The 72,089-nt window shown below is 34.4% G+C and overlaps 2 protein-coding genes and 2 non-coding genes across 4 annotated transcripts; all 4 read right to left on the bottom strand.

Moving 5' to 3' along the window:
• Positions 1–8,090: 8,090 nt before the first annotated feature.
• LOC112098611 lies at positions 8,091–8,194 on the bottom strand. The gene has a single exon (XR_002905722.1). It is a non-coding gene; the product is annotated as a small nucleolar RNA R71 (small nucleolar RNA).
• Positions 8,195–15,877: 7,683 nt separating this feature from the next.
• Positions 15,878–19,600, bottom strand: LOC18040329 (calcium uniporter protein 6, mitochondrial; the record flags this gene model as incomplete). The annotated part of the gene is made up of 3 exons (XM_024183554.1): positions 15,878–16,774; positions 19,051–19,359; positions 19,484–19,600. Coding segments are annotated over 3 exons (912 nt in total), but the record flags the coding sequence as incomplete, so codon positions are not given.
• A 1,574-nt stretch (positions 19,601–21,174) lies between these two features.
• LOC18040330 (transmembrane protein 56-B) lies at positions 21,175–28,149 on the bottom strand. The gene is made up of 9 exons (XM_006431966.2): positions 27,964–28,149; positions 27,682–27,769; positions 24,831–24,919; positions 24,593–24,731; positions 23,683–23,757; positions 23,132–23,253; positions 22,971–23,046; positions 21,972–22,031; positions 21,175–21,490 (listed from the first exon to the last, which is right to left on the bottom strand). Exons 1-9 carry the CDS (start codon positions 27,975–27,977, stop codon positions 21,353–21,355), a joined length of 801 nt encoding a protein of 266 aa, XP_006432029.1. The 5' UTR covers positions 27,978–28,149; the 3' UTR covers positions 21,175–21,352.
• Positions 28,150–55,849: 27,700 nt separating this feature from the next.
• On the bottom strand, positions 55,850–55,953 carry LOC112098640. Its single transcript, XR_002905750.1, has one exon. It is a non-coding gene; the product is annotated as a small nucleolar RNA R71 (small nucleolar RNA).
• Between the last annotated feature and the right edge of the window lie 16,136 nt (positions 55,954–72,089).

Here is a 72,089-nt window from a genome sequence, read left to right on the forward strand (position 1 = left end):
CTCATTTGATAATGCAACTCTATCATGCAATGTTTTATTTTCTAATTCGAGGCATGTAATCTTTGTACTTAGAGATTCATTTTCATTTGTGAGCTCTACCATTTTCTTTTTAAGACATGTATTCTTTTTACCAACTTTCATTAATTCCTCATACAATTCTTTAAAAGCATCATATAACTCATCATAAGTAGGAAGATTATTTACCTCATCAAGTTCATCATCTCCTATTGCCATAAGTGCTAGGTTTGACACTTCTTGAGAATCTTTTTCATCACTCGATTCTCCATCGCTATCATCACAAGTAGCCACCATGGCTTTCTTCTTGAGTTTATTGAGAAGTGGACACTCCGATCTTATAGGGCCCGCTTTTTGCATTCATAGCATATGATTACCTCTTTCTTCTCCTTTTGGTTCTTGAGATTTTTAAATTTTCTTCGCTCACCGGTTTTCTTGAAAAATTTTCTGAATCTCCTCGCTAGCATAGCCAACTGCTCATCATCCGGCTCACTTTCCCCATCACTCTCATATTTTGTGGCTTTGAGAGCAATACTTTTCTTCTTTTCCTTATTTCCTCTTTTGATTGCCAAATTTTTCTCATAAGAAATAAGAGAACCAATTAAATCATCAATAGGTAAGATATTTAAATCTTTAGCTTCCTCAATGACAGTCTTTTTTTGTCTCCATTCCTTAGGTAGCAACCTAATGATTTTCTTAACTTTCTCGCTTTTTGAAAAGGTCTTTCCTAGGGCTCCTAGAGTGTTCACTATGTTCGTAAATCTAGTATACATAGAATACACACTCTCATTTTGCTCCATTTGGAACAATTCATATTGTCGAGTGTGCCTACTAATTTTAGACTCTTTCACTTGATTCGTGCTTTCATAAACAACTTCAAGTTTGTGCCAAATTTCATTAGCACTTTCACAACTAGACACTCTATGAAACTCTTTCTTATCTAGTGCACAAAACAAGGCATTCATAACTTTGGAATTCAGATAAGCTTTTCACTTTTCCAATTCATTCTATTCCAATGAAGGTTTTGGAATATCTACCCCTGACTTCATTTTTAATCAAAGGCATAAATGGACTAGGACCATCACATACAACTTCCAAAATTTCATAATCTAGTGCTTGTAAATAAATTCTCGTCTTAGTTTTCCAATATGGGTAGTCATTTCCGTCAAAGAACAGTGGTCTAGTTGTAGACTGTCATTCCCTAAAGGTTGAGTCATTTTGGGTTGCCATGGATCTTTTACTCTAGATGGTTAAGTCCTAACAAGAGAACCAAGCTCTGATACCAAATGAAATGCAAGTTATGCAACCCAAGAGGGGGGTGAATTGGGATTTTAAAACTTATGCTACAACAATTCAATCTAATGTCTTAATGGAATCGAAAACAATAAATTCAATCAAGCACAATATTAAAATAGTAAGGGAAGAGAAAACAAACACAAGGATTATTTACGTGGTTCGGCAATCCCCACCTACGCCACGCCTCCAAGCTCACCCGACTTGAGAATTTCACTATCCAAGCCTCTCAAGGCTTCAAATGTTTATAATTGACTTCCAAGGTGTCAATGGACATTTACAATTAAGAGATTATCTCCGTAATCTCTTCACCCTAAGTGTTTCTCACACTTGCACACTCACAATTTGATGATAAATGAAATTATAATAATGAAACTCTCTTTAAGAGTGGATAAACAAATTATAGCTCAATGATGATTCAATAAATGATTATTTGCGATATGGAAGCTCAATATATGTTATATGATCTTGTTTATACTTGATTTAGCCTCTAAAATGAAGATGGAATTAGGTTTTTATGGTTAAACCCCGAAAACTAGCCGTTATAGGCTTCCCGTAACCAAACAGTTAGCCGCTTGATTTATCCGGCTAGCCGACCAGAACAGTGATGTTACCGTTAAATTTGAATTTTGTTACAGTAACATTGTTCATTAAATTATTTTTTGCCCAAAAATTTTTGTAATTACAATATGACCCAAGCAAACAGGTCAAATTTCAGAATTTCTAAATAATGCTTGTCATTCCCAAGACTTTATGAAATTGTGATATGGCCCTAAATATATTCTCAAAGTCTTTCACTTTAGTCCAAAATTCAAGTGGCTAGCCGCTAGCCCTCAGGCGGTTAACCGTTCACTCTCTATCCAAGTTTGGATTTCAAATGTTTTGATTACATTCGGGTCCTCAAACTTGCATAAATTATAATATGGCCCAAAATGTTTCAAATGTTTGTAAATAGATCCAACTCCAAAATTCAAAATAATACTTATTAAATTCAAAGATTGCAAAACTTTTCATTTTAGTCTAAATTACTCAAATCCACAAAATATTTTATCTTATAAATATAAAACCTTTTAGTTTATGAAAAATAATTAATTAAATAAACTATTGGGCTTCTAAAATGCTAAATCATGCATCAATTGAATCATACTGGTTTTACAAGAATTTATCGTAATAATTTATCCGTTGAGCTCTGAACTTTATTCTTGATTTTGCCATTGTCCGTTGAGTATCTAAACTTAATTTCACTTAATTCACTTACAAAATTATTATCCTTAAAAAACTAGTGAAAATGTGAAATACAATATTTATTAAATCACTTAAGACACATGTTTGTTATCATCAAAATTACATTATGTGTAGTCCTTTAGCTAACACAATCATCATGCAATTCCTTAAGAGCATCATATAATTCATCATAAGTAGGATCACTTACCTCATCAAGTTCGCCCAACGATTCATTCCCAATTTCCATGAGAGCTAGATTTGACATCTCTTGTTGCTCTTCATCATCACTATCATCCCATGTGGCTACCATTGCCTTCTTTTTAAGCTTGTTGAGCAGAGGACACTTTGATCGTTTGTGTCCAGGATATTTACACTCATAACAAGTGATGGGCTCATTCTTCTCTTTTTGGTTCTTGTAGTTTCGGAATTTTTTTCGCTCACTGGTTTTCTTGAAAAATTTTCTAAACCTCCTAGATATCATAGCCATGTCTTCATCATCAAGCTCACTTTCCTCATCACTCTCATGCTTAGGTGCTTTGCGTGCAATCTTTTTCCTCATTGCCTTTTTCCGCTACCAAATCTTCTTCACAAGAAATAAAAAACCAATTAAATCATCAATAAGCAAAGTGTTTAAATCTTTAGCTTCCTCTATGGCGGTTCTCTTAGGTTTCCATTCCATTGGTAAAGACCTAATAATTTTCTTAACTTTTTCGCTATTCGAAAATGTTTTTCCTAAGGCTCTTAATGTGTTCACAATATCAGTAAACCTAGTATACATTGAATACATGCTCTTATTTTGTTCCATTTCAAACAATTCATATTGTCAAGTATATCTACTAATATTAGACTTTTTAACTTGATTTGTCCCCTCATAGACAACTTCAAATTTGTTCCATATTTCTTGAGCACTCTCACAATTAGACACTATGAAATTCTTTCTTATCAAGAGCACAAAACAAAGCATTTGTTGCCTTGGAGTTTAAAGATATCTTTTTCTTTTCTAATTCAATCCATTAACTTGAAGGTTTTGGAATACCATCTCTTACTTTATTTTTAGTCATAGGCATGAATGGACCATCACAAACAACTTCTAAAATTTTATAATCTAAAGCTTGCAAATAAATTCTCATCCTAGTTTTCCAATAAGGGTAGTCATGTCCATAAAAAAATGGAGGTCTAATGGTTGATTGACCTTTCCTAAATGTGGAATCATTTTGAGTTGCCATTGATCTTTAACTCTAGATGGTTAAGAGTAAATAAGAGCACCTTACTCTGATACCAAATGAAATACTAACTAGGCGACTCAAGAGAGGGGTGAATTGGGTTTCTAAAAATTTAAACTAAAACTTGATGCACTATAAACTAAGAAACCAAAATCAAAATAAACAAATTAATGTGCAATGAAAAATAAAGAGATAGGGTAAGAGAGAGGACACATGTGATTTTTATGTGGCTCAACCAACCGTGCCTACGTCCACGCCTCCAAGCTCACCGGGCTTGAGGATTTCACTAAGTAAGCCTCCAAAGCTTCAACAACTCTTACAATTGACTTCCAAGGTGTCAATGGACCTTTACAACAAGAGATTATCCCCAATCCATTAACCTAAGTGTATCCCAACACTTACAACCTTTCAAAAATAAAGATTACAAATAAATTTTCTCTCACACAATGTGTTTGATTACAAATGAAAGCTCAATGTGTGAATCAAGGAAACATAAAACAAGTTTAAATCTCAATAATGGTTGTATGCTTAGTAACAAGCTCAATGATAACTCTTAGATCTCACTTTGTTTGAATTTGATTGAGCCATTTTATAGTTGGAGTTGAAAACTAGCCGTTGTTAACTTTCTGAGAAAAATCGGATTGCCATTAACTGCTATCGGTAACCGTTTCACTAGTCCAAATGATCTTTTGCTGAGATTTTAAATAGTCAGTTTATCGTTTGACATTATCAGTTAGCTGTTTATTTCCAGAGACCTGCAAAACAAATTATGGCTATCTGTTCTTGCTAAACAATTCACAATTACAAATCAATTCTTCTCTTAAAATTATTGGTTCACCATTTCCCATAAACTGTTCACTGTTATTTTCTAGATACAGCATTTCAACAACTTTTCATATAACATACTTTTTGGAAATTATCGGTTTGCCGTTTTCAACAAACGGTTCACTGTTATTTTCTAGAATCATTTTTTAACAACCTTTTGTAGAACATGTTTTTTCGATTTAAGTTGACGATTATCCAAATTCATAAACATGTCTAGAAATATTATATGTTTTTTAAGAGTTTGTTTATTTATAGACACATAACAGAATGCCTAATGAAAATTAAGAAAATGATGGATTTAGAGAATTTTTTAACATTGTGAAAATTATCATGAATACAGCATGAAAGAGCGTTAGTAACGTGTAATAAGCTAAAATAAAACCTTGAAAATGTGGAGATGAATTCGAATAAATGACTATTATCCAAAAGATCTCACTCATCTTAATGTCTCCAAATAGAGAAATATTAGTGATACTAATTTAGATTTAATATTTATCATTCAAGTAATATATAATAAATGCTTCTTGTTTATATTTTTTTTCAAACTTAATATTGCTTGAAGCAAACGATGTATATTACAATTCATCCTGCTCACTTGATTGAATACTCCGAAGGAGTTATAACTAATTGAGTGCTCCATAAGAGGTATAATCTTGTTACAAAGTAGAACAAAAATTATGGATTTCAAATTCTCGATATTCAGCCAGATCTAGAAGAAATCTACTGAGTTTTAGATTTATGCGCCGAAATAGATATTATATTGAGATTTTAAGTCCAAATAATGAAGAGCATTTCTGTATTACCAAAATTATTTAAGGCATTAAATACATATTAGAGAAGCTTAAAACCTTCTTAATTGGGCCATATCATAAAACTCAAAATGCAATTGCAAGTTATACAGTATAAGTTAAAAATTCATTGATCCAAATTTTTCTAAATATGAAATAATTGCTTGGTCACCCAGGATTTATAATGATGTGTTGAATTATGAAAATTCTTTTAGACATCCATTGAAGAACTAGAAGATTCCATTGTCTAGTGAGATGGTTTATATCACTTGCTCACTAGATCACTTGCACAGATTTTCATGTATAAAGTTTCTAGATTGACTATATGTATAAAACTTGCTCGCAAGATTACTTGCGCAGATTTTCTAGATTGATTACATGTCAACTCACTTCTAAAACTTCTTATAACTATTGTGTATCACCTAGAATTGATATAGGGCACCCGATACCATATGTGCATACCTAGAATGGATTAGCAGGATCCTTCATCAAATGTTTTCATTTAATTGCTATGAAATTTATTATTGCTAATTCAATTACCTATTTATGCATAGAGATATGCCTTTTGAATGTTATGGCATTGATCAGCTTGATGTTGAGTATTAGAAAATATATATTTATAAAGGAGAAAATCGTCATTTTACATTTCAAGTCTTACTAACAGTTCTACTTGTATGTATTTTAGTCTCCTGTAATTTAATCATGTGTGTTTTATTTTAATTAAGTATTTTATGTATTTTAGGGGCATCATGGTCATTTTACAATGAACGAGAGTTTAGACAGCAAAACGAACATCACTTTTGAACTCAGGACAGTCGAAAATCTTGGGAGGAGCATAAAGGAAAAATAGTACTATTCACATATACGATACTGTTTATGTTACTGTTCACGACACTGTTCACATAGATGGATCGATGACGTGGTATTGACTGATGATGTGGCATTGACTGATGAGATGTCACGATTCTATTAGACTAAAATTCTTATGTACTGTTGATTGGTGGCGTGGCAGCGTATCAGTGGACCAAAAATTGTGCGTATGGTACATGCATATACATAGGATAACTTACAACCAAACTGTGTCACTGTTCAAACTGTGTGGTCAAACAGCGTACTGTTTACTGATGACGTGGCGCAATCCTGAGCGTTCAAATATTTTTAATTTGATGGTCATGATTTACTCAATATATCTATAAAAATGGGGCTCTCCCCCCTAATTTGGCATCCCTGAATTCATTTTTGAGTTCAATTTTCTGTAATTCCTTCTCCATCTTGTATTTTAATAAATTCTCATTTTACCCCTAATTCAATTATGAGTAACTAATTTTCTTTTAAGCTTGGGTTGAAAATGAAGTCTCAACATGTGCCATGGGCTTTATTTGGTAAATTTATTTTCTCTTCCCCTCTAATTATTGTGGATGTTTTTACTTTTCACGGACAAATAATAATAATCTTGTCTAGATACCGCCCTGGTTTCACCGGCTCCCTAGTACAAGGTTATTATTATTTGGCACGATAAGTCCTTAGCACCATATTGATTAGAGTATGGTTCTTGAGGAGTGGAAATCCCCCTCATGATTTAATTGGCAAGAATAAAGAATATTTAATCTATGGTGCATGTTGATACAGATCCAGATACCCAAGTACATCAATTATAATAGTTTCCACTTTAATTTAATTCTGCCATTTCAATTTAAATTTTAGAATTTTTAAATCATTTTCACCACAAATCCAACAACCCTCATTGTAAATTAATTCTACACATAATTAAAATTCACCTCCTCGTGGGATCGACACTCGTCATTGTTAATCTATTCTACAATAGATTCATGCGCTTGCGAGTTCAATAAAATTTGCACAATAAGGTTTTGGCACCGTTGCCGGGGAGGTAAGTTATTTTAATTCATAGAATTAATTTTTATAAATAATTTTATTTTTTGTTATTTTCTTGTAATTTTAATTTAAAAAAGAAAAAAAATGAATCTATATTTAGAGGTAAGAATTTCTTTTCTTTTTCTCTTCTTTGAAGTTCTGTAATTTAATTTTCAAGTTATTTTTCTTTATAATTTTTTGTTTATCTTATTAATTTTTTTTTAATTAATTTATTTCACATATTTTTTTAGTGTGTTTTTATAAAAAGATTTTAACAGTGTAATAAGGTTAGTACCGTAATTTCTCCTTCTTATTTATTTTTATTTGTTTAGTTCCTATTTATTTTTGTGTTCTTTGCACGCATAGTCAAAGGTCATTATTACCTAATCTTGAGCCTATAGACCTTGAACTTGAAAAAACACTTCGTACACACAAACACGTTAAAAATAAGATGGATTTGCAGTAACAACAACAACAACAACCACAGGAGAGGCCATTTAAGGACTACTTTAGTCCCTTAGATAATTTGAGCACATCATGCATAAGATACCCAAATGTAATTGCTAAGAGTTTTAAGTTAAAACATAGTGTGCTAAATTGTCTCCCAACATTCTATGGCCTAGAAAATGAGGACCCATATAATCATCTGAATGATTTTTATGCTGTTTGTCAAACTTTTAAATATGAGAATTTTTCAGACAATGATGTTAAACTTATACTATTCCCATTTTCTTTAAAGGATAGAGCACGTTCATGGCTCAATACATTGCCTGCTAATAACATTACATCATGGGAACAAATGGTAACAAAATTTTTGAATAAATACTTCCCAGTGCATAAAACCAATGCTATTCGCAGGGAAATCTCAGAGTTTACCCAGAGAGATAATGAGCAGTTTTTCGAAACATGGGAGCGATTCAATGGGCTACTCTTGAAGTGTCCACATCATGGGTACGAGAAATGGCACCAATGCTAATACTTTTTGGAGGGATTATTGTCGCATGTGCAAGAGTGGCTAATGGCAACAAGTGGAGGAGAGCTAATGTCAAAAAGGGCATCAGAGATTTAAGATTCCTTCCAGCGACAAATAAATAATTCCCAACAACAGAATCGATCACTCATGAATACTAAAAGAATTAAGGGAGTAAATGAGGTTCACATTGGCAAGTCAAGTTTGGGAATTAAAGAAGTTAAAGAAATAATTGAAGGTCTTTCCCGACAAATAACATCATTAACGGCTATTAAATCAACAGAAGCACATGACCATTACTCATACTCAGATCAAGCCAATGCTATAAGTGCAATGAGAAAGCCATCAAATTATAACTCATACTCCAACACATATAACCCTGGATAGAGAGACCACCCTAATTTTTCATGGTCTCAAGGATTTCAACAAAATGGACCAGTAGCTCCAACTCCACCAATGCAACCAATTCCTCAAGTTCTTCAAGCCTCTCAGCCACCATTTAGACCATACAATCAAAACCCGAATTACTCTCAACTTAGACCATGGGAGGATGCATTCCAGAATTTCAGGAATGTTACTCACTCCACGATCGAGCAACAGAACTGCGCCATTGATGAACTACGAAATGAGATGAGAGCAAGCTTCAACTCACAAGCCCAATCAGTTTCAAACCTCGAGAAGATAGTGGGACAGCTTGCCTCTTCAGTTCAAACTTTGGTAATGACTGTTGAGAAAGACAAATTTCCAAGTCAACCAGTGCCTAATCCTAAAGGAGTGCATGAAGTAAGTACCAGTTCACCATAACAGCACGGAGAGGTCAAAGCTGTCATGACCTTGTGAAAAGGAAAAGAAGTTGACAACAAAATAGAGATGCCGGCTACAAAAGCAAATCAAATTGTACCTCTGAATGTTGAGGACTCACCATCGGAAGAGAAAGAAGAAAAAGCCCAATCAGTTTCAAACCCACGAGAATATGTTCCCAATGCTCCATTTCCTCAGAGGTTAGCTAAAGGAAAGAAGGGAAAATCCACAGGTGAGATTTTTGAAATCTTCAAACAGGTAAGTGTTAACATCCCTTTGCTTGATACTATAAAACAAGTGTCATCTTATGCCAAGTTTCTTAAAGACCTTTGTACTAAAAAGAGAAACATTCATGTTCAAAAGAAGACCTTTTTAATAGAAAATACCCAGGCTCCCCCACTATCTCATGTAGTATAGGGAACCAAACAATTGAGAATGCTTTGTTGGACTTAGGAGCTAGTGTAAATATGTTACCCTACTCAGTATTTGTGAAACTTGGACTAGGAGAATTACACCCAACTCTAGTGGTGTTACAGCTTACAGATCAGTCCACGAAAATAGCTCATGGTATTGTGGAGGACGTGCTTATCTGGGTAGACAAGTTTTATTTTCCTGTTGATTTCATTGTAATTGACACTCAACCAATCTAGGATTCAAGGAAGCACATCCCCATTATCCTAAGCCGACCTTTCTTAGTAACTGCGGATGCTCACATTCAATGCAGGACTGGAAATATGCAGTTATCCTTTGGCAACATGACTATGGAGCTAAACATTTTCAACATTGCTAAACAACCTCACAATGCAGATGATGAAATTATTGATGTGGATTTAATAGAAGAAATAGTTGATAATACTTTTCTTTCAAACCTTAGTATGATCCTTTACAAATATTTTTAACTCACTTTGGTTTTAATTTTGATATTGACAGATCAACGATAAGGTCAACGCCCTACTTGACTCAGCACCATCCATGGACACTAATAAATGGAAGTCAAAAGTTGAACAACTAGCACCATTAGAGAAGAAAGCACTCTGTCAGTAATCATCTCATCATTCATAAATGACGAACAAAAAGGTAAGTTATTGGATGTTTTAAAAGAGTACAAAGGAGCATTAGGATGGACCATAGCCGACATAAAATGTTTAAACCCAGTAGACTGCATACATTACATTCACCTTGATGAAAATGCTAAACCTACTAGGAAAATGCAACGTCGGTTAAATCCTAATATAGAAAATGAAGAGCTCAAAGAATTTCTGTTACTTGTCATAAGTGTGCCAGAATGAGATGCGATAAAAAACCATGTTCTTTAGGAATGGTGTCTGATAACAAGGAAGATAAGATTCAATTAATTAGAGATGGCTTGAATAAGGAGTCATTGGATGATATCTTTTTATCTCTTGAAACACATCCCAGTGGATATGTACAAGGAATGATTCTCCAGTTATAGTCATTATTCTAGAAAGAGCATGCACGATATAGTCTCGGGAATCTAACTATAAACAACCCTGTTTGCCAGTTTATAAGAAAACTGGATAGGAAGCCTATCCTCGACCCATAGAGGGCGTTCAAGCCGTTTCTGGATGTAAAACCAGAGGAATATGTGAGCCACAGTTGCACCTACCTGTAAATATCCTTTTACTTCACTGTTGTTTTATTTCACTGTTGTTTTATCATTTGCATTATTGTCTTTAATAATTTTATTTTATCATTTTTTTCTTTTTACTGTTTGCTTTTTGACTCTCGAGCTATGTGCCTTACACGTTAATTGACACAGGCATGCTATCTCATACACAACTGTGACCCACTGTCACCAAGATTCTTAAATATGATTTTTTTTGTTAAGCACTCACAAATTCTTTTTGAGAAGTATCCCAATGGCAGCTACTCCTAATAAATAATTCAAGAACATTTGTGTACTTTTTGGATTTAATTATGGCAAACATAAAGAGTTCGTTGAGTTAGCCATAGATCTTGGTCGAAGCATAGTGAGGGAAACCTACACTTGGTGTATGGAGGAGGTAACCGAGGGTTATCAAAATTGGTCTTAGAAGTTGCTTTTCTCAAAGGAAGTCAAGTGTTAGGCATCATCCCAAGAGCCCTAAAACTTTGGGCAGTTTGTCTGACTCACTGGCTGGAGAAGAGTTAGTCATCTCAGGTATACAAGAAAGAATAACTTAAATGCTTAATCATGCTGATGTTTTTATTTTCTTCACAGAAGATCTTGCAACTCTAGAGGCACTTATCACATTAGCATCTTAGGCTCATCTGCACATTCACTAAAAACCCATCGGTTTGTTAAATGTCAATAACTTTTATGATGGTTTCATCGCATTTCTTAATCATGTAATAAAAAACTATTTCATTCCTTCCATAGCGAAAAAACTTTTTATTTGTACTCACACTGCTATTGAGCTACTTGATCTGTTACAAGCTTATAGATCGGAGCCAGACTCCTAGACCTTTGTGTTGGAGCGTTACAAATAATGATGGTAACAGTAGCCGCAATAAGAAGTACAAATTAGATTTAACTCTCCGCTTGTAAATATTTTCTTCTGTGTTACACCATCCAGGTGATATCTTCTAAACTCTAGTTCTTTCCTTTAAAATATTGAGGACAATATTTCATTTTGGTTGGGGGGAGGGAATAGTCGATAATTGTGGAATCTTTGTTAAGTTTTTACTGATTTTTTTATTTTAGAGACTAACCGTGGCTAACTTTTTGTGTTGAAGATGGTTGTATATAGAGTATAGTTACTCTAGAAACGCATCTTCTTCGTTTAAACAAAAAAAAAATTCCATACATTTTCTTTTTCTTTATTAAGCTTTGACAATCATTTTTTTTTAAATTCTTCTTTCTAATTTCCTCTTTATAAATATACACTTTCAAATTTTTTAGTCGAAGATGGCTGAATATAGAGTGTAGTGACTTTAGAAACGTATCTTCTTGGTTAAAAAAAAAAATCATTTTTGTTTTCTATCATTTTAAGTGTAACTTTTCTAATTAGTTTTTTTGTATCATTGTCACCTTTCTGCATGCATATTTTTTTTTTTCATGTTTAGAATAGGTTGGGGGGTTAAAATGTCGTTTGAACCTAAAAAAAAAAACAAAAATGTGTGATTTTTTTTTAACACTGGCTGACATGATGACTTTCAAAATTTTAGTATTTGTATTATCTTTGGTCTTAAGTGATGTTGCGCTATGTTTGCTACTCTACATGTTGATGTCGGAGACAAATATGAGTTGCTTGAAGGAATGCACATGTCATAATAAATACCAAGTGAGTTTTTGAGCCTATTATTTTTCTTGGAGAGTAACTATTTTTGCCCATGCTTCATACAATTTAGCAATTTATAATTATATACACGATCTCTATATTTCTTTTGAGTCAACCCTTTAAAAAAAAGAAAAGAAAAAATTTATAATAAAAAAATAAAAAGTGTATTGCTACATCTGAAGGTTCATCTAACTAGTAGATATGGAAGATTATTTAGAGGCCTAAAAGACTATGAAAATGCCATTTTTAACCCGTTTGAGCCTTTTTAGCCATCTCTTTTATGAAATATTCATAGTTAACCCTTTTGAGCCTTTAAAAAAAAATTTCTTTGTCAAACTTATCATCTTGACCCACTTTGATTTGGAGTATTACCCGATATCTTACAAGTTCCATTACCTATTTATATTTGAGAAAAAAGTAAATAATTATTTTGTTCAATGAAGTTGTGCCAAATAAAAGCAAAAAAAAAAACAAAAAAAAATTGTTGTTTAAAAAAAAAGCAAGAAATAAATAAGCAAAATACACATTGTAATTTCCAAAATAACTCTACTTTTTCTCAAACATATATTTTGTTTTCCTTATTTCTCCTCATTTGTTAGCTATGTCCTTAGCCTACGTTACATCCTAATAAAATTCATTCTTTATTTTAGGGAGCTATAGTCTGAAGTAGAAGCTAGTTATATGGGCTAAAAAGATGTAGTGGTGCATTAAAAAAAAGAAAAAAGAAAAGAAAAAAATAAATAAATAAATTGGGTTGACTAGCATTTTTGTTTGACTTAAGATCGTATTATTTCTAAGTTGTGAGCATATTTCTTTCATCTTGGTGAGAGTGTGTGATAATATTTCTTTATTATTTTCTCTCAATTTACCATTCATTGAAGTACTATTTTTATTTGGTTTAATTTTCTTGTGAGAGTGTCACTACTTCCAGTGAAATTTTGAGGTTTGACATGTCATTCTTGAAAGTAGTTGTGACAAAGTCTACTAGGTTGATGCATGTGGGTGGTTGATGTGGGTGTGATATTTCTTTACATTTGAGATAATGCTTATATTTTTATTTGATTGCTATCATTAGTCTGATTGAATAAACATGATTGTTTAAAAAAAAATTTGTTTGAATTTTGTCTTCACTTTATTTGCTAAGGACTAGCAATAAGCTGGTTGGGGGGTGTGTTGAGTGTTAAAAAGTGTATATTTATAAAGGAAACAATCGTCATTTTACATTTTAAGTCTTACTAACACTTCTACTTTTATGTATTTTAGTCTCTTGTAATTTAATTGTGTGTGTTTTATTTTAATTAAGTATTTTACATATTTTAGGGGCACCATGGTCATTTTACAATGAACGAGAGTTTAGACAGCAAAACGGACATCACTTTTGAACTCAGAACAGTCAAAAACCTTAAGAGGAGCATAAAAGGAAAAATGACATTGTTCACATATACGGTACTGTCTACGTTACTGTTCACGACACTGTTCACATAGACGGATCGATGATGTGGCATTGACTAGTGAGGTGTCACGATTCTATTTGACTAAAATTCTTATGTACTGTTGATTGGTGACGTGGCAGCATATCAGTGGACCAAAAATTGTGCGTACAGTACATGCATATACACAGGATAACTTACAACCAAACCGCGTTACTGTTCAAACCGTGTGGTCAAACCGTGTACTGTTGACTGATGACGTGGCGCAATCCTGAGCGTCTAAAATATTTTTAATCTGATGGCCATGATTTACTCAATATATCTATAAAAATGGGGCTCTCCCTCCCTAATTTGGCATCCTTGAATTCATTTTTTAGTTTAATTTTCTGTAATTCCTTCTCCATCTTGTATTTTCTACGTATTTTAATAAATTCTCATTTTACCCCTAATTTAATTATGAGTAGCTAATTTTCTTTTAAGCTTGGGTTGAATGTGAAGTCTCAACATGTGTCATGGGCTTTATTTAGTAAATTTATTTTCTCTTCCCCTCTAATTATTGTGGATATTTTGACTTTTTGTCGACAAATAATAATAATTTTGTGTAGATACCGCCCTGGTTTCACTGGCTCCCTAGTACAATGTTATTATTATTTGGCACGATAAGCCCTTAGCCTCATATTGATTAGAGTGTGGTTTTTGAGGAGTGGAAACCTCTCTCATGATTTAATTGGCATGAATAAGGAATATTTAGCCCATTGTGCATTTTGATGCAGATCCAGATACCCAAGTACTTCGATATGTTAAACCAATTTCAGCAGAAGCTTCAGGACCAAAATCAAAGTATACCCTAAGACGCCCATCTTTTCTCAATCTATCTACACATAAAACAATAACAATGATGATGTGTTTACTTCATGGAATAGGGAATGGGAATAAAACCCATGTTTACTTAGCAAAATGTAATTTGGGAATGAGAATAAAATGTGTGGGTCCCATACAATTTGAGAATAAGGAATATGAATCATATTCCCATTGGGGCGTTGGGAATGAAAATGAAGGAATGAGAATGAAATATATGTTTCCTTTTGTATCCCTCTAATTTTTTCATATTTCTCAAATTACCCTCATTCAAATCACAATTAATTTTATTATTTTAAATGTCATTAATAATAATAATAATTATTATTATTAAATTTTATTAACTTTATTATTTTAGTTATTATTAATTATTTTTACTGTTATTTTTATTAATATTATCATTATTAACAATAAAAATAATAATTAATAAAAATAATTAATTTATCATTATTGTTGTTGTTGTTGTTATTATTATTATTATTAATAAAAATAATAATTACAATAATTAATAGTAACTAAAATAATAAAGTTAATAAAATTTAATAATAATAATGTAATTTTCATTATCTAGATATAAAAATGATATTAATTAAAATAATAATAATAAATGTTAATAATGATAATATTAATAAAAATAAAAATAACAATAATTAATAGTAACTAAAATAATAAAGTTAATAAAATTTAATAATAATAATAAATGTTAATAATGATAATATTAACAGTAATTAATAATAACTAAAATAATAAAGTTAATAAAATATAATAATAATAATAATAATAATAAATGTTAATAATGATAATATTAATAAAAATAATATTAACAATAATTAATAATAAATAAAATAGTAAAGTTAATCAAATTTAATAATAATGATAATAAATGTTGTTAATAATAATATTAATAAAAATAATATTAACAACAATAATAATAATAACTAAAATAATAAAATTAATAAATATAATAATAATATTATTATTATTATTAAATTTTATTAACTTTATTATTTTAGTTATTATTAGTTATTGTTAATATTATTTTTAATAATAATAATAATAATAACAATAATGATAATATTGTTAATAATGATAAATTAATTATTTTTATTAATTATTAATACTATGGGTATTTTGGTAAATTGATTCTTACTCTCATTCATCATTCCCATTTATTTTACCAAGTAAATATATCAATGACATTTCAGCACATTCTCATTCCCATTTATTTTTGTTAAGTAAACATTGAAATCTCATTATCATTCCTCATTATCATTCCAACTCATTCTCATTCCCAACTCATTCACATTCCACCCTATTCCCATTCCTTGAAGTAAACGCACCATGAAAGTGACCATTAAGAACGTATCTCTACATGCTTCAGAATAAACATTTTCACAATATTGGGAAAATAACGTGAAATAAACCGTGCAACCTTAGCATTACAACCGGTAACCTGAAAGAAATTTTAGCGGTGTTAGGCTGCTGTCTACGCATTGAAGCAAATATTTTAAACACCAGCATATATTCATTTTGGTTTTCCCTTGCAGATTATAGGTACTTGTAAGCCAACAAAACTGTTGAATCTTTGCCGTACCTACACCAAAACAGGAGGCGGCAAAATGGTTAACAAAATAGAGTTAAACGACTAAAGTCTTTCGGCCTGCATGGGTTGGAGGCATCGAGAGACGGTTGGAGGCGTCGAAGAGAGTTAGTCTCTATGCAAAGCATCCTCCAATTCCAGTTCCAATCCTATACGATTTTTTATAGAGGCTCTGGCATCTAGAGGAGTTTTGCACTTCATTTGTAATTCCTTGAATCTGTTAACATCGAAATTGAGCTTCTTGAACAATTTCCTCTGCCTGGAAAGAAAGAGCCTCTTCAACAGGTCTTGGTAAGTAGGATCTCTTGAAGTCATCAAGAAGTAGGCATAGCCTAAGATTATACCAGTTGTTGTGGTGAAGAATGCGATGGGTTCCATCACATCCCATGAGAATTCCCAGAATGTTAGGCGGAAGAAAAGCCCAATGTGTATGATAGATAAACCCAGACCAATCAAGAGGATGCGCCTTACTTGCTTATGTGCCAGTACATCAATTTCTTCCTTCTTCTCCTGCAGCATCTTTAATTCATCTCTCATAGGGTCGTTTTCTGGATGTAAAGCAAGGGGCACTGCTCTTCTAACAAGATCCACCACCTTAACATTAAAAATCAGATAAAGTAGTAATAGTTAATAAAACCTAGATGCGAAAAACATTCAAAAGCTGTTCACGTTGTCTCTTGATTAAACAAATTGGAGTTGAACCAGTAATCCAGAAGCAACTTGTAAGAACACTAAATTTTGTTAATACTTTTCAATCTTGTTAACAAATGAGAATAATCAGCAAATGGCTCACTCAAACACGGATATCCACCAACCAGGCACCAATACATTTGACTCGGCACATTCTGAAGACATTACTCGCCAGAGTGAACAAATTACGGTCTCCAATGCATGAAGTATTTGGTATCATGATTAATTGATTCTCATATATAGTGTTTTGTCATCTATTTCTGTGTGTGTGTGTGCATCCATGAGTTCATCTGACGGTTGTGAGAGCAAAATTAAAACAAAAAATTAGAATATTGTTTATTGCAACCAATCAAATAAAGCAATATGAACAAAGGCATGTCAAATATCGTTAAACAAGTCCTCAGTATCAACTAGCTTCAACTCAGGTCAGTCAACTAGAGAAATCATTGGCCAGTCTTCTCTATTCGGGCATCCTATTATTCCCCTTCTAGCCAATCAAAGACATAATTAAAGGCAAGGCACTTTTTCTCCAAGTCAACAAAGACATAATTCAACTATAGGGACTCAAATAAATCACAGTTGCAAGTGTAAACCAAACATTTTACAGATATGACTTTTAAGCCACAGCTGGTAGGCAGCCAGACCAAACAAACCCTAAGCAAATGGATCCCCTAAACTAGCCCCATTGGCACCATGCCTCACAAGCCCTTTTGGCCTCAGTCCCTCTCAGCTCAACAGGACTTCTCATAATAGCAGTCCATTTCCACCGCACAAGCCTTCACAACCCAACAAACCTCTCATCCCTCTTGTACCCTAGGCATTCCTAGGGCTAGCCCTTCAAACCCTGACATACCTCATGAAGAGCACTCTAAGAAACTCCAAAACTACACCTACAGTCATCTTAGTAACTCAACAAGGCCCAAGATGAAACTTACCACCAAGGACAATGCTATATAACCCGCCAGTGTAACAACCCTAAAATCTAAGAGCAAGTGCAACATAAGACTCGGTTAAAAGGACATGCCGAGGTCACCAGCACCTAGGAAAGGAAGGACACACCAAGGTCATCATCATTTACTAAATCAACCTCTCTACAAATACCTCCATTTTCAATACGAGAGGGGTCTCTCATACTCATTTTTATACATACACTTTCTCTTAGATTCTCATAGTTGAGCACTTCTCTTTCCAAATTCATATATGTGTCGACATGCTAATCTTGAGGGTTTTTTTCTTAGCAAATCATCATCTGTCCCCCTCATGCTATCTTTTGTTTGGCAAGAAGGTGTTAACCTCCAGAGCGAAATACACCAAGAGAGTCAAATCTCCCCACCTTGATTTGTTCAACATATCTGTACAGGACAGTTAAACCCCTAAAAATACCTTGAATCATCCCTCCAATCCAAAGGTGCTTATTGATCCAAATTCATTCATCAACTTCATTCAAAGGACAAACTTGTTTGTTTTTCAAGTAGATTGCTGCACAGGAGTGGCAAACACTACATCTTTGATTTAGGTCAACGATTGCAAATTCTATTTAACCTGAACCGCGAATACAGATGAAAGCTTAAACTCAGAACTGATGTGAAAAACATAAACAACCCAAAGTCAAAACTAGTTCATTATAGAAATGAAATGTTGAAAGCCAGAATTTGATTTAATAGTCCCTCCTGTTTGCTTATTCTAATGAAAATTCGAGAAAACCAACTACACAAGTACCCAAAATCCATCTTACATATGCATACAAATATTAAGATGAACATCCAAGAAACATTAAGCAAATGGTAATGAAATTAGAGGATTCGGAGAACCAGATGACTCTATTTGCAAATCTGAATCATAGTTGGACTTGGACCTAGGAGTAACCAAGAGATGCCAGCCAGTTATCTGTTGGGATCCTTCCTTCGAGCAAGGCCAAACACTACATTTTAATGGAAAACCTTCACTAGCGAAAGAACTTATTAGAAGGCCAATTCGTACTAAAAATGACTAAGAACCTACCCAAATAGTTAAGCAGGATATGGTTTTACTTCTGGTAAGGAAATATTTAATAAATAGAAGATTGCAATAAAAACTCCAAAGAAACAGGAGAGATACAATTGTATGGCAAAAGCAATAATGATAATGATAACACATTAAAACAACAGATCACAAGAAAAACAAAAGACAAGAAGTTATACCTTGTCGGGATGAAGATAGACCTTGTCACGAAAGAGAAGGACGACACCAGCATCATCAAGAACACGTGCAAAAGCATTGGCTTCATCTATAGTTCTGGCAACACCCATGCTGGAGCATGCTTCTAGAAGCTCCGGGTATCCAATCACTTCCTTGCCTTCCATACCAAGCTTTTTCTTCAGGGCTTCCACATTCACAAGTCTCATCAACTTCTTCGCCTCTGCTAATGTTATGCTCTCCGTCCCAGATTCATCATCACCATCACGTGGCGGTGGCGATGTCGTTGATGATGACGATGAGAACGAAACAGTCTTGTTGTTGCATAATAATAATAATGGCAATGGGGTTACTACTGCTGTTACTGCTGTCGCTCTATAATTGTTATAACAATAATTAGGAAAATAAAAATGGGAAATAGAATGAGAGTCCACCAACCGCGGTGTTGTTGTTGCCGTTGGAGATTTCATTTTCTTCCAAACCGCCGCTGAGCCGTTCTGCGTCGTCCACCAAACTTTCCTCCTCCACATTTTTGCGTTTTTGTAATTTTCCAAATTTTTATTTAAATCAAATCACTACTGCCGCCGCCGCCAATACCATCTTATCGATTACGCTTATTATCGTTCCTGACAGTGACTGATAGATCTATTTGGTTTCCAAATATATATATACATATATATAACATTATTAAATAAATAAATAAAATATTTGTTTGAATAGATAAACAAAGTATGGAAAAGAGAAAAGATGTACTAAGCAAGCATCTTAAGAGAAAAATAAATAAATAAATAAAAGAGGTGAAGATTTAATTCTGGGGCGAGGAGACAAGTCAGGCAAGTACAGCGGGCTAAGGAAAGACCAAACCACTTGCTAATTACTAGTTTCAATTACAGTTAGTAGTTAATACTAATTATTAAGCTAACACCTGATCAGTGCTGCTACTACTACTAATAATAAGAGTAAATTTCGAATCCCTCCCACTAGAATTGGTTAGTTTTAAATTGCTTTTTTATTTTTTAAAACTTCAAGTTATCTTCTCATTTGATAAAAAATAAAAAATAAAAATAAGTTGACGATTTTTTTAACCTTCTTAATAAAAATAAAAATAGGAAGTAAATTAAAATTTTTAAAAATAAAAAGGTTGATTTAACCCTTATAATAACCCACTACTCTGCATTTGACTCCGCAAACTTCTCTTTTCTCTGACTCGGACCTTTTCTTTTACACTACCACAACATTCCCTTTTTGCGTTTTAGTAACATCCCGTCCTCGAGTTTCCTCCTCACTTCACCTTCTACCAAATAAGGACATTCTTTGTCCGTTTCTTTTATATAATAAATCCCCCATCTTAATTTTTTTAACTTTTTTTTAATTCTTTCATACTATGATTATCAGAATTCGAAATTATTAAGGCAAAGGATAAAGTTATACGTGTTATAACTAAATATGAGATATATTTTGTCCAAATATAAGTAACGGGTGAGGCCATCTTCCGATTAGGATTGTTGTAAGTTACAACAGCTACTTCTTATCAAGACCCATTAGAACAAAGGCTAAGTTACAATTGCTATTACTTACCATCTGCTTGTACTCAATAAAAATTTAGTGATTCATGATTAAAAAATTAAAAAAAAAATAAGCTAAGTCTCAGCTATTCATTATCACTAAAAAATATATATATATAAGATTTAAAAAAAAAAAACTATTGGTGAGGCAAAAAGTGGGGCCATCTCCTCATTTGGGCAGGCGGTAAACTACAACAATTGTAACTTATCAATTATTATTAGAGTCCCATACCCATCTCAAACAATTTAAAGACACCTTGTACTGCATCTATGCAACAGAAGTCCCAATAAACCCCCAAGTTGTAAAATACTAATAATCACTACCAAAAATTTTTTTTTTAAAAAAAAACACCTTGAAATTACGTTCAATGAGTCTTGATATTATTATTTTCATTAAAATATATCGTTACCCTTCAGAAACAAATAAATCAATTGAGAACTTAGTGCAATCCAAGTCGGATCCACTCCACAGCCCAATTTGATAGCTGGCTATCAAAACAATCATTATCCATGCATTCTGTAAGCCAAACCATAACCCAGTTATTCTAGCTGCACATTAGAAACTAAGTTCGAATCCCTGTTTATTCATTTTTCTATATAGGGAGTGGGAAAAAGTGGGACCAGGAAGAAACTAATTTACAATTGAATGTACATTTTCAGTCAGAGTTAAATCAAAATCCATCATTTAAACAAGATCTAACAAGCATTTATCGTTGCCACCTGGAAATGTAAGCACTCATGATCATCGACTGTGTCTAGTTTTGGAAAGAGTTCTAATCAAACCTTTGGCAATCTTCCAAAACCAAAACACATTCATAATTGCCAACATAGGGGGCACCACAAGCAAGCTGTAAAAGCCCAAGGGGAAGATTTCTTTTACCTGAAACAAAACAAGAGAAACTCAGTGGGCCAAACTCTTCAATTTCTTCTTTTCTCCCACAGAGCAACAGTGACAGATCAGGCCAACAACCAAAGCTTTACCATAATTATATGGGGCTGGTTTTAAAATCCGACTAAGCCATTAATAAATTTAAGTTACCGGGAGGTAATGCATGGGAGTAATGTTTTCTACAATCATTTTGATCTATCTATGCTGACAAAAATTTAGAAAGTACTTTTATGCTTCCGTCAACTTAAAAAAGAAAGACAGTAGAAGAAAAGACCCAAAAAAAAAAAAAAAATCTATACATTAATAACCAAAAGCACACTGATGAGAAGGCATAATAATTTTGCATCTCGGCACTTGAATAGGTTACCATGATGTATCTGGTCAGAAGTCAATAGTGTAGGATAACAAGAAAAGCTAGAACTGAAACTGAAAGCATCAGTTTCAGTTATTTTCAAGTTCAATTTCCACGCACCTGATCAAAATAGATAGCCATGTGGACAAAGAAGTAGATGAACAAAAGAATCCTGGCAACCTGGTGAGCCCAAACGTTCATATGCCATATTAGAAACATGATAGAATGTAGGACAAAATGACCTGAGATCTACAATTACAATAAAAAGCAGACCTGACCACATAAAATAGATCACCAGTCATTTCAAATTCTGAAACATGTAAACAGGTCAGAGTTCTTTCAATAAGATAAGCATTGAACTGATACAAACTTCTTGTAATTTACAAAGTCAATGCAAGATGGTATGGTAGCATATAAATTCAGACACAACGTTCAAAATGTAACCATTTTCTCCTAGAATATACTTAATCAAACCACTTTGAAAGAAATACCTGCTATATATACATTTTTTTTTCTTTGATAAAATGTTAAGTAGATTGTATATAAAAATAAAATTTAGAAAAGGTGAACAAGATGTCCGCTAGCTCCAAAAACACCCTAAGAATTTACAATACCTGCTATAATAAAACAAAAAAAAAAAAAAATCCTTTTCAAGTTCTAAGCTTTTCTCGTAAGATGGTAACTGGGTAAACAGATCCTTAAAACAAAATATAACATGAGGCCATAACCAAACAAAACAAGACTATAGAACATGCCAAAAAATTTTAACTGCTGAGAGAAACAATGAATCCTTGTCAATCCATTCATTGACAATTGCAGCAGCAATTGGGAAAATCTAACCCGCAAGAGAATAGGGACTGAAAATAAAAGAAAAGTGTCCATCACTAATATGCATGTAATATATTCTTAAAAATTGTTTTGGCAAGTTTCATAATAACTAAGCCAAGTAACTTTGCCAAAATGGGAATTAACCAGAACATGCTTCAATGCAATTGAATGCACCTCAGTTTATCTTCATTGTTCCAATTGAAGAAGCATGCACCTCAAGATACACATATTATTACATGAAAACATGAATAAATAAATAAATAAAGAGGTTTAAGGCATACAAGACATTACCAACCACCCCAGGAACAATGCAACACCATTGCAGATGTAAATATTGGAGCTTTTCAGACCAGCAACATCTAAATACCTGAATAAATTATTATGTCAATCATGTTGTAAGCATGTTGACAACAAAAAACAAATGTGAAATACTTTCTAAAAGTTATCTTTACCATCTTAGATTTACAAAGGGTGTTGTAATCTCAGTGAAGAGAACCATCAGTATGTATATTTGTGCTTTACCGCTTACAAGGGCAAGAAAGATTGAAAACATGGATAGCCCATGATGAAGGACCTAACAGAAAAGAGGAGACATATTAGTAACCAAGTTCTATGAAAGGTAAACTCGGGAAAATAACAATTTTTTTCAAATGTCCAAGAGAAAAATCCGCTGATGCCTAAAATTACTTATTGCCAAATACTATGGCTAACCAACCATAACCTTACAAAGATTTTTATGTATGTCTCTATGTAAAGTCTCTTGCCAATGTAGGAGACTTGTGATCATAACCCAATCACACCAGGTAAAGGGTTACTAAGGTTGGGTTGAGAGGTAAGGCTAACGATAAAAGACCCAAAAAATGCCAAAATTAAAATTATAAATAAAAACCAACCACCTCCATTCAGAGGGAAGAATTATTAAAATTAAAAAATTAGGATAAATAGATAGTCTCACAGGATAGTCAACGTAATTGAACATCAATCATGAATACTGTGTACTTACATATTCCAGGCCACCTAAAGCTGGATAAAGCCAGAGAATCATTGCCAGGTCCGACAAAAAATAACCAATAGAGATCTGTATAAAAAACCAAATAAATAAGGATAAGAAAGATGTAGAGGGGAGGGCAAAAAAAAAAAAAAAAAAATCCAGATGAGTGTAAAAGAAATTTACTTTCTCAATAAAACTTTTAAGTTTATTGCTCCATATTTGGTTTCAACTTTTGACCAGTTAGATTCTCTAATGTTGCCTACCTATGCCGATGCAAAAGTGAAATGTGGCAATGCAGCGTAACACGGTTAATATTATATAGTCCAAAACCAAGGTTTGACATCCTTTCTCATATGTATCCAGAACTTCCAATCCTTTTTCTTCTCATCTAAACTGAACTAAACTCTCCTACAATAATACTTTTCTAGTGACCCAAGAACCAAAAATTCACCGAGCAAAAGCTAGCCAGTTTAATTTTCTTTTTTTGGGTACATATTTATCTGAATTTTTTTAGAATTTAAATTTCCAGGCTTGAATTGTAACTCTAATTTTCATGCCTTGGATGAAGGTAAAGTTTAATCAATTGCTTTCCTGGGGTAGGAGACGTCAAATTCTTTATCAGAATAGAATACAAGATAATTCTCTTGGTGTCAATATGAATTTCTAACCGCCACCCTGATCAAATCATATAAATCCAATTAAATCATTGACTGATACCAAGTAATGCATCCCTAAGGACTATTGTAATGATTCCAAATCTGTGAAAAGAGTAGAAAAACCATCTTATGTTTACTTGAAGATGCTAAATGTAAAGTGACAAATGATTAGGATAGAATACATATGATAAACATCCTACATGGACTTACCAAGAGAGCAAAACATAAATTATGATAAAAAAATAATAAACTCCGCATTCACTCACCCCCAATACTGTTTCTGATAAAGAAGATGTTCTGTTTATAATTAATTCATCATGATAATCTTCACTGAAAAGATCTGACAACAGTAGGAGGTATAAAGAAGCAGTTGAGGCAATAAAGGCATGAAATGTTGAAAAGCCCCTGTACAACAATAGCCAATGCTTACAGCACAGAACTAAGTATAAACTGTGTGCAAAACTTTATAAGCCTAAACAAGAATTAGCAATTGAATATTCTTACCTGTTGTTCCATTCAAGTTTCTTTTCATTGCTCAGTTTTCTATATCCCTTGAAACACAAAACACTGATGATACCTGTTAATTTATAAACCTTCAAGAACAAAGTTGGACAGATTCGGAAGCTATTAGGAAATGCCAATTTATCTAAAAAACAATGATAAGACATGCTGATGCATTCTTTTATCTCACTTTACTAACAAAGAACCATTAGCAGAGGATTTACTATAACAGTACTAGCCTGCAAAGTATTTTCATAATCTAAAGCTAAAAGAAGTGGGTTATTTGTTTACTGTGAGAAGTAGCCATAGAAGACATCCTCTCCCATACAACCATTCAAAACTGTTCTAACTTTCCCTCTCCATGACATTAGGCCAAGTTCTCATTCCTGGTCTGAGTTAAAGCATTATCTTTGGACCCTTATCTGATGGCTTAACCTTTTTGAGTCAAGCAGTAACTTTCCACGGCCAACTTGACCAAGAAGTCGTGTTTGAATCACCTCACTGTTAATTAAATTACAATAACTTGTCCTTGTTTCTGTTACCTACATGAGGGATGTTAAGCGCTTAAATGTAATTTTTGGACCCCTTCCAACAGCTTAAAACTTGGGTCAAATGATAACTTATCAGTCTGCAAACAAAGTAATAATCTGTAAATCTCACTTGAGATCATTTTTCAGACCAAGAAATTCCTTAATAAAATCCAAATTTTTCACTTTGGCTTTGGTTCAAAGAATAAATAACACAGAAACTATTTCACAAAAGAAACAAAAAAAAAGAAAGAAAGAAGGCCTTTTAATGATGAGTCCTTTCCCATCTTGGTTTGTTTTGTGCAGAAATTGGATAGACAAAAACACATTTCATTCACTGCTTAAAAGCTTCTTTTTTACGGGCAAAGAGACATAAGGAAACTAAAATTTTGAGGGCAACTCCATGTTCTTTCATACACTTCTGCAGGAGAGCTTTTTGGCTTCCAATAAAAGAAAGGAAAATAAAGAGTCTTTGGAAATATACAGTCCTTGCTCTTTTATGATTTTTGAAGATAAAAGAGATTAAGACATTCTTTGCTTGAGAGTCAGAGCCATTTTTTGATTAATCAGTTTTGCAATCCAAAAAGGTTTGCTTTCCTAACTCTTAAGCGCACTTCAGCTGTCCCAAAATTAATGCATATAATCAACTCATTGATTTATCAGCTTTATCTTTGCCTTTAAACAAAAAATGATATATTAAGTTAGTCACCCATGATGAAGTCTAAAAATCAACTTGCAAGGAAGAATATATTTTATGAACGCAGGACTTGTTAAAAAATAGGTCACCATGTATATGAATACATTTGAGATTACCAAAGGCCTGGGACTTTTGTCTAGTGTTTCATACTAGATTGTATTAGTTCAACTTAAAGATTTCATTTCAATTAACATTTCATTTGGATTAATTAGTGAAACATGGGATTCGAAAATAAGACCATATAGTCATAATTGCAATGATACCAAGCTAAGCTACCATCAAATCTAGAGATTGGAGCTTATTGCCAAAGGCCTTAGCTCTAACAAATAGCACTTAGAGCATAATCATAACATTTAATGTTTTACTTTAATTCACATGCGTCCTAGAGTGTACTTATTTTTTTTTAATTAACGCACACACACTAGTGAAGCTCAAACCTAGGACATAAGTCCTAGGGAGACTACTCCTTGCCATTAGAGCTAGACCTTGGCTTCAAATCCTAACTTCATACTCCTACAAAGTACAACCATTAAAAATCGAACTTAGGCATGAGATAACTAGTCAAAGTTTATTCATAATGGAGCTAGGATTTCCATAGATCCTAACTTCCCTGCATAAATTTAAAAAAAAAATAAAAAATCATTTTAGGTTTTTGTGAGATACTTTTTTTTCACAATCACCATTGCATGTTGGCAACCAAGCCAAAAATATCTGTGCAATAACAGAGAGAAAGGAATTCTTAGCAAGGCCTATCCAAGGCCTAGCGGTCTGGCTATTCTAATACTCTAATACTTTTGAAAGCAAAAGATTTCCACATCATTTTCTTAAAGAAATTAAGAATGGAAAATCTTTAATACTTGAACCTTACGAAGAACTAATCTTGAAAACATTAATCACTAGGTCAACTTCACAGGGTTTTGCTGTGTGATGTTAACAAGCAGACAATTGTTTTTTTATTTTACTTAAAACATGAAAATTTGGTTATTCATCATGTATGAGGACGGGGTGCATCGGTTGTTTTACTGAAACAGACATCTCGTGCACAATAATTATAATTTTTTTGTTTCAAAATATGCTTTGAGAATCAAAACGCACTTTATAAAGAATGTTCAATTCATTTTTCAGAACTTTGTCAAACAAATTTGATATTACAAATATTTAACAATCAATTTTACAGCAGTTTAGACTTTTCTATCATTGGTTTTGCAACTCGGAACTAAAGTTTTGAGGAACTAACGCACTGGAATCGCTGGAGACAAGACAGTTGGTATAAAGTTCATGTCATAACAGTTCATGGTTAACTTATTAGTACCCCAACTAGACTTTTATAACTGCCAGAAAATTAAGCAACCTAGCTATCTTTGTCGGTATTGATGACATTAGCAATTTAACGTAAGCCCAGTTGAAGAGCAACCAATTTAGATAAAAACTTTACCCAGTCTTAGTAAAGACAATACCCAGTAATCATAATTTCACTTAGCCTATCCCACCAACTAAGCTATGTTAAAACTAGTTAGTTCTATGTTCAAACTCCTATTTTGGTGCTCTTTTTAAGTAAAATGGAAATTTAGCCTAAATGACTCTGTAATCTACGTAGAACATGGCTTAAGCTATTACAAGAAAGACTTACAATTGTGCACATAATGATGCCAGAGAAGACGGATACTAGCCAGTAAAATTGTTTGCTTGGACTGACATTATCCGCCATGCTGCTCAAACTGCACCAAAGGGCATAAATGTAGAAATCATTAATATGAATTTACACCCAATAAACCAAGTAACCTAGAATGAATGGCCAATGACCATTAAATGTCTGTAATGAGTTAACCAGTGAATATGAAAAACCAATTTAAAATAAATTATAGAAAAAATAAAAGAAAAAGAGAGAAGTAAGAGCAGGGCAGTTACTTACAGAAGAGAGACCATGAAATGAAATATTTTCTTCTTCTTGTTATGGATTTGGTTCTTACAATGAATTCAATTACAGTGAATTCGGTTCTTACAATGAAAAAAGAGAGTGGGTTTCGATTTCAAAATCATAAATGTTTCTATACACGTCAGCAGCTAACTTCGTTTCGGACAACATCAATGGCTAAATAATTACAGTTTAGGCGCTAGGGGTATTCAGAATTCAATCATCTACTCAATTCGTCTATTCGTCTGATTCGTAAAAATTTAATTCGTGGATTGATGGATTGGATTGGATTGAAAATTTAAAAATCTGCAGTCGGTGGATTGGATATGGATTTACTTCTGTAAATCCGTAAAAATTTGTGAATTTGTAAAAAATAAAAAATATTTATTTATTTAATTAAAAAATAAAACTTAAAAATGTGGTGTTACTACTTACTAATAAATAAATAAGTTAAAATATAGTTATATTAACACTATACATATCCTATCCGATAATAATATATAATAAATATGATAAAATAATTGAATAACTAAATAAAGAAATATAGCTTTCTAAACAGTTAATTTTAGTTAATTTTTATAATTTTAGTTAATTTTTATGTATTGATTTAAACAAATGAGATTTTTTCTTTTCACTATATTATATTTTGAGACTTTGAATGTATTATTCTATCTTTATTTAAAATTTTAATTTATTTAAATCTTATTTAATTTTAAATTTGATCGGTAATAAAATTACTTTTATATAAGTTTTTTTTATTTAATAAGTTCGCACAATGAATATAATTAAAAATTTTAATCCATAAATCAATCCGCAAAATAATAGATTGGATATGGATTGGGTCAAATCCTCATCCAATCCGCAGACATGTGGATTGGATTTGGATTGAATTTGCCAATCCGCGGATTGGATTTGATTGAAATTTTACAATCCGTAAAATCATGAATCGGATATGAATTGATGTCCAATCCGTAAAATTCGATCCGCGAACACCCCTACTGCTAGGTCATAATACTGCTTGGGCAGCTGCTAAGTGATATAACTTACAATTATTTGATAAATAATTGACATAAAAATAAATTTTTATAAACTCTTAATTATTTGATAAATAATAATTAAATTAATTTTAAATTAATGTAAATTATAAATAATATAAGTCCTTGTTCTTGATGCATCCCCTAACCCTTCTGTTTTTCTTCCTTCCTTGTCGGTTTTACTTGACCAACTATTATCAATTCAATGCAAGGCATCTGGAGTAAATGCAAGTTTTCTTGTTTACTATAATTGTTTATCATATTCAATCAACAATCAATTTTTTTTTTTTTTTTTGGACAAAGATTCACTTTTAGTATTTTATTCTGTTAATTTATTTTAGTGAAATAAGTAGTTAAAATTGAAAATTTTAAATTTTGATGTTGATATTAGCAATCAACCTACCGTTTTTCATCAAATTTAAAAGATTAAGAGAAACTAAAAGAGAAAAATGCTCACATAAAGTCCTAATTGTTTCTTTTAACAAACATTAATACATCTTGATATAAACCATTCACTGTTCTATCATTATAATTTGAATAAGCAAATTAAGTTTTTTCTTATATGTATTTTTTTTAATTGTTGCAATTTTCTGTACATGTATATTAACAAATTAAAATTTATTAAAAGTTTTCTATTGAACATAACTTAAAAAATCTATTTGATTATTTTTAAGAAAATATTTATCTCTATTTTCATTCACATTTTGTAAAAGATAAGGACAAAGAGAACATTAGTTTTACTAAATATTCAATAAGTTACATGCTTATGACAAAGGTACCCTCGATTTGATAGTGACGGTTTCATGTTATTTTGTACCAATGCTTAAGCATACACATAAAAAATTATAAGTGTTTGGGGAAAATATGAGTGCATATAAAGACCAATAGCGCAACAACACATGGCAAGAGGAGTTAAACAAGTAAGTCATTTTGTTTGACCAGAATGTCAGGACAACTCATAAGGAATTGGGAGATAAGCTCCTCAAAGAAGAGAGTAATTTTGGCAAAATGCAAGACTTCAAAAGATATTATCTAAAAGTAGATTTTTGGTGGTTAGCTATCGCAAGTGAATAGTGCATGCCATTATGTGAATATAGAGTATAACTTAAAAAATCTATTTGGTTATTTTTAGGAAAACATTTATCTCTATTTTCATTCACATTTTGTAAAAGTGGGGGACAAAGAGCATATTAGTTTTACTAAATATTTAATAAGTTGCATGCTTATGACAAAGGTACCCTCAATTTTGTAGTGGGGGTTTCATGTTATTTTGCACCAATGCTTAAGCATACACATAAAAATTATAAGTGTTTGGGGGAAATATGAGTGCATATAAAGACTAATAACGCAACAACACGTGCCAAGAGGAGTCAAACAAGGGAAGTCATTTCATTTGACCATAATGTCAGGATAGCTCGTAAGGAATTGGGAGATAAGACTAATAGCGCAACAACACGTGCCAAGAAGAGTCAAACAAGAGAAGTCACTTCATTTGACTAGAACGTCAGGATAGTTCGTAAGGAATAGGAGATAAGCTGCTAAAAAAAGAGAGTAATTTTGGCAAAATGCAAGACTTCAAAGGATATTATTAAAAAGTAGATTTTTGGTGGTTAGCCACCGTTGGTGAATCGTGCATGCCATTATTTGAGTAATAAAAAAAACTCCTTTTGGCTAAGAATAAGGAGCCAATGGGAGAAGAGAAAATTGGCTAAGAATGAGGAGCAAATGAGAGAAGAGATTCCTAGGATGAGCAATGAAAAAATGTCACGCCAAACTACCTTCTGCAATGTCCCAAAAAAGCAATAAGACCATAAGTTGGAGAGGTCACCATGTGTATCAAGGAAGGAGCAAAACGGTGACTGGCGGTTTCTTTACCCCCTGAACCCAAGCATGTCATTATCTAGGTGTTGTGCAAATTTTAATGTACTCACAAGCGCACGAATCTATTGTAGTATAGATCAATGGTGACGAGTGTCGATCCCACGAGGAGGTGGATTTTAATTGTGTGTAGAATTAATTTTGTAAATGGGTGATTGGATTTTGTGGTGGAAATGGTTTGGAATATGCTAAAACTTAAATTAAAATGGCGAGAATAGATTCTAAAATTGGACTTGCAATGGCGAGAATAAATTGAAGAGAAATCTATTGAAATGACGTACTTGGGTATCTGGATCCGTATCAACATGCATCATGGGCTAAATAATCCTTATTAATGCCAATTAAATCATGAGGGGGGAATCCACACCTCATGAACCACGCTCTAATCAATATGGTGCTAAGGGCTTATCGTGCCAAATAATAATAACCTTGTACTAGAGGGCCGGTGAAACCAAGGCGGTACTAGACAAGATTAGTATTATTTGTCGACGAGAAGTCAAAACATCCACAAAAACTAGAGGGGAAGAGAAAATAAATTTACGAAATTAAGCTCATGACACATGTTGAGACTTCACCTTCAACCCAAGCTTGAAAGAAAATTAGCCACTCATAATTGAACTAGGGGCAAAATGGAAATTTATTAAAATACGAAGAAAATACAAGATGGAGAGGGAATTACAAAAAATGGAGTCCAAAAATGGATTCAGAGATATCAAATTAGGGGGGGAGGCCCCCTTTTTATAGATACATGGAGTAAATTATGGCCATCGGATTAAAAACAGTTTGGACGCTCAAGATTGCGCCACGTCATCAGTCAACAGTCCACAGTTTGACCACGTGGATGAACAGTAACACGGTTTGACCCAGATGAACAGTAACGCAGTTTGGTTGAAAATAATCATGTGTGATGCATGCACCGTACCCGAGATTTTTCGTCCACTGATATGCTGCCACGTCACCATCAACAATACATAAGAATTTTAGTCCAACAGGATCGTGCCACCTCATCAGTCAATGCCACATCATCGGTCAATGCCACGTCATCGATCCGTCTATGTGAACAGTGCTGTGAACAGTAACGTATACAGTACCGTATACATGAATAGTACCGTACATGTGAATAGTGTCATTTTTCCTTTTATGCTCCTCCTAAGGTTTTCGACCGTCCTGAGTTCAAAAGTGATGTCCGTTTTGCCGTCTGATCTCTCCTTTATTGTGAAATAACTATAATGCCCCTAAAATACACAAATTACTTAATTAAAATAAAACACACGTAATTAAATCACAAGAATGTTAAAAACATAAAAGTAAGGGTTGTTAGTAAGACTTGAAATGTAAAATGACGGTTTTTTTCTTTATAAATATGCATTTTCTAACACTCAACACACCCCCCAACCAGCTTATTGCTAGTTCCTAGCAAATAAAGCGAAAACAAAATTCAAATTCAATCAGATTAATGATAGCAATCAAATAAAAGTATAAGCATTATCTCCAGTCTAAAGAAATATCACACCCATATTAACCATCCACATGAATCAGCCCAGTAGACTTTGTTATAGCTACTTTCAAGAATGACATGTCAAACCCTAAAATCTCACTGGAAGTAGTGACACTCTCACAAATAAATTAAACCCAATAAAAATAGTCACTCCAATTAATGGTAATTGAGAGAGAAAATAATAAAGAAGTGATATCACATGCTCTCACCAAAATGAAATAAATATGCCCTCAGCTTAGAAATAATATGATTTCAAGTCAAACAAAAATGCTAGTCAACTCACTTTATTTATCTTTTTTTTTATTATGCATCACTACATCTTTTTAGCCCATATAACTAGCTTCTATTTCAAACTATAGTTCCCTAAAATCAAGAAGGACTTTTATTAGGACGTAACATAGGCTAGGGACATGGCTAACAAAGAAGGGAAATAGGGAAAACAAAGTTTATGTTTGAGAAAAATGCAGAGAAATTTTTTTTTTTTTGGAAGTTACAAGGTGGATTTCACCTATTATTTTTTTTTCTTTTGAAACAACTTTTTTTTTTGTGTTTTTTTTACTGAACAACATAATTATTTACATTTTCTCAAACATAAATAGGTGATGGAACTTATAAGATATCGGGTAATACTCCAAATCAAAGTGGGTCAAGAGGATAAGTTTGACAAAGAAAGGTTTTTTTTTTTTTTTAAAGGCTCAAAAGGGTTAACTATGGATATTTGATAAAAGGGATGGCTAGAAAGGCTCAAACGGATCAAAGATGACCTTTCCATCGTCTTTTAGAGCTCTAAATAATCTTCCATATCTACTAGTTAAATGGACCTCCAAATGTAGCAACACACATTTTTTTTCTTTTTTTTTTAATTTTACAAAAATTTTTTTTAAGGGTTAACTCAAAAGAAATCTAGAGATCGTGTATACAATAATAAACTGTTAAGCTGTATAAAGAATGGGAAAAAAGGTTACTCTCCAAGAAAAATGATAGGCTCAAAAACTCACTTGGTACTTATTATGACATGTTCATTCTTCAAGCAACTCATATTTGTCTCCAACATCAACATGTAGAATAGTAAACATAATGTAACATCACTTAAGACCAAAGATAATACAAATACTAAAATTTGAAATTAATCATGTCATCCAATGTTAAAACAAATCACACAATTTTTTATTATTTTTTTTATTTTTAAACAACATTCTACCCCCCAACCTATTCTAAACATGAAAGGAAAATATGCATGCAGATATGTGAAGATGATACATAAAAACTAATCAGAAAAATTACACGTAAAATGATAGAAAACAAAAATGGTTTTTTTTTTAAGAAGATGCGTTTCTAGAGGCACTACACTCCATATTCAGCCATCTTCGACTCACAAGTTGAAAAATGTATATTTATAGAGGAGAAATTAAAAAGAAGAAAGATAAACATAAAAACATAATAAAGAAAAAGAAAATGTCTGAATTTTTTTTTTAGTTTTTAAATTTTTTTTAAACGATGAAGATGCGTTTCTAGAGTCACTACACTCCATATTCAGCCATCTTCAACACAAAAAGTTAGCAACAGTTAGTTTCTACAACAAAAAATTAGTAAAAACTTAACCAAAATTCCACAATTGTCGACTATTCCCTCCCCCCAACCAGAATGAAACATTGTCCTCAATGTTTGAAAGGAAAGAAGTAGAGTTTAGAAGACATCACATGGGTGGTGTAACACAGAAGAAAATATTTACAAGCGGAGAGTTAAATCTAATTTGTACTTCTTACTGCGGCTACTGTTACCATCATTATTTGGATGCTCCAACACAAAGGTCCAGGGGTCTGGCTCCGGTCTATAAGCTCGTAACATATCAAGTAGCTCATTAGCAGTGTGAGCACAAATAAAGAGTTTTTTCGCATTAGAGGGAATGAAATAGTTTTTTATTGCATGGTTAAGGAATGCGATAAAGCCATCATAAAAGTTATTGACATTTAACAAACCGATGGGTTTCTGGTGGATGTGCAGATGGGCCCAAGATGCTAGTGTGATAAGTGCCTCTAGTGTTGCAAGATCTCCTGGAAGGAAAATAAAAGCATCAGCATGATTAAGTATTTCAGTTATTCTTTCTTGCATACCTGAGACGACTAACTCTTCTCCAGTTGATGAGTCGGACGAACTGCCCAATGGTTTTAGGACTCTTAGGATGATGCCTAACACTTGGCTGCCTCTGATAAAAGCTGCTTCTGAGACCATTTTTGATAACCCTCGATTACCTCCTCCATACACCAAGTGTAATTTTCTCTCTACTATACTTCGACCAAGATCGATGGCTGCCTCAACGAACTCTTTATGTTTGCCATAGGTAAATCCAGAAAGCACACAAATGTTCTTGAATTGTTTATTTGGAGTAGCTGCCATTGTGATACTTCTAAAAAAACAATTTGTGAGTGCTTGACAAAAAAAATCATATTTAAGAGTCTTGGCGACAGTGGGTCACAGTTGTGTATAAGGTAACATGTCAGTGTCAAATAACGCGTAAAGCACGTGGCTCGCGAGTAAAAAAGGAAACAGTAAAAAGGAAAAAGCAAACAGTAATAAGGAAAAAGCAAACAGTAATAAAATTATTAAAGACAATAATGCACACAATAAAACAATAGTGAAACAAAATAACAGTAAAGTGAAATGATATTTACAGGTAGTTGCAACTGTGGCTCACATCTTCCTCTGGTTTTACGTCCAGAAACGGCTTGAACGCCCTCTATGGGTCGAGGATAGGCTTCCCATCCAGTTTTCTTATAAACTGGCAAACAGGGTCGTTTATAGTCAGATTCCCGAGACTATATGGTGCATGCTCTTTCTAGAATAATGGCCATAACTGGAGAATCGCTCTTTGCACATATCCACTGGGATGCGTTTCAAGAGACAGAATGATATCATCAAATGACTCCTTATTCAAGCCATTCCTAATGAATTGAATCTTATCTTCCCTGTTATCAGACACCATTCCTAAAGAATATGGGTTTTTATTACAACTCATTCTAGTACACTTATGATGGCCAATAGAAACCACATTGTAAAACTTTAGTCGCTGTTTTCTTAGCACTGAAATGGCCTCCACAAGCTTGTTCATGGCAGAATGAAAGGATATTCTGAATTTCACTTTCTGGGACATATCGTCTAACAATTTGATCCACACAATACTTGAACAAATACGGGTCATCCCAAAAGAAATTCTTTATCTCTGCAAAGAATTTAGCCTTATCTTGCTTGGTCCAATGCTCTGGAAGTTTACCTGTAACAAGATAATTAACTATATCAGCATACTAAGGTAATACTTCCACACTCATTAATTGTTCATCTGGAAATGACTCATTCAATATTAATGGCTCTGTAATTGTGTCAAAATGGAGACGAGAGAGGTGGTCCGCCACAACATTTTATGTCCTTTTCTTATCTTTGAATTCCAAGTCAAATTCCTGCAAAAGTAACACCCAACGAATTAGTCTAACTTTTGCATCTTTCTTTGTGAGAAGATATTTAAGAGCAGCATGATCTGTGAACAAGATTATTTTACAACCAATAAGATAAGATCGAAATTTCTCTAATGCAAACACTACTGTTAGCATTTTTTTTTCAGTAGTTGAATAGTTCAACTGTGCATCATTCAATGTCATACTAGCATAGTAAATAACGTGGGGAATTCGATCAACTCTTTGTCCTAATACTGCTCCTACTGCATAATCAGATGCATCACACATGAGCTCAAATGGTAAGTTCCAGTTCGGGGGCTGAATGATGGGTGATGATGTCAACAAATGCTTTAATTTTTCAAACGCAACAAGACATGAATCATCAAAGACAAAAGGTACATCCTTAGCAAGTAGATTGCATAAGGGTCTAGAAACTTTGCTAAAATCTTTAATGAAACGTCTATAAAAACCAGCATGCCCAAGGAAAGATCTTACTTCTCTGACTGTTTTGGGTGAAGGAAGATTAGAAATGAGATCCACCTTGGCTTTGTCAACCTCAATACCTTTGCTCGAAATGATGTGACCGAGAACAGTACCTTGTTTTACCATAAAATGACATTTCTCCCAATTTAAGACCAAATTCTTCTCGATACATCTCTGCAGAACTAGTGTTAGATGATGTAAACATTGATCAAACGAGTCACCAAAGACAGAAAAATCATCCATAAAGACTTCAAGGAATCATTCCACCATATCAGAAAAAATGCTCAACATGCATCGTTGAAATGTAGCAGGTGCATTACATAATCTAAATGGCATTCTCCTATATGCAAATGTACCAAAAGGGCAAGTGAAAGTAGTTTTCTCTTGATCTTTTGGTGCTATGGGAATCTGATTATATCCTGAGTAGCCATCTAGAAAGCAATAAAATTCATGGCCTGCTAATTTATCAAGCATTTGATCAATAAATGGTAAAGGAAAATGGTCTTTACGTGTGACAAAATTCAACTTTCTATAATCAATGCATACACGCCATCCTGTAGTTACTTTAGTGGGTATCAATTCATTATCAGCATTCGTAACTACTGTGACTCCTGACTTTTTGGGGACAACTTGCACAGGACTGACCCATGAACTATCAGAAATTGGGTAAATGATACCTGCATCTAATAGCTTAAGGACTTCAATTCTAACAACTTCTTTCATGTTAGGATTTAACCGACGTTGCATCTCCCTAGTAGTTTTAGCATTTTAATCAAGGTGAATGTAATGCATGCAGTCTACTGGGTTTATACCTTTAATGTCTGCTATGGTCCATCCTAATGCCCCTTTGTGCTCTTTCAAAACATCCAACAACTTACCTTTTTGTTCGTCATTGAGGGATGCTGAGATGATTACCGGTAGAGTACTTTATTCTCCCAAAAATGCATATTCCAATGTGTTGGGTAATGGTTTGAGCTCGAGTTTCGGTGGTGATTCTGATGATGGGATGAGTTTCTTCTCTGATGGTGCTAGTTGTTCAACTCTTGACTTCCATTTATTAGTGTCCATAGATGGTGTTGAGTCAAGCAGGGCATTGACCTCATCAACCGATCTGTCAATATTAAAATCAAAACCAAAGTGAGTTAAACATGTTTGTAAAGGATCATCACTAAGGTTTGAAAGAAAAGTGTCATCAACTATTGTTTCAATTAAATCCACATCAACAATTCCATCATCTGCATTGTGAGGTTGTTTAGCAATGTTGAAGATGTTCAGCTCCATAGTCATGTTGCCGAACGACAACTGCATATTTCCAGTCCTGCATTGAATGTGAGCATCTGCAGTTGCCAAGAAAGGTCGGCCTAGGATAATGGGGATGTGCTTCCTTGAATCCTGTATTGGTTGAGTGTCAATTATAATGAAATCAACAGGAAAATAAAACTTGTCTACCTGGATAAGCACGTCCTCCACAATACCACGAGGTATTTTCGTGGACCGATCTGCAAGCTGTAACACCACTGGAGTTGGGTGTAATTCTCTCAGTCCAAGTTTCACGAATACTGAATAAGGCAACAGATTTACACTAGCTCCTAAATACAACAAAGCATTCTCAATTATGTGGTTCCCTATACTACATGAGATAGTGGAGGAGCCTGGGTCTTTGCATTTTAAAGGAATTTTATGTTGGAGTATAGAACTAAGATTTTCTGTTAAAAAATGCATTCTTTTGAACATGCATATTTCTCTTTTTAGTACAAAGGTCTTTAAGAAACTTGGCATAAGATGGAACTTGTTTAATAGCATCAAGTAAAGGGATGTTAACACTTACCTGTTTGAAGATTTCAAGAATCTCACCTGTGGATTTTTCCTTTTTTCCTTTAGCTAACCTCTGAGGAAATGGAGCTTTGGGAATATATTCTCGTGGGTTGGTTTCTTCTTTCTCCTCCAGTGATGAGTCCTCAACACTCACATGTACAATTTGATTTTCTTTTGTCACCGGCATCTCTACTTTGTTGTCGACTTTTTTTTCTTTTCGCAAGGTCATTACTGCTTTGACCTCTCCATGCTGCTGTGGTGAACTGGTACTTGCTTCATGCACTCCTTTAGGATTAGGCACTGGTTGACTTGGAAACTTGCCTTTCTCAACAGTCATTGCCAAGGTCTGAACTGAAGAAGCAAGTTGTCCCACCATCTTCTCAAGGCTTGAAACTAATTGAGCTTGTGAGTTGAAACCTGCTCTCAACTCATTTCGTAGTCCATCAATGGTGCGGTTTTGTTGCTCAATCGTGGAGTGAGTAAGATTCTTCAGATTCTGGAATGAATCCTCCCATGGTCTGGGTTGAGAGAAATTCTGGTTCTGATTGTATGGTCTAAATGGTGGCTGAGAGGCTTGAGAATTTTGTGGAATTGGTGGAGCTGGAGCTGCTGGTCCATTCTGTTGGAATCCTTGAGACCATGAAAAATTGGGGTGGTCTCTCCATCCAGGGTTATATGTGTTGGAGTATGGGTTGTAATTTGATGGCTTTCTCATTACACCTATGGCATTGGCTTGATCTGGATATGAGTCAGGGTCATGTGGCTCTATTGATTTAGCAGTCGATAACGATGTTATCTGTCGAGCAAGACCTTCAACCATCTCCTTGACTTCTTTGATTTCTGAAGTTGACTCGCCAATGTGAACCTCATTTACTCCATTAATTCTTCTAGTATTCCTGAGTGATCGACTCCGTTGTTGGGAATTATCCGCTTGTCGCTGGAAGAATTCCCAAATCTCTGATGCACTTTTTGACATTAGCTCTCCTCCACTTGTTGCCATTAGCCATTCTTGCACATTCGGCAATAATCCCTCCAAAAAGTATTGGCATTGGTGCCATTTCTCATATCCATGATGTGGACAGCTCCCACGTTTCGAAAAACTGCTCGCCATCTCTTTGGGTAAACTCCGAGATTTTCCTGCGAATAGCGTTGGTTTTATGCACTGGGAAATATTTATTTAAAAATTTCGTTACCATTTGTTCCCATGATGAAATGCTATTAGAAGGTAAAGTATTTAACCATGAACGAGCTGTATCCTTTAAAGAAAATGAGAATAATCTGAGTTTAACATCATCGTCTGAAAAATTTTCATATTTAAAAGTTTGACAAATTGCATGAAAATCATTTAGATGATTATATGGGTCCTCATTTTCTAGGCCATAAAATGTTGGGAGACAATTTAGCACACTGAGTTTTAATTCAAAACTCCTAACAGCTACATTTGGGTATCTTATGCATGATGTGCTCAAATTGACTAAAGGACTGAAATAATCCTTAAATGGCCTCTCCTGTGGTTGCAAATCCATTTTATTTTTAATTTGTTTGTGTGTGCGAAGTATTTTTTCTAGTTCAAGGTCTATAGGTTCAAGATTAGGTAATAATGACCTACGACCATGCATGCAAAACAAATAAAATGAAAATAAAGATGGGAACAAAACAAATAAAAATAAATAAGAGGGAGAAATTACGATACTAACCTTATTGCGCTATTACAACCTTTTTATAAAAATACACAAAAATAAATACGTGAAATAAATTAACTAAAAATAAATTAATAAGATAAAAAAATTACATATAAAAATAAATTAAAAATTATATTACAAAATTTTAAAAAAGAGAAAAATAAAAGAAATACTAACCTTTAAATGTAGATTCACTCTTTTTTTCTTTTTTTTAATAACAAAAAAAATACAAGAAAACAAATAAAAGAAATTATTCACAAAAATTAATTCTATTAATTAAAATTACTTACCTCCCCGGCAACGGTGCCAAAAACTTGTTGTGCAAATTTTAATGTACTCGCAAGCGCACGAATCTATTGTAGTATAGATCAATGGTGACGAGTGTCGATCCCACGAGGAAGTGGATTTTAATTGTGTGTAGAATTAATTTTGTAAATGGGTGATTGGATTTGTGGTGGAAATGATTTGGAATATGCTAAAACTTAAATTAAAATGGCGAGAATAGATTCTAAAATTGGACTTGCAATGGCGAGAATAAATTGAAGAGAAATCTATTGAAATGACGTACTTGGGTATCTGGATCCGTATCAACATGCATCATGGGCTAAATAATCCTTATTAATGCCAATTAAATCATGAGGGGGGAATCCACACCTCATGAACTACGCTCTAATCAATATGGTGCTAAGGGTTTATCGTGCCAAATAATAATAACCTTGTACTAGAGGGCCGGTGAAACCAAGGCGGTACTAGACAAGATTAGTATTATTTGTCGACGAGAAGTCAAAACATCCACAAAAACTAGAGGGGAAAAGAAAATAAATTTACGAAATTAAGCCCATGACACATGTTGAGACTTCACCTTCAACCCAAGCTTGAAAGAAAATTAGCCACTCATAATTGAACTAGGGACAAAATGGAATTTATTAAAATACGAAGAAAATACAAGATGGAGAGGGAATTACAGAAAATGGAGTCCAAAAATGAATTCAGAGATATCAAATTAGGGGGGGGAGGCCCCCTTTTTATAGATACATGGAGTAAATTATGGCCATCGGATTAAAAACAGTTTGGACGCTCAGGATTGCGCCACGTCATCAGTCAACAGTCCACGGTTTGACCACGTGGATGAACAGTAACACGATTTGACCCAGATGAACAGTAACGCGGTTTGGTTGAAAATAATCATGTGTGATGCATGCATCGTACGCGAGATTTTTCGTCCACTGATATGCTGCCACGTCACCATCAACAGTACATAAGAATTTTAGTCCAACAGGATCGTGACACCTCATCAGTCAATGCTACATCATCGCACGTCATCGATCCGTCTATGTGAACAGTGCTGTGAACAATAACGTATACAGTACCGTATACGTGAATAGTACCGTACATGTGAATAGTGCTATTTTTCCTTTTATGCTCCTCCTAAGGTTTTCGACCGTCCTGAGTTCAAAAGTGATGTCCGTTTTGCCTTCTGATCTCTCCTTTATTGTGATATGACTATAATGCCCCTAAAATACATAAATTACTTAATTAAAATAAAACACACGTAATTAAATCACAAGAATGTTAAAAACATAAAAGTAAGGGTTGTTAGTAAGACTTGAAATGTAAAATGACGGTTTTCTCCTTTATAAATATGAATTTTCTAACAGTCAACACTAGGGACCACAATGCTAATTACAAAAATGTCCTGACTTAAAGAAGGATAACCATTCATTAAGCGCTATGTATGAAAAATGACCAAATAACCCTCAAGCACACTCCAGAAAAAGCTCAACGATCACTCCCAAACAGACACATGTCATGTTTGGTAGTCTTTATCTTCATTTTCATCATATCTTCTCCTTTACACTAAACACTTAACCCTTCGAGTTAACCTCCTTCATCTTGTGAGAGAGCACCTCACACATGATAAAACAGCCTCCTACGTCTGCCTTGTTTACTATTTCATTGTTTCATTTAGGTCATCCAAAATCCACTTAAAACAATAAATAAGAAATTGTTAGGATTTTCATAAATGGTTTTAGGTTTGTTTAAAAAAAAGGAAAATCATAGTTGCCCTGGTCAAACCCCGAACTTAAACAAAACGATGCCGTTTGTTTTTTTTTCTTTTTGCTTCTCCATAAAACGTTGCCATTTAACCTAGGCAAAAGCAAGATAGAACGTCTTCCTCTCTTCGTTTCACCAGGGAACGACAAAACCCAAATGCTCTTCCTCTTCGTTACTATCTAACACCTGAACGATAGATCAAGCAGCGTTTTGTTCGTTTTGTTTGCCGAAAACAATATATTTTCTTTCCTTCCTCGACCAAGGTCCAACCATTCGCGAATATATTCCTTTTCATTCTTCGACTGAGGTCCAACCATTTGCAATCCACCATAATCTGCCGCTAAAATTTCCTAAGTGAAACAGCGTCTCATAGCCACGATCACCGTCAACGCTGGCAGGCATCACGAGTATCCTTCATCGAACTCACAAAGCAGCATAGTTATCACAGCCCGAGGTAATGCTTCGATCTTTAACTTTTCTAGGTTATGGTAAAATGGGGACAATTTGGTTGATTTAGGTTAGCACAGTTATCGTGTATAAATATAATTGCTCTGCAAGTGCTGAATTTTGATAGTTGTTGTCATTCCCGTTTTATTTAATGTTTGGATGAAATAAAATGTTAAGAAAATGAGTGTGTTAAATTGCAATTGATGTTCATTTTTCCCTTTCGCACTTGATTTGGGTGCTTAATGATGTAAATTTGTAGCATATATGCCCAATAGTTACAAGATTTTGAAGCTCCTTGGTAGAGAAATTGCTAATGTTGAGGATGAATGATGATGAAAATGAGATTTTGCTCCGGAAGAATCTGTGTACAGATTTGTCTGAGAGGAATGATGTATGATGAATGATTTTGTGGAAACCTTTTTTATGCTTTTCCACGGGAGCTTCAAAATATGTACATTACAATTTGTGCTGAACTGTTCTGCAAGTGACTTCTGTATTTTGTGGTGAATTGCTCTGCATTTTGTGGTGAATTGCTTGAAATATGTTTCTCGTTTTATTGCCTATTAAGTAATTAGTATTATCATAATGAATTTGTTGCACATATCCAATTCAAAGGAATGGAACCCTGTTCTGGTTTTCTTTTCATGCTCTTCATATGATTTGATTCAAGACTGACTAAACATTTTTTCAATGGTCTTGCAATTAAAATTTGAATTGGGTAATTTCTTTGGCATTATTAACTGTAATTGTTTCTCTTTTTGGGCAGTTTCTTCCCAACAGTCTATTAATCACAAACAATGTCATCCAACACAAGTGAGAATCGAAGCTCATTGCAAATCTGTAACGGATGCGGTGATCAGATGGAGTTGTTAACGCCACGGACAACAAAAAATCCAAATAAAAAATTTTGGATTTGTAGAGGATGTAAGAACTTTCAATGGGCAGAAGATCGTAAACATAGCAAAGAGAAAATAGAATTGTTAGCGGATGAGGTTAGGAAGTTGGCCTTGGAGATTGAGTGTTTGTTCGTTAAATTTCAATTATTGCATAAAGAACTTGAGCATATGCGAGAATGTGAAGTGCAGAGGTGATTGTTGGACGACGAACTTCGAAAGAGAGAGGCACCACAATATGATTTTATTAAAATAATGTTTTTTATTCAAGTATTGTTTTTAAGTTGTTTCAATTTGTACTATGTGACTGGAAAAGACTTGTAGAATTTGACCACGATATGTAATAGCATTTTCATGTTAAATATAAGTTTCCGAGTTGTTTGAATTAATTCACAGTATTCTGAAATTAGAATTTGACCCTAAGAATACTTCTTGAAATTATACTATGACCCAAATTATTCCAATATTTTCCAAATAGATCCATTTTCAGAATTTTGAAAATAGACTTACGAACTCTAAAATTTCAAAAATGTCGAAATACACATACACCAAATTACATTAGCTTTACAATAATACATAAAACATAAGCTAACTTTGTTGATTCATCCAACCAATTTCAACAAACTTCGATTATATGCTTGGTTCATTAGTTGAAAACTCCCCTCGATTGGCATCCTCGAAATTTTGTTGCGGAAAATGTTGCAAGTTTACGTGATGGACTCCATTATAATTCATCCAAGACTGATAGGAAGGAGGAAAAAATGCATGTGCTAGGGGTGCTTACTGTGCTAGTTGTTGTACAACAAAAAAAAACTTTTAAATACAAATTATCAAACATATGACAAAGAATGGAAATAACAAATAAAAAAAATGTTGCCATAGCCATTTTTTTCTCCTGTGTTGGGATTGTAGTAGCCACCTAAGAAGATAAATCATGTATCTCTGAGTCCTAGAAATGCACTCAACACACATTTAAAGTATATATTAAATTAATTTAAAATGAATATATTAAATAGAAATGCAATCAACATACATTTAAAGTATATATTAAATTAATTTAAAATGAATGTATTAAAGTAATTACCTCTACAGTTGTGCTTATCGAAACATTGTTCGACTTTTGTTTTGGCCTCTTAAATTGCTTTTGCTTTCTTTGACAAGGTGGAAGACCTTTACGCCGAGTTACTACTAGATCCTGTATGATTTCGGTACAACTTCTTGATCCACCATCAATGGTTGTATCGTCACCATCACATCGAACATTCACAGATACATATTTTTATGGCTTTCTTCATTTTTTGAAGCTACCTCAGCAACATCATAAAAAGCAGTGCACTCCTCTTTATATTGCTGATGTTCAATACTCGAATTTCGTGCATCATAACTGACTTTGACTTTATTATAGAATCTCTGCACATCTTTCCTCCATCTTTATAGGATATACTTTTCAGGCAGTAATTGCATACGGTTACATGACACCACTGCGATAATGTGTCTGCAAGGAATGCCCTTATATTCAAACATTGAACACACACAACGAATTTCACCCTCGTCTTTTGCAAAAATAACTTTAAAAGTCTTCTCTCTACTAATTTCATTGTGTTCAATAACTTTATATTCTGATCCCCCACAACTGAAAACCTCACAATAAATCTTATTCATCAGCTCTTGTTGAAATTCTTGAAACTTGAAAATAGCGTACACTTCTTCAACTTGCTTATCCATTGCAAAACTGGTACGACATGACACCCGTTAGCTAAAACACATAGCATCCGCTTGCCATTCTTTCTCAATTTTACTTTCCATTGCTTTCTCATATTTCTCCACAAATTGCTTCAAAGTTGTTTTCGAGTTAACATATCTATCAAAGAAAACAACTCTCACTACGCTGAGTGGTTGACATTTCAGCCCAAAAAGTAGTTTTCACGAACATAGAACTCAACGATTTCTTTCCTCATATAAACCATTTAACCACTGATTATTACCAAGATCATATTTATCTAACATGTCACGCCAAGCTTCCTCAAATTCAACATGAGTATGTGAATCATAAACAACATAATGCAATGAAACTCTAATGGCACGATATCTGCATACCTTCCCAACTTCTTAGACCCCTTCTTCAGTATATGCCACAACAACATCGATGCCTAGTGTTTGGAAAAACAATCTCAATTACATTTTTCATCACTTTGTCTTGATCTGTAATGATTCCAAGGGTAAGAGAGCCAGACATACATGATAGCCATGTGTCAAATAACCACGTAATTGTCTCCGTGTCCCCATGCGAAATCAACCCACATCCTAACAAAATTGATTGATCATGATGATTAACTCCTACAAAAGAAGCAAATGACATGTCATACTTGTTTATAAGGTATAGCCTATAGGGCTATAAATGTTGATTTTGATGATAACAAACCACATGTTTTGGATGACAAAATATTTACATATCGTGCTTTTATAACAAGAAAATGATTTTTATGTTATTAGCTTGTTTTTTAAGATATGGACTAAAATGAAAGAGTTTTACTATCTTTGATTTTAAAAATATTATTTTGAATTTCGGATTTGGACCTATTTGAAAATATTTAAATATTTTGGACCATTTTATAATTTTACATAGTTTGGACGATATCATAATTTCAAAAAGTTTTAGGATTAACAAAGTATTATTTAGAAATTCCAAAACTGGACTTATTTCAAAATTTTACATAGTTTGGGTCATAATACAATTTTATAAAGTTTTAGGGTGAAACTATAATTTTAGAAAATAGCTCACTGTAGCAGTTACTGTAGCAAGCGGCTAACCGGATTTTACAAGCGAAAGATTGGATTTTGGACAGTAAGCTTCTGGAACATAAACGGCTATCCGGATTTCGAAAGCGGCTATCCGGATTTCAAAAGCGGCAATCCGAATATGAAAAGCAGCATGCTGGATGTTCTGAAATTTAAATTTTTGATGTAACGGTAACATAAAAGCGGCTAATCGAATTCCATAAACGGCAAACTGGTTATCACCAAAATGTGCATAACGGCTAGTTTTTGAGCTCAAACTATATAAACTCAAATCCAATTCATTTTAGTATTCTTGGCAAGCATAAACAAGTGCACACAATATATATTGAGCTTCAATTTTGTAAATCATCATTTATTGAATCATCTTTGTTCTTCAATTTGTATATCTACTCTTTGAGAGAGTTTTTGTTGTAATTTTTAATTCCTCATCAAATTTGTGAGTGTTTAAGTGTGTGAGACACTTGAGTGAAGAGATTGGGAGATAATCTCTTTGTTGTAAAGGTTCATTGATACCTTGGAAGTCAATTGTAATCTTTTGAAGCCTTGGAAGGCTTGGATATTGAAATCCTCAAGTTTGGGTTGCTTGGAGGTGTAGACGTAGGCGGGGATTGCCGAACCACGTAAAAATCCTTGAGTTTGCTTTCTCTTCCCTTACTCTTTTATTATTGTGCTTTCATTGAATTTATTGTTTTCGAATTTATTAAGACATTAGATTGGATTGTTGTGTGGTTTGATTAGGATAAGTTTTAAAAACTCAATTCATCCCCCCTCTTGGGTTGCATAACTTGTATTTCATTTGGTATCAGAGCAAGATGCTCTTGTTTAGACTTAACTGTCTAGAGTTAAAGATCAATGGCAACCAAATATGACTCGACATTTAGGGAAGGACAGTCCACAATTAGACCACTGTTCTTTGACGGAAATGACTACTCATATTGGAAAACTAGGATGAGAATTTATTTACAAGCACTAGATTATGAAGTTTGGAAAGTTGTTTGTGATGGTCCATTTATGCCTTTGACTAAAAATGAAGTCGGGGAAGATATTCCAAAACCTTCACGGGAATGGAATGAATTGGAAAAGAGAAAAGCTACTCTAAATTCCAAAGTTATGAATGTCTTGTTTTGTGTACTAGATAAGAAAGAGTTTCATAGAGTATCTAGTTGTGAGAGTACTAATGAAATTTGGCACAAATTTGAAGTTGTTTATGAAGGCACAAATTAAGTGAAAGAGTCTAAAATTAGTAGGTACACTCGACAATATGAATTGTTCCAAATGGAACAAAATGAGAGTGTGTATTCTATGTATATTAGATTTACGGACATTGTGAACACTCTAGGAGCCCTAGGAAAGACTTTTTCAAATAGCGAGAAAGTCAAGAAAATTATTAGGTCGCTACCTAAGGAATGGAAACCCAAAAAGACTGCCATTGAGGAAGCCAAAGATTTAAATATCTTACCTATTGATGATTTAATTGGTTCTCTTATTTCTTATGAGGAAGACTTGGCAGTCGAAAAAGGCAATGAAGAGAAGAAGAAAAGCATTGCTCTCAAAGCCTCGAAACATGAGAGTGATGAGGAAAGTGAGCTGGATGAGGAGGAGATGGATATGCTGGCTAGGAAGTTCAGAAAAGTTTTTAAGAAATCCGGTGAGCGAAGAAAATTTAAAGACCTTAAGAACCGAAAGGAAAAGAAGGAAGTAATCAAATGTTATAAGTGCAAGAAACCTGGCCATATAAGATCGGAATGCCCTCTTCTCAACAAGCTCAAGAAGAAAGCAATGTAGCCACATGGGATGATAGTGATGAGGAAACAAGTGATGATGAAGAGCATCAAGAAATGACAAATCTAGCTCTCATGGCAATTATAGATGAATCAGATGATGAACTTGATGAGGTAAATGATCTTCCTACTTATGATGAATTACATGATGCTTTTAAAGAATTGCATGATAAGTGGATGAAAATTGGCAAAAAGAATATAAGTCTTAAAAAGAAAATGGTAGAGCTCAAAACTGAAAATGAATCTGTATGTGCAAAGATTTCATGCCTAGAATTAGAGAATAAAACATTGCATGATAGAGTTGCATTATCAAATGAGAAACCTAGCACTTCACATGAGTATCTAGAATCACATGTAGATAACTTGAAAAATGAAAAAGATGCCCTGCAAAAATGCAATGTTTCATTAAATGAAAAGATCAAAGAATTGGAACTAGATAATGAAATGTTAAATGATAGGATTGCATCATTTACATGTAAACAAAGTACTTCATATGAGCATCAGAAATCACATGTTGATGAATTAATGAAAGAAAATGAAGTGCTTAAAAAGAAGAGCAATGAGTTAAATGAGATTGTCTTAAAATTTACAAATGGGCAAAAAAAATGTTGGATAACTTGATTAATTCACAAAAATATGTGTTTGATAAAGGAGGACTTGGCTATAAGCCAAATTTGAAACAAAAGTATTATAAGAAATACTTTGTGAAGAGTACAACTATTAACAATCAAGTTGTATATCATTATTATAATCAAAACGGTCACATGAAGCTTGGTTGTCCTGTTAAAAGAAAAGTATATTATGGAGTAAAATGTTTTTCGGTTCCAAAAGGAACCATTACTAATACTCAAGGACCCAAGAATATTTGGGTACCAAGAAGCACAACTTGAATTTTTTTTGTAGGTACCATAATCAAGAAATGGTGGAGAGTTTCTTAATGAAAGCTTGTGAGAATAATCATTCGATCATGATCTAAGAGAAAAAGATGAGTAAGATAATTTAATTGCTTTGGTAACAATTCTTGCCATATTATTGTGTGTAATCATGATGCATGGTTATATGTATATATATATGATATAGCATGTGAACTCATCATGATAGATTTGTTTGATTTTAATGATTATGAAATGCCTAAGCATGATAAATGAGTGATATGCTTGAATTCTCAATCTTTGAATGCCTACATTTTTCATGATTGTATGATGTATATGCATGATAAATGAATTATATGTTTGATCTTGTATGCATTTATGGTTTATGTATTAAATGGCTTATTGAAAAGTTTTAAATCACAAAATGATTTACAATTGATCAATTTTTAAGCCAAAAATAAATTGGTATGTATAATACAAGTCTAAGAGCTTACCAAAATTCAATAAGAGTCAAAATGATTTCCAAGGATTAACCGGTATACCGCTTCCTATCAATTGGAAAATCGTTTTCTTATTGATTGCTCTTGAGACAACTTCCGAATAACCGGATTTAGCAAACCGGTAAGCCGGATTAGCTTTGGTTGCTCTCAGGTTGAATTCCAGATAACCGGATTGGAAAACCGGTAAGCCGAATTACTTTTGAAATTTTTTGGAAAATATCCGGTCAACCGGTTAGGGAATTCGGAAAACCGATTTTAGTTTTTGATCCCACTGCATCACAACCGGATAGCCGGACATCTGGTTCCTCTATCCGAAAATCCGGATTCACGTAACTAACTCACTATCCAACAACTGGATAACCGGTTAGTGCTATCAGGATAGCCAGATTCGTAAATATAAAAGCATGTTCTTCTTCGTTCCTCTCTCTCCAAAACCGTGAGCAAATTCGCCTCCATTTTTATTCAATTTTTCTTCATTTCTCACTATTGGTATTTATTATAATCAAATGCTATTGATGTCAATGTGCAAGTGTACACAACAAGTAATAAAATGATGAATATTCAAGATCGTCTCCACAGGGATTGATGTCACTAGAAATGCTACAGCAATCACAATAGTGCAATCTACCTTAAGTCCGAAATTAACAAATGTAAAGTTCTATTGAAATTGATAATTGTGAGAGAATAAAATAAAACAATGCAGTAATGAAATAAATTAAATTAAATGCATCTAAGAATCAATTGAGAATATGGTAGTTGAATTATCAAACTCTCTTTATTGGCTGACTGCTTTTCATCAAGTTAACACCAGTTGTTACAGTAATTGCTATAGCACTAGGTAGAATTATTCTACATCTTCAGCTGTCGCGTGTTGGAACTCTCACACCCTTAAGTATATTAGCAATGACCAGTTGCTATTCTACCTACGGCATGACCTTATGAACCTTTATTCTCTCCACCCTACAAGGTGAGTACGTATGTCTAGTTTGTCACAAATCTTAACTTCAAGTATAGCCCTTATGGGATTCAAGATAAACTTAATTCAGGAACCTTAAATTAAGATCAAGTATTACTCTAATAATATCCGCTAAGACATGCCCTTTTACGGCTCTATCTTAACTTGAACTATTAAATGGGTGGTCAACTGAAATAACAGTTATAATAATAGCTACTAGAGTAAAATGCTACAGTAATGACATAACAACTCATAAGAACAGTCAAGAACCCATTAGATTGTTTGTCACTTAACTACAAGCAAATCTAGTTCATATTTTGAAAGAGAAAAACAAACATCAACATATTGTTCACGGGATACATTAGATCAGTCAAAGAAAGAAGAAACGTATAAGTTGAGAACGGCAAAAAGTGAATCCAAATAACTCTGCTGGATTTTTCAATGCTGCTGAAGTCGTCCCCTTGAATTTTGATCTTCTTCTTCTTTTTCTCTCTAATTTTTCCAATGATAATTCCTTACCGCAGTTTTATGTGGTGCGCGCCTCCTTTTATAACTAAAAACTAGGGTAAACAAAAGCCTCGGGCTTGCATGAGTTAAATTAGGAAACTGCAAATCGCAATTCTACAACTGACCCGCGCTAAGTTTTCTCCCTTAGTGCTCCAGGATTGCTACAGCAATGGTTGCTCTAACAACGGCTATAACACTGCACTGTTCTCTGTTGTGCTTTACTTCTTTTGTGGCCATATTCTTTCCTCCTCTTGCTAGTCTAATATCTCAGCATCCCTTCATGAGTTATAAACTTCTGAAAACCTACAATTATGCACATGTTTTGAGCACAAATTACTTTAATTCAAGCAAAACTTATTAAGACTCAACTAAAATGACTGTTTATGCAAAATATAACCAAAATATAATAAAAACACCTCATTTACTCTCTAAGTGGTCTTGATTTAAGTTTACAATTGCCGTAATAACTCTTATTTGATAAAGTTATCACACCCCCAAACTTAAACCGTTACTTGTCCTCAAGTAATGACAACATACTAACACTTAGTGGTGCCCAATGGGCCGGATAGCACGAGGCACGACACGGGCACGGCACGGCACGAGCACGTCTCGGTTGAGCAAGCGGCACGGCACGACACGTACGTGGGCCATGTCGGGCTTTGATTTTAGGCACGTGGGCCTTAAAAGCACGGCACGATTAGAGATCGGCCAAAGCACGGCACGCGAAAAAAAGCACACAATAAGCACGTTTCAATTTTTAATTAAAGTAAACTTAAAATTTTATGATTTTATAAATAACTTGAAATTGAATCTTTTAATATATTTTATTGGCTCAAGTTTTTCAAATTTATTTAATTCTTAGTTTAAAAAAAATATAATTGATTTATGTTTATAATTTATTAAATAAATACTTGATATCATGATTTTAATAAATAAAATTATAAATATAATGGTTTTATAGATATGTATTAATATTATTATAAACTATGATATATGACTCTACGTAATTCCAAGCTAACAATTAAGTTAACCCTTAAAAAAATTATTATTATTGTTATTGTTAAGTACTAAAAAAGAATTCGAATACCATAGAGTCAAACTTAGCAACTAATATTACTATTAAATTCTCTTATTATTATTAATTTATTATTTTTGAATATGGACTTGAGTTTTGAATTTTTTATTCTATTAAATTTAAATAAAGGCACATGGATCCAAAAAAAATACATAAGCTTGAAAAAAAATAAGACAACAACTTGGCATGCGCTCCTAAAAAAAAGAAAAGCTTAGTGGGCTATTTTTCTTAGGCACGGCACGGCATGACATGGCACGAGCACGAGCACGCGTGGGCTTCCTTTGATGGGCCTAGGCCGGCACGACACGGCCCGTTGGCCATCTCTACTAACACTTCACGCACACAATCATGCAACACACAACTTAGCTCTTTTATCAAATTTGCAAGGATTCTTCCACCTTCAGATCACAATCCCAATCATGCAAAATGACCATAGTAAATCAGTTCTAGACTTAAGCTTCCTTCTGTCCACAGTGTGTGTGTGTTACTTTGATTGAATTCCAGATATGCTACAACATTACCAAGAGATTGCATGTAATTCAGTAGTAGCACAATTTTATTCATATATGGGGTAGCATAAATCTCACATACTCAAATTGTTCTGTCTTTAAGAATGAAAACTTGAGAGTATTCAACCTCCTCACTGCAACATTTATTTTTCATGTGAATGCCAATCAATTGTAATGATGACACCCAATTACTCAAACCATGCACAGATGAGAGTTACTGTAGCAATATCTGTAACATAATCTTATCTAGAGATATCTTTTACTCAAGGCTGAACATGGGGCTCATGAATAGACCTGGCTACTCAATATCCCAGACAGAGGACTTCCTCGTATCATTGGCTCACTTTTCTCTCTTTTTATTTTTTATTTTTTTAAAGGTAATTGCTACAGCACTGCTCATAACTCTTGTTGCTTTTGAACGCAACTCTGCATATGGGGTACATACTCAGCTCTGATTACTCAATAACTTGAGCCATTGGAGCAGAATTTATTTCATAGCAAGCATAGTCAATCAAACTTTTTCTCCCCAAACTTAAGATCTTTTCTATTCTTTTGGCTCTGCTACAGCATTCTCATAAAACTCCACCAAAGTTTAAGTGTCAGGACAAAATTTCACTCTCTATCTATAACTATCTCCACTAGGCATTCTTATGATCACTAATTAACACTTAATTTATCTTCATTAGGTTTTCAAATCCATACACAAATATTAGATAGCAGAGCTTCACACAACACATATATAAACACATATTCAAAACACCCAGAGATACATCCCCCCCAAACTGTAAATGGTGCTGTGTCCTCACAAGCACACAATAACAAGGTCACACAAATCGACAAGGACATGGAGGAGGATGTTAGAAAATAAATCACACAAATTGAAAACATAATGAAAGAAAAATTGTTCAGAATTGAATAAATTGACTAGCAAGAAGGGGGTACTCCCTTGTTGTTTGGGTTTCTGCTGCAACATGGTGGGATGACATCAATGCTTCTTAGATGAACTGCGCAACTTATCCTTTGGGGGAGCTTGTGGGGAGGTAGCTGGCAAAGTCTTTGTCTTTTTCTTCAGTGGGCTGGTGGGAGGAGTTGCGGCTGGGGCAGCTGGCTTGGTTGACACTGATCTGGTCTTTTTTTGTTCTGTCGAGGCTGTTGTAGCAATGCCTCCAGAAGTGCTGCCATTTCTTTTGTTGGATCCTCTAGGACTAGCACGAACAAGTTTGCTAGGAGTTGGCTATGGAGGAGCTGGGGTTGGTGCATCAGCTGCCTGTCCCTCAGCTGTGATGGCGGCAATGATGTTAAGTAACTGCTTGGCTTCTGTAGGTGTACGTGTGACTCTGGTTGCTGCAGCTTCCAGCTCTGCATCAACTTGGTCGGTTTCATCTTTAGAGGTAGAATGGGTTGTTATTTTTTCCTTGCCCTTGCTCGAAAGGACTGGAATGGAGGGCTCCTTGTTGAGTGTTAGAAAATGTATATTTATAAAGGAGAAAATCATCATTTTACACTACCAGTTTTACTAACACCCTTACTTTTATGTATTTAACCTTCTTTTGATTTAATTCCGTGTGTTTTATTTTAATTAAGTATTTATTATTTTAGGGGCATCATAGTCATTTCACAATAAACGAGAGATCAGATGGCAAAACGGACATCACTTTTGAACTCAGGACGGTCGAAAACCTTAGGAGGAGCATAAAAGGAAAAATGGCACTGTTCACATGTATGGTACTATTCATGTGTACGGTACTGTCTACGTTACTGTTCACGACACTGTTCACATAGACGGATCGATGACGTGGTATTGACCGATGATGTGGCATTGACTGATGAGGTGTCACGATTCTGTTGGACTAAAATTCTTATGTACTATTGATGGTGACGTGGCACCATATCAGTGGACCAAAACTCTCGCGTACGGTACATGCATCACACATGATTATTTTCAACCAAACCGCGTCACTGTTCAACCCGGGTCAAACCGTGTTACTGTTCATCCGCGTGGTCAAACCGCGTACTGTTGACTGATGATGTGGCGCAATCCTGAGCGTCCAAACTGTTTTTAATCCGATGGCCATGATTTACTTCATGTATCTATAAAAACGGGGCCTCCCCCCCTAATTTGATAGCTCTGAATCCATTTTTGGGATCCATTTTCTGTAATTCCTTCTCCATCTTGTATTTTCTACGTATTTTAATAAATTTCCATTTTATCCCTAGTTCAATTATGAGTAGTTAATTTTATTTCAAGCTTGGGTTGAAGGTGAAATCTCAACATGTGTCATGAGCTTTATTTGGTAAATTTATTTTCTTTTCCCCTCTAGTTTTTGTGGATGTTTTGACTTCTCGTCGATAAATAATAATAGTCTTGTCTAGTACCGCCCTGGTTTCACCGGCTCCCTAGTACAAGGTTATTATTATTTGGCACGATAAGCCCTTAGCATCATATTGATTAGAGCATGGTTCATGAGGTGTGGATTTCCCCCTCATGATTTAATTGGCATTAATAAGGAATATTTAGCCCATGATGCATGTTGATACGGATCCAGATACCTAAGTACATCATTTCAATAGAATTCTCTTCAATTTATTCTCGCCATTTCAATTCCAATTTTATAATTTATTCTCGCCATTTTAATTTAAGTTTTAGCATATTCCAAATCATTTCCACTACAAATCCAATCACCCATTTACAAAATTAATTCTACACACAATTAAAATCTACCTTCTCGTGGGATCGACACTTGTCACCATTGATCTATACTACAATAGATTCGTGCGCTTGCGAGTACATTAAAATTTGCACAACAAGTTTTTGGCACCGTTGCCGGGGAGGTAAGTAATTTTAATTCATAGAATTAATTTTTGTGAATAATTTTTTTAATTGTTTTCTTGTATTTTTTTTAATAAAAAAAAAGAAAAAAAAAGTGAATCTACATTTAAAGGTTTGTATTTCTTTTCTTTTTCTCTTCTTTAAAATTCTATAATTTAATTTTCAATTTATTTTTCTTTGTAATTTTTTTTATTAATTTAGTTTTAGTTAATTTATTTTCACGGATTTGTTTTTGTGTATTTTTATAGTAAGGTTGTAATAGCGTAATAAGGTTAGTATCATAATTTCTCCCTCTTCTTTATTTTTATTTGTTTTGTTCCCATCTTTATTTTTTTTTATTTGTTTTGCATGCATGGTTGAAGGTCATTATTACCTAATCTTGAACCTATAGACCTTGAACTTGAGAAAACACTTCGCACACACAAACAAGTTAAAAATAAAATGGATTTGCAACCACAGGAGAGGCTATTTAAGGACTATTTTAGTCCCTTAGCTAATTTGAGCACATCATGCACAAGATACCCAAATGTAGCTGCTAGGAGTTTTGAACTAAAACCTAGTGTGCTAAATTGTCTTCCAACATTCTATGGCTTAGAAAATGAGGACCCATATAATCATCTGAATGATTTTCATGCTATTTGTCAAACTTTTAAATACGAGAATTTTTCAGACGATGATATTAAACTCAGATTATTCCCATTTTCTTTAAAGGATAGAGCTCGTTCATGGCTAATACATTGCCTGCTAATAGCATTGCATCATGGGAACAAATGGTAACGAAATTTTTGAATAAATATTTCCCAGTGCATAAAACCAATGCTAGTCGCAGGGAAATTTCAGAGTTTACGCAGAGAGAAGACAAGTAATTTTTCGAAACATGGGAGCGATTCAATGGGCTACTCTTGAAGTGTCCACATCATGGGTACAAGAAATGGCACCAATGCCAATACTTTTTGGAGGGATTATTACCGAATGTGCAAGAATGGCTAATGGCAACAAGTGGAGGAGAGCTAATGTCAAAAAGTGCATCAGAGATTTGGGAATTCTTCCAGCGACAAGCGGATAATTCTCAACAACGGAGTCGATCACTCAGGAATACTAGAAGAATTAAGGGAGTAAATGAGGTTCACATTCGTGAGTCAAGTTAAAAAATTAAAGATGTCAAAGCGATAATTGAAGGTCTCTCTCGATAAATAGCATCGTTATCGACTGCTAAATCAACAGAGCCACATGACAATGACTCATACCCAGATCAAGCCAATGCCATAGGTGTAATGAGAAAGCCATCAAATTACAACCCATACTCCAACACATATAATCCTGGATGGAGAGACCACCCCAATTTTTCATGGTCTCAAGGATTCCAACAGAATGGACCAGCAACTCCAGCTCCACCAATGCAACCAATTCCTCAAGCCTCTCAGCCACCATTTAGACCATACAATCAGAACTAGAATTACTCTCAACCCAGACCATGGGAAGATGCATTCCAGAATTTCAAGAATGTTACTCACTTTACGATTGAGCAACAGAACCGCACCATTGATGGACTACGAAATGAGTTGAGAGCAGGCTTCAACTCACAAGCCTAATCAGTTTCAAGCCTCGAGAAGATGGTGGGACAACTTGCTTCTTTAGTTCAGACCTTGGCAGTGACTGTTGAGAAAGGCAAATTTCCAAGTCAACCAGTGCCTAATCCTAAAGGAGTGCATGAAGCAAGTACCAGTTCACCATAGCAGCATGGAGAGGTCAAAGCAGTCATGACCTTGCGAAAAGGAAAAGAAGTCGACAACAAAGTGGAGATGCCGGTGACAAAAGAGAATCAAATTGTACCTGTGAGTGTTGAGGACTCACAGCCGGAGGAAAAAGAAGAAACCAACCCACGAGAAGATGTTCCCAAAGCTCCATTTCCTCAGAGGTTAGCTAAAGGAAAAAAGGAAAAATCCACAGGTGAGATTCTTGAAATATTCAAATAGGTAAGTGTTAACATCCCTTTACTTGATGCTATAAAGCAAGTTTCATCTTATGCCAAGTTTCTTAAAGACCTTTGTACTAAAAAGAGAAACATTCATGTTCAAAAGAAGGCATTTTTAACAAAAAACGTTAGTTCTATACTCCAACATAAAATTCCTCTAAAATGCAAAGACCCAGGCTCCCCCACTATCTCATGTAGCATAGGGAACCACACAATTGAGAATGCTTTGTTGGATTTAGGAGCTAGTGTTTACTCAGTATTTTTTAAACCTGGACTTGGAGAATTACACCCAACTCCAGTGGTGTTACAGCTTGCAGATCGGTCCACGAAAATACCTCGTGGTATTGTGGAGGACGTGCTTATCCAGGTAGACAAGTTTTATTTTCCTGTTGATTTCATTGTAATTGACACTCAACTAATCCAGGATTCAAGGAAGCACATCCCCATTATTCTAGGTCGACCTTTCTTGACAACTGTGGATGCTCACATTCAATGCAGGACTAGAAATATGCAGTTGTCCTTCGGCAACATGACTATGGAGCTAAACATTTTCAACATTGCCAAACAACCTCACAGTGTAGATAATGGAATTGTTGATGTGGATTTAATAGAAACAATAGTTGATAATACTTTTCTTTCAAACCTTAGTGATGATCCTTTACAAACATGTTTAACTCACTTTGGTTTGGATTTTGATATTGACAGATCGGTTCATGAGGTCAACGCCTTACTTGACTCAGCACCATCCGTGGACACTAATAAATGGAAGTCAAGAGTAGAACAACTAGCACCATCAGAAAAGAAACTCATCACATCATCAGAATCACCACCGAAACTCGAGCTCAAACCATTGCCCAACACATTGGAATATGCATTTTTGGGAGAAGAAAGTACTCTGCCGGTAATCATTTCATCATCCCTCAATGACGAACAAAAAGGTAAGTTGTTGAATGTTTTAAAAGAGCACAAAGGAGAATTAGGACGGACCATAGCGGACATAAAAGGTATAAACCCAGTAGACTGCATGCATTATATTCACCTTGATGAAAATGCTAAACCTACTAGGGAAATGCAACGTCGGTTAAATCCTAACATGAAAGAAGTTGTTAGAATTGAAGTCCTTAAGCTATTAGATGCAGGTATCATTTACCCAATTTTTGATAGTTCATGGGTCAGTCCTGTACAAGTTATCCCCAAAAAGTCAGGAGTCACAGTAGTTACCAATGCTGATAATGAATTGATACCCACTAGAGTGACTACAGGATGACGTGTTTGCATTGATTATAGAAAGTTGAATTCTGTCACACGTAAAGACCATTTTCTTTTACCATTTATCAATCAAATGCTTGATAGATTAGCAGGCCATGAATTTTATTCCTTTCTAGATGGCTACTCAGGATACAATCAGATCCCCATAGCACCAAAAGATCAAGAGAAAACTACTTTCACTTGCCATTTTGGCACTTTTGCATATAGGAGAATGCCATTTGGATTATGTAATGCACCTGCTACATTTCAACAATGCATGTTGAACATTTTTTTTGATATGGTTGAACGATTCCTTGAAGTCTTTATGGATGACTTTTCTATTTTTTGTGACTCGTTTGATCAATGTTTACATCATCTAACACTAGTTCTGCAGAGATGTATCGAGAAGAACTTGGTCTTAAATTGGGAGAAGTGTCATTTTATGGTAAAACAAGGTATTGTTCTCGGTCACATCATTTCGAGCAAAGGTATTGAGGTTGACAAAGCCAAGGTGGATCTCATTTCTAATCTTCCTCCACCTAAAACAATCAAAGAAGTAAGATCTTTCCTTGGGCATGCTAGTTTTTATAGACGTTTCATTAAAGATTTTAGCAAAGTTTCTAGACCCTTATGCAATTTACTTGCTAAGGATGTACCTTTTATCTTTAATGATTCATGTTTTGTGGCTTTTGAAAAATTAAAACAATTGTTAACATCATCACCCATCATTCAGGCTCCAAACTGGAGCTTACCATTTGAACTCATGTGTGATGCATCTGATTATGTAGTAGGAGGAGTATTAGGACAAAGAGTTGATTGAATTCCCCATGTTATTTACTATACTAGTATGACATTGAATGATGCACAGTTGAACTATTCAACTACTGAAAAAGAAATGCTAGCAGTAGTGTTTGCATTAGAGAAATTTCGATCTTATCTCATTGGTTGTAAAATAATTATATTCACAGATCATGCTGCTCTTAAATATCTTCTCACAAAGAAAGATGCAAAACCTAGACTAATTCGTTAGGTGTTACTTTTGCAGGAATTTGACTTGGAATTCAAAGATAAGAAAGGCACAGAAAATGTTGTGGCTAACCATCTCTCTCGTCTCCATTTTGACACAATTACAGAGCCATTAATATTGAATGAGTCATTTCCAGATGAACAATTAATGAGTGTGGAATTATTACCTTGGCATGCTGATATAGTTAATTATCTTATTACAGGTAAACTTCCAGAGCATTGGACCAAGCAAGACAAGGCTAAATTCTTTGCAGAAATAAAGAATTTCTTTTGGGATGACCTATATTTGTTCAAGTATTGTGCAGATCAAATTGTTAGACGATGTGTCCCAGAAAATGAAATTCAGAATATTCTTTCATTTTGTCATGAACAAGCTTGTGGAGGCCATTTCAGTGCTAAGAAAACAGCGACTAAAGTTTTACAATGTGGTTTTTATTGGCCAACTATATTTCGAGATGCTTACACTTTCTATTCTTCATGTGATAGGTGTCAACGAATGGGGAGTATTACACGAAGGAATATGATGCCACTAAATCCAATTTTAGTGGTTGAGATTTTTGACGTATGAGGTATCGACTTCATGGGACCCTTTCCCCTGTCTTTTGGTCATCAATACATATTGGTTGCTGTTGACTACATATCGAAATGGGTAGAAGCAATTTCATGTAGAACCAATGATCACAAGGTGGTGATAGGATTTTTTAAAAGCAACATTGTTTCGTGCTTTGGATTCTCTCGAGCAATAATCAGTGATGGTGGTGCCCACTTTTGTAACAAAGCATTCAAGGCTCTTTTGACAAAGTATTCAATCACACACAAAGTGGCGACCCCATATCATCGGCAAACCAGTGGCCAAGTTGAGATCTCCAATCGAGAAATAAAGCACATATTAGAAAAGATGGTGAGGCCAGACATAAAAGATTGGTCATTAAGACTTGATGATGCATTATGGGCATATAGAATGGCTTTCAAGACCTCGATTGGGATGTCACCCTACAGGCTAGTATATGGAAAAGCTTGCCACCTACCTGTGGAACTCGAGCATCGTACGTATTGGGCCATCAAAAAATTCATCTTTGACATGCAGCAAGCCAACTCAGAAAGAAGATTACAACCGGCAGAACTTGAAGAAATTCACAATGACGCATACAAAAATGCCAAGATTTACAAGCAACGGATGAAAGTCTTCCATGACAAGCAAATTATGAGAAAATCGTTCACTCCAGATCAGAAAATATTTTTATTCAATTCTCGCTTGCACCTATTCCCAAGTAAGTTACGCTCTCGATGGTCTGGTCCATTTATTGTTCATACTATTTTTCCACGTGGGGCAATTGAAATTAAGGACCCAAAGAACGGTGTCACGTTTAAAGTTAATGGTCAAAGATTAAAGCCATATCTAGAGTACCAACCACATAGAGAAGACACCAAAATAAATTTGAGTGACTCACCAGATTTGAATTGATTTTTTTTCTTTTCGGTGATTTAATTTTTTCTCTCTTTCTTTATATTATTCTTTTGCTAATTGAAATTATTTTTGCATAAGTGTATTTGTTTAACCATTAAGTTTTCTCTTATCATTGTTAATCATGAGTACCATACTTAAACCGCTCCTCCTGAACATTTTTAAACCACTTCAACGGGTAAAATCTCATCTCAAAAGGCAGATTCGATTTTGTAAAATACAGCGCATTTGGGCTCTACAACCACCAGAGTTAATAGCCTATGTTGAGAATTTAGAAAGCCAACTCAGAGACATAGAAAGAAGTGTTTACGACATCCAGTTGGAGCATGAGGTAAATTCAATAAGAGGACAATTTTAATTTTCTTTGTGTGTTTGAATTTGTTTTTCTGTTTGTGTGCTTTAGTTTGTTACCCCGGTGAAGTGGCGGATAATGATACTCCGTGACAATCAAGTCGGTTACTTCAGTTTCCCATAATAATTGATATTCGGAGGCGAAGGTATGGACAGAAACGAGATTCTAGCAAAACTTCACAAGCGATTCCCTTCACTTCCTCAGAATGCCCTCCTTATAATCTATAAAGCCCGGTCCGAACGCATGCGATTGCTCATGAGGAATAACATACCTGCTGATATCCATTGGTTAATCAAGGCAAAAGTATGATTGGCAGGTGAGTTACCTCCAAAATTTATTGTATACATGCCTGGTTGTGGTAAAGGAAATTATGCAAGAAAATGACGAGCTCGAAGAATTTCTGTTACTTGTCATAAGTGTGCCAGAATGAGTTGCGATAAAAACCCATGTTCTTTAGGAATGGTGTCTGATAACAGGGAAGATAAGATTCAATTCATTAGGGAAGGCTTGAATAAGGAGTCATTGGATGATATCCTTCTGTCTCTTGAAACGCATCCCAGTGGATATGTGCAAGGAGCGATTATCCAGTTATGGCCATTATTCCAGAAAGAGCATGTATGATATAGTATCGGGAATCTGACTACAAACGACCCTATTTGCCAGTTTATAAGAAAACTGGATGGGAAGCTTATCCTCGACCCATAGAGGGCGTTCAAGCCATTTCTGGACGTAAAACCAGAGAAAGATGTGAGCCGCAGTCGCAACTACCTGTAAATATCCTTTTACTTTACTGTTATTTTATTTCACTGTTGTTTTATTGTTTGCATTATTGTCTTTAATAATTTTATTACTGTTTTCTTTTTCTTTTTTACTGTTTCCTTTTTTACTCACGAGCCATATGCTTTACACGTTATTTGACTCTGACATGCCACCTCATATACATCTGTGACCCACTGTCACCAAGATTCTTAAATATGATTTTTTGTCAAGCACTCACAAATTATTTTTGAGAAGTATCGCAGTGGCAGCTACTCCAAATAGACAATTCAAGAACATTTGTGTGCTTTCTGGATTTAACTATGGCAAACATAAAGAGTTCGTTGAGGCAGCCATAGATCTTGGTCGAAGTATAGCAGAGAGAAAATTACACTTGGTGTATGAAAGAGGTAACCGAGGGTTATAAAAAATGGTCTCAGAAGTTGCTTTTATAAGAGAAAGTCAAGTGTTAGGCATCATCCCTAGAGCCCTAAAACCTTTGGGCAGTTTGTCTGACTCATCGACTGGAGAAGAGTTAGTCGTCTCAGGTATGCAAGAAAGAATAACTGAAATGTTTAATCATGCTGATGCTTTTATTTTCCTTCCAGGAGATCTTGCAACACTAGAGGCACTTATTACACTAGCATCTTGGGCCCATCTGCACATTCACCAGAAACCCATCGGTTTGTTAAATGTTAATAACTTTTATGATGGCTTTATCGCATTTCTTAACCATGCAATAAAAAACTACTTAATTCCTTCTCATTTAAAAAAACTTTTTATTTGTGCTCACACTGCTAATGAGCTACTTGATCTGTTACAAGCTTATAAACCAGAGCCGGACCCATGGACCTTTGTGTTGGAGTGTCCAAATAATTATGGTAACAGTAGCCGCAGTAAGAAGTACAAATTAGATTTAACTCTCCGCCTGTAAATATTTTCTTCTGTATTGCACCACCCAGGTGATGTCTTCTAAACTTTACTTCTTTCCTTTAAAACATTAAGGACAATGTTTCGTTCTGGTTGGGGGGAGGGAATAGTTGACAATTGTGGAATCTTGGTTAAGTTTTTACTAATTTTTTATTGTAGAAACTAATTATTGCTAACTTTTTGTGTTGAAGATGGCTGAATATGGAGTGTAGTGACTCTAGAAACGCATCTTCATCGTTTGAAAAAAAAAATTAAAAAAAAACGTTTTCTTTTTAAGTGTAACTTTTATAATTAGTTTTTCTGCATCATTTTCACATTTCTGCATGCATATTTTCCTTTTAGATTTAGAATAGCGTCCAAACTGTTTTTAATCCGATGTCCATGATTTACTCCATGTATCTATAAAAAGGGGGCCTCCCCCCCTAATTTGATAGCTCTGAATCCATTTTTTGGATCCATTTTCTGTAATTCCTTCTCCATCTTGTATTTTCTACGTATTTTAATAAATTCTCATTTTGCCCCTAGTTCAATTATGAGTAGCTAATTTTCTTTCAAGCTTGGGTTGAAGGTGAAGTCTCAACATGTGTCATGGGCTATTTGGTAAATTTATTTTCTTTTCCCCTCTAGTTTTTGTGGATGTTTTGACTTCTCGTCGACAAATAATAATAGCCTTGTCTAGTACCGCTCTGATTTCACCGGCTCCCTAGTACAAGGTTATTATTATTTGGCACGATAAGCCCTTAGCACCATATTGATTAGAGCGTGGTTCATGAGGTGTGGATTTTCCCCTCATGATTTAATTGGCATTAATAAGGAATATTTAGCCCATGATGTATGTTGATACGGATTCAGATACCCAAGTACGTCATTTCAATAGAATTCTCTTCAATTTATTCTCGCCATTTCAATTCCAATTTTAGAATTTATTCTCGCCATTTTAATTTAAGTTTACTTTTTGTGTTGAAGATGGCTGAATATGGAGTGTAGTGACTCTAGAAACGCATCTTCATCGTTTGAAAAAAAAATTAAAAGAAAAAATATTTTCTTTTTAAGTGTAACTTTTCTAGTTAGTTTTTCTGCATCATTTTCACATTTCTGCATGCATATTTTCCTTTCACATTTAGAATAGGTTGGGGGGTAGGATGTTGTTTGAAAAAAAAAATTGTGTGATTTGTTTTAACATTGGATGATATGATTAATTTCAAATTTTAGTATTTGTATTATCTTTGGTCTTAAGTGATGTTACCTTATGTTTGCTACTCTACATGTTGATGTCGGAGACAAATATGAGTTGCTTGAAGGAATGAACATGTCATAATAAGTATCAAGTGAGTTTTTGAGCCTATCATTTTTCTTGGAGAGTAACCCTTTTGCTCATTCTTTATACAGCTTAGCAGTTTATTATTATATACACGATCTCTAGATTTCTTTTGAGTTAACCCTTAAAAAAAATTATAAAATTAAAAAAAGAAAAAAAAATGCATGTTGCTACATTTGGAGGCCCATCTAACTAGTAGATATGGAAGGTTATTTAGAGCCCTAAAAGATGATGGAAAGGCCATTTTTGATCCGTTTGAGCCTTTCTAGCCATCCCTTTTGTGAAATATCCCTTTTATTTGTTAAACTTATCATCTTGACCCACTCTGATTTCGAGTATTACCCGATATCTTACAAGTTCCATCACCTATTTATATTTGAGAAAAAATGTAAATAATTATTTTACATTTTGAGCTTATGCCAAACAAAAGCAAAAAAAAAAAATTGTTGTTTCAAAATTAAAAAAAAAAGAGAAAAGAAGAAAAAAAATAAATAACCATAATAGGTGAAATCCACCTTGCAACTTTCAAAAAAAAAAATTCCTCTGCATTTTTCTTAAACATACGCTTTGTTTTCCTTATTTCCCTTCTTTGTTAACCATGTCCCTAGCCTACATTACATCCTAATAAAAGTCCTTCTTGATTTTAGGGAACTATAATCTGAAGTAGAAGCTAGTTATGTGGGATAAAAAGATGTAGTGGTGCATAATAAAAAAATAAAAAAATAAATAAAAGAAAAAAAAAGATAAATAAATTGGGTTGACTAACATTTTTATTTGACTTAAGATCGTATTATTTCTAAGCTGATGACATATTTCTTTCATCTTGGGGAGAGCATGTGATATCACTTCTTTATTATTTTCTCTCTCAATTACCATTCATTGGAGTGACTATTTTTATTGGGTTTAATTTCTTTGTGAGAGTGTCATTATTTCCAGTGAGATTTTGGGGTTTAACATGTCATTTTTTAAGGTAGCTATGACAAAGTCTACTAGGCTGATTCATGTGGATGGTTGATGTGGGTGTGATGTTTCTTTAGACTTGAGATAATGCTTATACTTTTATTTGATTACTATCATTAGTCTAATTGAATAAACATGAGTGTTAAAAAAAATATATTATTTTGGGTTTAAATTTTGTTTTCGCTTTATTTGCTAGGGACTAGCAATAAGCTGGTTGGGGGGTGTGTTGAGTGTTAGAAAATGTATATTTATAAAGGAGAAAATCGTCATTTTACACTACAAGTTTTACTAACACCCTTACTTTTATGTATTTAACCTTCTTTTGATTTAATTCCGTGTGTTTTATTTTAATTAAGTATTTTATGTATTTTAGGGGCATCATAGTCATTTCACAATAAACGAGAGATCAGATGGCAAAACGAACATCACTTTTGAACTCAGGACGGTCGAAAACCTTAGGAGGAGAATAAAAGGAAAAATGGCACTGTTCACATATACGGTACTATTCACGTGTACAGTACTGTCTATGTTACTATTCACGACATTGTTCACATAGACGGATCGATGACGTGGCATTGACCGATGATGTGGCATTGACTGATGAGTTGTCACGATCCTGTTGGACTAAAATTCTTATGTACTGTTGATGGTGACATGGCAGCATATCAGTGGACCAAAAATCTCGCGTACGGTACATGCATCACACAGGATTATTTTCAACCAAACCGAGTCACTGTTCAACCCGGGTCAAACTGTGTTACTGTTCATCCGCGTGGTCAAACCGCGCACTGTTGACTGATGACGTGGCGCAATTTTGAGTGTCCAAATTGTTTTTAATCCGATGGCCATGATTTACTTCATGTATCTATAAAAAGGGGACCTCCCCCCCTAATTTGATAGTTCTGAATCCATTTTTGGGATCCATTTTCTGTAATTCCTTCTCCATCTTATATTTTCTACGTATTTTAATAAATTTCCATTTTGCCTTTAGTTCAATTATGAGTAGCTAATTTTCTTTCAAACTTGGGTTAAAGGTGAAGTCTCAACATGTGTCATGGGCTATTTGGTAAATTTATTTTCTTTTCCCCTCTAGTTTTTGTGGATGTTTTGACTTCTCATCGACAAATAATAATAGTCTTATCTAGTACCGCCCTGGTTTCATCGGCTCCATAGTACAAGGTTATTATTATTTGGCACGATAAGCCCTTAGCACCATATTAATTAGAGCGTGGTTCATGAGGTGTGGATTTCCCCCTCATGATTTAATTGGCATTAATAAGAAATATTTAGCCCATGATGCATGTTGATACGGATTCAGATACCCAAGTACGTCATTTCAATAGAATTCTCTTCAATTTATTCTCGCCATTTCAATTCTAATTTTAGAATTTATTCTCGCCATTTTAATTTAAGTTTTAGCATATTCCAAATCATTTCCACCACAAATCCAATCACCCATTTACAAAATTAATTCTACACACAATTAAAATCCACATATTCGTGGGATCGACACTCGTCACCATTGATCTATACTACAATAGATTCGTGTGCTTGCGAGTACATTAAAATTTGCACAACACTCCTCATGTTCTTTCTTAGAATTTTCCTCTGCCTCTGTGGGTGAGCTGTCAGTCGTAGACTTGTCACCTTCTTCCTCAGGTTGATAAGATGGTTCAACATCTTCTAAGTCAGCCTCTGTTTATGGGTCTACTGCAGCTTCTGCTTCTGGTTCATCTGTGTCAGTGGCTTCTTCACTGGCTTATGTTGGAGCATCTGTGGTGTTGGTGTCAAAATTGTACTGTTGGAGAAATGAATCAAGGAAATTACGATGGGTGTTTTTCATGTAAATAGCAAATTGGTGTAGGTGGCTGTCCAGGTACTGTAAATTGCTCCAAAACTGATCGTTTTCCCTCTGCTGAGCCTCAACACATTGAGTGATACTAGTGCTCAGTGTCTGGATTGTCTGTTCTAAATCAATAGCTCATCTTGCCCCCTATTACAATAGCTGGTTCAGTTGTTGCTCCAGCACTTTCACCAGCAATTCTCTCAATAGTGCATGCAGTAAGGGCACTATTATTCTTGACATGTTCATCCTTTGCATCAAGACGAACATTGGATACTACACAGATGCTGGTGATGAGTGAAGGAAATAGCAAGGCGGCAGCTTTGTGTTTTTTTATGGCACAATCTCTAATTTCTTTTTTGATAATGCTTCCCACATCTATGGGAAGCCCTCGAACAATAGCATATAACAGAACCAACCTTTCTTATGAAACGGTTGTAGTGTGGGTGGTTGGCATAAGCCTGGATTTCAAAAATTTCACCCACACCTTAGCAATGGGTTTTAAATCTATCCTATTAACTACACGCCCTTCCTCATTAGCCCACGATGCCCCCTCTACTGTGAGAGTTGTGAAGATGGTGTTCCATCTTTTTTGGGTCAACTTGTCAAGCAACTTGGCATACTCACAATTAATTTCAGCAGGTATATTATAAAAAGCATTTATAACTCGAGAGTCTAATGGAAATTCTTTGACTACTGGCAGCACAGGATCTCGAGGATGGTTGCAAAACTCTAGCCACCCACACTTTGCTGTAGCATTGTGTATTGTTTGCACAATTCCTGTGGGTTGCGATGTAAATTGAAATCCTTTTTCTTCCAGAATCTTGCGCGGTTCAATGAATTCTTCATATTTTTCTTCCGCGTGGTAACTTTGGAAGTGTGAAGGATCTTGGAGTCGGCTGGCTGTTCTCTTATACCTTGGCATTGCTATAGTAGTAACAATTCGAAGGTAATATGCCTGAGAGTAAAATGAGAAGATGGTGGTAAGAATTATTGGAGTTGTGCTTGCGAAGGAGAGGGGAAATAGTGCCGTAGGTCACTACGCATAGTAATTCCCTTTTATAGTTGAATTTAAATAAAGATAAATTCGGTAAAGAAAGATAAATTAGGAAAGAAAATATTTTGAATTCATTGAATATATCCCATAAAAATAGGCAAGAGAAATTAATGCATTAATTTCGGAGATTTTTGCTTCCTCAATTTCTATCCAAATCCATGCATCCATCTGTCATGATTTATCTCCAACGGTAAGTGAGAGGCTCCAATTTTAAGTTACTGTAACGGTAATATTGGTTGCTGCAGCACCCAATTGTTTGCTCTAGTAACGGTTACATACTCTACTCCAATAGCTTCTGACACGTAGCTCGCCTCTGTACTCTGTCACAATATAACCGCAATTGTCAATATGGAATTCATTTGTCACACATACTTCCCTCAAAACTTTTTAACAATAACTAAAGCCAATTCTAAAAAAATTAAATATAAAGATATAGAATGATAACAGAAGTAAAGAGTTCAATAATGTGAAAGGATAAAAATAAATAGCCCGAAGTGAATAACAAAATTAAAATAAAACAAAAGGAAGAGCCTTCAACAAAACCAGAGAGGATCAAGCTCGGTTTGAAGTGGCTGCCTCCACAATGGGTTGCCTCCCATTGAGCGCTTGATTTAAGGTCCTTTAGTCTGACCTTCTTTGACTGCTCAATAACTTGGTTCTCTAAGGAGTAAGACCTTCTTTGAACAATCTACCGCTGGGTGTATGTAATGCTTAACCCTGTGTCCATTAACTTTAAATTCTTAACCTGTTTGTCCATCTAGAAGATCAACAACCCCATGAGGATAAATTCTGATCAGCTTAAAAGGTCCAGACCATCGAGATTTTAGTTTTCTTGGAAATAATCTTAGTCTTGTATTATGGAGCAGCACTAGTTGACCAGGGTTGAATTTCCTGTTTTGGATATGCTTGTCGTGCCAGTGTTTTGTCCTCTCTTTATATATTCTTGTATTTTCATATGAGAACAGCCGTAATTCATCAAGCTCATAGAGTTGAAGCTTTCTTTGCTCTGCTGCAGCATGTATATCCCAATTTAATTGCTTTAGTGCCCAGTGTGCTTTATGCTCTAACTCAAATGGCAAGTGACAAGCCTTCCCATAAATAATTCGGCAGGGAGACATGTCAAGTGGTGTTTGGTAGGCCCATAGGGAGTCATGTAACCGCAAGGACCAATCCTTCCTTGATGGGTTCACCACTTTTTCTAAGATCTTTTTAATTTCTCTATTGGACACTTCTGCCTGACCATTAGATTGTGGGCGATATGTTGTTGCTACTTTATGCCTAACTCCATATTTTACCATAGCTGCAATAAATACTTTGTTGCAAAAATGAGTACCCTCATCACTAATAATTGCTCTAGGAGTGCCAAACCTGGAAAAATATTTTTTTGAAGAAAGGCCATTACTGTTTTAGCATCATTAGTAGGTAATGCTGCAGCTTCTACCCACCTGGAGACATAATCTACAACAACAAGGATATATAAGTTCCCAAAGGATGATGGAAAAGGTCCCATGAAATCTATTCCCCATACATCAAAAACTTCCACTTCCAGAATGTTTGTCAATGGCATTTCATGTCTTTTAGTTATGTTCCTTGTCCTTTGACATCTATCACAACATTTAGCAAATTCATAAGCATCTTTAAAAATAGAAGGCCAGTAATAACCTGATTGCAGAACTTTAGCAGTTATTCTGTGACCACCAAAATGTCCTTCATATGCTGCAGCATGACATGACTCCATTACGTGGGGAATTTCTCCCTTTGAAGCACATCTCCATATTACTTGATCCGAGCATAACTTATATAAATATGGGTCATCCCACTGGTAGCTTCTAACATCATGAATAAATTTATTTCTCCTGAAACTTCAACTCAGGTGGTAGCAACCCACTTACTAAGTAGTTAGTAAAATCTGCATACCATGGAGATCCTAATTGCTGCAGCATCTGTGCTTGTTATACTACTAACAGTTGTTTATCAGGAAAAGTTTCAGTGATGTCCTTTCTTGTCAATGTACTTGTGTTTGCTTCCAGCCTCGACAAGTGGTCTGCTACTTGATTCTCAGTCCCCTTTCTATCTTTAATTTCTAGATCAAACTCCTGAAGCAATAAGATCCATCTGATTAATCTTGGTTTAGCATCCTTCTTTGAGATTAGGTACTTGATGGTTGAATGGTCTGTGTTTACTGTCACTTTAATACCCACCAAGTAAGCTCTGAATTTATCAAAAGCAAATACTATTGCTAGCAACTCTTTCTCTGTAGTGCTATAATTAATTTGAGTTTGAGCAAGAGTTTTGCTTGCATAGTATATGGAGTGAAAAACCTTATCATTTCTCTACCCTAATACTGCTCCAACAGAATGGTCACTGGCATCACACATCAGTTCAAATGGTAGAGTCCAATCTGGTGATATAACCACTAGTGCAGTGATCAAATCTTTTTTTAATTCTCCAAAGGCTTGAAGACAATTTTTATCAAAGTGAAAAAGGCTTGTCATGTTCCAACAATGAGCATAATGGTTTAGCTACCTTGGAAAAATCCTTAATGAATCTTCTGTAAAATCTAGCGTGACCCAAAAAACTCCTAGTACCCTTTATTGAAGTGAGAGGTGGTAATTTATTTATTACTTCTATCTTGACTTTGTCTACCTCAATGCCATTCTTGGACACCTTATGACCTAACACTATGCCGTCTTGCACTATGAAATGACATTTTTACTAATTGAGTACTAAGTTAGTCATCTCACATCTTTTAAGAACTTCTTCCAAGTTGTGTAAACAGTCATTATATGTCTCTCCAAAAATTGAGAAGTCATCCATGAAGACTTCTAAAGTTTGCTCTACCATATCAGAAAATATATACATCATACATCTCTGAAAAGTTACTGGAGCATTGCACAAACCAAAGGGCATTCTTCTGAAGGCAAATGTTCCATAAGGATAGCTAAATGTAGTTTTTTCCTGATCCTCTGGAGTTATAGCAATTTGGTTGTAGCCTGAATACTCATCTAGGAAACAATAGTACTGTTTTCCAGTAAATCTATCCAACATCTGATCTATGAATGAGAGTGGGAAGTGATCATTTCTTGTGGCTTTTTTGAGTTTCCTGTAATCCATACATACTCTCCATCCAGTCACTGTCCTTATAGGAATAAGTTCATCCTTCTCATTTGTTATCACTGTTATCCCTCCATTCTTTGGAACACATTGGACTGGGCTCACCCACGAACTATCTGATATTGGATAAATGATTCCAGCATCCAACCATTTGATGATTTCCTTTTTCACCACTTCTTTCATAATAGGGTTTAACCTTCTCTGTTGCTCCACTGAATTGCTATAGCAGTCTTCTAACAGAATTTTATGCATGCATATTGATGGGCTTATCCCTTTGATGTCTGCCATGGTCCATTCAATTGCTCTTCTGTATCTCCCAAGCACATCTACTAGACTCTGTTCTTGACCTGCATCCAAAGTAGAGGAAATGATTACAGGGAGTGTGTTGTTTTGACCAAGATAAACATATTTCAAATGTGAGGGTAACAATTTTAATTCAAGACTAGGAGGTGATTCAATAGATGGTAAAGTTGGTTTTACTTCCTTGTCTGAAAGATTCAGATTCTCAACAAATCTGTTATGTCTATCAGATTGCTTTCCTTGCATCTAATCTATCTAGTTTGCTGCAATATCCTCTTCTTCAAGGCCTTCAAAGGTGGTAACTTTGTTGATCTCATTACTGCAGTATCTATTGATTCTGTCTGCTACAATAAAATCCACAACACTCAGGAAATTGTAATCTTCTATTTCATCAGGGTTCTTCATAGCCTCTAATACATTAAATGTGACTTGATGATCATTCACTCTCATGGTGAGCTCTCATTTCTGCACATCCATCAGAGTTTTTCTAGTTGCTAGGAAAGGTCTTCCAAGTATAATGGGTACCTCTTTATCAGCCTTAAAGTCTAATACAATGAAGTCTACTGGGAAGATGAATTTGTCAACCTTCACCAGTACATCCTCAATTTTTCCTTCAGGATATGCATGAGATATGTCAGCTAATTACAGAGTGACTGTTGTTGGCCTCCATTCCTCTACTCCTAACTGCTTAAATACAGACAATGGCATCAGATTAAT

The sequence above is a fragment of the Citrus clementina genome, unplaced genomic scaffold (genome assembly GCF_000493195.1).
Source record: "Citrus clementina cultivar Clemenules unplaced genomic scaffold, Citrus_clementina_v1.0 scaffold_5, whole genome shotgun sequence".
Lineage (NCBI taxonomy): Eukaryota > Viridiplantae > Streptophyta > Magnoliopsida > Sapindales > Rutaceae > Citrus > Citrus x clementina.

Coding starts and splice junctions, on each gene's coding strand:
- LOC18040330 (XM_006431966.2), bottom strand. Junction 23,047..23,131: donor CCCTTTGTAAATCTAAGATG/GTAAAGATAACT, acceptor TAATTTATTCAG/GTATTTAGATGTTGCTGGTC. Junction 22,032..22,970: donor CATTGTTCCTGGGGTGGTTG/GTAATGTCTTGT, acceptor TGGGCTCACCAG/GTTGCCAGGATTCTTTTGTT.